The sequence below is a fragment of the Emys orbicularis genome, chromosome 24, assembly GCF_028017835.1.
Source record: "Emys orbicularis isolate rEmyOrb1 chromosome 24, rEmyOrb1.hap1, whole genome shotgun sequence".
NCBI lineage: Eukaryota > Metazoa > Chordata > Testudines > Emydidae > Emys > Emys orbicularis.
This window is the reverse complement of record NC_088706.1, coordinates 3,685,468-3,756,355: the sequence shown is the minus strand read 5'-3', so window position 1 is coordinate 3,756,355 and position 70,888 is coordinate 3,685,468. Positions and strand designations below refer to the sequence as shown.

General features: G+C 56.4%; 1 pseudogene; it reads left to right on the top strand.

Moving 5' to 3' along the window:
* The first annotated feature begins 45,637 nt into the window (after positions 1-45,637).
* On the top strand, positions 45,638-66,330 carry LOC135894257 (dynein axonemal heavy chain 2-like; annotated as a pseudogene).
* The last annotated feature ends 4,558 nt before the right edge of the window (positions 66,331-70,888 follow it).

Sequence of the window (70,888 nt, the reverse complement as noted above, 5' to 3'; positions counted from 1 at the left end):
TCGGAGAGGTTGGGTTTAGGGGCCAGTCAGGACTCCTGGGTTCTCTTCCACACGTGGGCACTCGCTCGCTGTGCAACCTTAGCCGCAGCCCGTCTCTGTGCCCATTGGTGCCCCGATGCCCTGAGGGCGTGGGAGGGGCGAGGCTGTTGCGCTGGGGAAGGTGGGGAGTGGGCTGGGAGCACAGGGGATGGCTCCTGTGTGGGGTCACTCCAGACAGCCTGCGGATCAGTGCTCTGAGACGCGCTCGCTGCCGTGGGCAACTGCCAGCAGCCTTGGGCTGGAGGCTAACAGCAGCGTCAGTGCCACCTTCTCCAGCTACAAGGAGGCACCATCTTTCCCCACCCCCCAGGAGCCCCCAGCCAGGGGAGCTGGGGAAGAAAGCAAGCCCAGAGGGCTGTCCCCCAGAGCAGCCCTACAAGTAGATTCTGCAGCAGGGACCCTTGGGCACAGGTGATGCCATCCATTCATCCAGCGGCTTCAACTGGCCGCCTGTCCCTGTGCTCACTGGCTGCTGGCGCCAACTCCCTGCCCTGCCTGCCCACCCTCCCCCCAGCCCCACCATGGCCCTGATCCCTCCTTTCCTCCCCGTCTAGTGACCCCCACCCCCAAAATCCCAGCACTAGCATGACGTTTGCAACCATCGCTCTGCTTGCCTGTCACGCCCCTTCCCCCGCCCCAGGCCAGTCGGGTCTGTTTCAATGCCAGGGCCAGCTCGAGCTATTACTCTGCCCGTGCAGCGCCTGGCACACAGGGGCTCCATCCTCGGCTGGCCGTCGGTGCTCCCGCAATAGCAGCTGCACACAGCCTGGGGCTGGGTTCCCTTGTGTGGCCTCGCTCCAGTCACGTGCAGTGGAGATGGTACTGGGCTGCCATTGTAAAGGCCTCTTAGGCTGGTAGTTGGGTGCAAACTCCTTGAAACTGGTGGGCATAACAGCTGCCTTCGTTCAGGAGAAAGGTAAGAAACAATTACGCTCCTTTATGAGTGACAACCCAAAGCACAGGCACATGGATGGCTGGAGTAGGAGGCGCACCAGGGGCTTCCCAGGGGTCAGATAACAAAACACAAGAGTGGGAGACTGATTAAGTTGCCGGCGTGTGTGAGAGAGAAGCAGCAGAAACACACGGAGGAACAAAAAGGCCCAGGCAAAAAGCCAAGAGGGAGCTTTTGGGCAGAGTGCTGGCTAAGAGGGGCTTGGAACTGTGACCAAAGAAATGGTCTCCTGCTGTTTGATTCCTGCAGTGTGCAGGGAAACCGGACTTTGTATATCCCCTTGTAAATAAACAGGATTCCGCAAAAGAAGCACCAGCCTTCATCATCAATTTCCCCTCCTAAAGGACCCTGACTGTTGGCTAGCCAGTCGGATCAGAAAGGGATAACAGGCCTTGGGAGCTGGAACGAGCGAGTTCTGAGCATCTGTCCTTTTCAGGAAAAAACATTGCAAAGGGGGACCTGGCTGGCCTGGGGCACTGATTGTAAATACAGGCATACGGCGGCTTTCCCCTCGAGGTTGCTGGTTCCAATCCTGCACCAATAGGCCGCTTGGGGGCCCATGTGGGATGAGTTTGGGGGAGGGTGTCTCAGTCTAGTCCTAGTCCCTTTGTCTCAGCAGCATGGAGACCATTGGCCCTCTTGGGCAGCCTCCTGGAGAAGGGGATCCAGAGAGGGGCCCTGCGCTGTTGGGGCATCGACCCGGCACCGCGTGCTCATGCCCGGGAAGATGGCGATTCTCCGGGAGACGCTGAGCAGCTGGTTTGCATTAGCAGCCCCCCCCTCCCCGCACACGCAACACGTTCCCCAAAGGAAAGTCATTTGGGCATGTTTACACGATTGCACTAATCCCCATTGGTGCATTGTTTAAAGAAACTTGTTTTCAGCTCATCTGCTGTCAAACAGCCCTAAATAATCCAGGCCGCTCGCCGTGATGGACGCCTGGATTCCGGCCGAGCTCCTGCGCCCGTCCCGGGACGCTCACCAGCCGTTTCTTTCCATTTGCCTCCTTAGGAAGTGAGCCCATGTCCCAGAAAGGGGCGACAGGGAGTAGCCGGAAGGGCCAAAGCCCGGGCAGCTGCAGGCAGAGGGGTGTGGCTGAGGGTGCCCGGGGTGGGGGGTGTCAGCGTGGGACGTCCAATCCTCCAGGGGGATCTATCGGGAAAGGGATTTTAGGGTCTGTTAGGAGCAGGTCAGCTCACCTGCCAGGATCCAGTCGAATGCCATGGCCACACCAAACTGCACCCTGCACATTGCACCAGGCCCGAGTTCCCAGAGCGCTGCGACCAAGCCTCGGACGCATGGGCTTGGGCTGAGCAGGGGCCATGCAGAGCTCAGCCATTGGCACCTGAAGCCTGGCAAAGCTAGGAGCCCGACGGGAGCCAAGATCGGAGCCAGGCTCTATCTTCTATTCAGGATTCGAATGCCTGAGGGGTGTCTAGCCCCCAGACACCACGGTGAGGGGCGCCCGCCAGAGCGATTGGGGTGGCGAGTCTCCAGCAGGCTGCAGCCCTTGGCACGGACCCAGGAGCTGGGGGGGTCTGGCCTGTGGGTAGCAGGTGCAGCAGCGCCCCGTGTAGGGGCCAGGGGCCAGAGAAGAGGGGTGTGGCCGCAGCCTCTCCCTGCCCAGCACTGGAGCCGTGGCTGTAGGCAAGAGCTGCCGCCAGGAGACACCTGCAAAGACGGGCTGAAAACCTGGGCCCGATCCGGAGGGTCCTTGCTCCTCTTTACCCCTCTCCTTACCCAGGCATCGATGACTCCCGGGGAGGTGTGGCTGGATCCTCAGCCAGTGCCCTGCTGCTGCTGGGTTCGAGGAGTCCAGCCGGGGAGGGGGCCACAGTGCTGACCCCTGGGCAGCCCCTCAGCCAGCAGCTCCCCTCCCCCGCATGGGTCCAGTCTAGCCCTTGGGGTTTGGCTCAAGGACATGGCAAGCGTCACACTTGGCCGCCTGCCTGTGTGGGCAGAGACCTTCCGTCTGCAGGGGCTGGACCTCTCCCCCGCGCGCCCGGGGTCTGCTGGGGACGGAGCTGCTCCTCCAGCTCTAGCGTGGGCGGGGCAGCTGGGGGCTGGGGCGCAACGTACACAACCCAGGCCCGGGTGCTCGAGAGCAGCAGGGCTCTGGCATGGGACCCACCCGTTTCTGGCACGAGCTCCAGAGCCCCAGCCCAGAGCAGTGGTGCCGGGCGCTTCTCGGGCCAAGCCCAGCTCCCTGCGATTGCACTAGGCCAGGCCCAGCATGGGAGGGGAAGAGAACCCAGGTCCTACCCTGCTCTGGTTCCCAAGCCCCGTGGCCTGTGACCCGGCTTCCCTCAGGCTCTTCGCTGGAGGAGGGCAGCTGCTTCACGCCTCTGGCCTGCTGGGATCAACCGCAATAACCCGGTGCCAGCTGGGAGGCTCAGGGAGCCCTGCTGCAGCACCCGGGGTCCGCCACCGACTCTCCTGGCGTGGTCCAGGACCGGCCCTGGCGGGGCTGACCAGTTAACGTGCTGGAGAGCGCTGCCTGCGCTTTCACAAGGCCTTTAAAACTCCTTATGGACATCCATTGGCAAAGTCCTGTGACCTAGGAAGTCACGTATAAGGACTGATGGGGAAACCGAGGCAGAGAGCAGGCCAGTGACTTGCCCAAGACCATGCAGTCATTGGGAGAGCCCGGAGCTCAATCCAGGCTAAAGGGCTGGCTAGGAGGATGGAGAGAAACTAACTGGGCAGAAATCTTTGCCGGCTCCCTGAATTTGACCCCATTTTAAAATCCGATTCAGGAACCTGAGGAAATTAATCCGCATTAGGGTAGGGTTCGAATTTAAACCGCTAGAGCAAATCCAGAATAGCTCCCCATGTGGACACACTCATGCTGCAGACCGAGTGCCTTTTTCTGGTTTAGCTTAACCCGCTTCTGGAATCAGTGTCTCGTTACAGGGAGCGATTCTGGTCAATTTCCCCATGTAGACAAGCCCTAGGTTACATCCTGCAAACCCTCCCTCTTCAAGCAGTTTCATTAAGTGGGTTTTTAATCTGCAGCTGTGAGGTTTCAGTTTCAACCCCAGTCTTGTGGCACCTTTAAGACTAACAGAAGTATTGGGAGCATAAGCTTTCGTGGGTAAGAACCTCACTTCTTCAGATGCAAGTAATGGAAATCTCCAGAGGCAGGTATAAATCAGTATGGAGATAACGAGGTTAGTTCAGTCAGGGAGGGTGAGGTGCTCTGCTAGCAGTTGAGGTGTGAACACCAAGGGAGGAGAAACTGCTTCTGTAGTTGGATAGCCATTCACAGTCTTTGTTATCTCCATACTGATTTATACCTGCCTCTGGAGATTTCCATTACTTGCATCTGAAGAAGTGAGGTTCTTACCCACGAAAGCTTATGCTCCCAATACTTCTGTTAGTCTTAAAGGTGCCACAGGACCCTCTGTTGCTTTTTACAGATTCAGACTAACACGGCTACCCCTCTGATACTTAACCCCAGTCTTGTAAATCTGTCCTTGAACAGAGTCAAACTCGGGCTGGCAGTAAGACCCCAGTGTCCCTTTACAGGGCAATCCAGGGCTCATCAGGTCCTGCTGCGCCCAGCAGCCCCCCCTCCGTGTCTCTCAAAGCCAGTGATCTGGTAGTGGCAGGCTGGGTTGGCGTTGGAAGCGGCTTTCCTGGGGAGAGCTCTGTTCTGAAGGCCGCTCTGCCGGATACATGAATCTTTCTGACCGTCCTATGCCAATGAGTCTGAGCATCATATTCTGGCTGCCCCAGGCCCGGGCTGTCATTTCATAAACAAAGAGCCAAGAGATGCTTCCTGTCCGAACGACCGTATCATTGCAGACCGAGGAGGGAGGAGAACAGGAAAGTCGCGAGGGGAGAGAGCACAGTGTGGGCGTCTCCTCTGCACCGAGCGAAGGCGCAGTGGCAGCCTGGCTTTGCAGAGCCTTTCAAAGGGCCGTGTGCAGAACACAGGGCTCCACGGGCCCCAGTGCACAAGAGCCGGGGAGTGGGTTCAGGGAGCCATTGCGGTGCCCTGCTTAGGCACCAGCTTGGGGTGGGAGCAGATGTGGGGGAGGAGGAGCTGCCTCTGAGCCCACACCCGCATGTGGCTGTGAGCCAGCCCAGCCCAGCCCCCCTCCTGTGGATGGGGCTTGCTCCAGGCGCGCTGTTCTCCAGTGGTTCGCAGGGGTGGGACTAGCCGACTCCTCCTGGAGGCCCGGGGTCTGCGGTAAACCAGGGTGTTACCCTGGGGCTGGAGAGCAGAACGGTGCCTGGGGAGGCTGTTGGTTCTGTATCTTTGGAAGCAGCTTCTCCCCAAAGTGCAGGATCCCTGGCCCAGGGACCCGTTTTCTGGGCCGTGCCGCTGGTTCAGATTTTCCAGATCCTCGGTGGTGTTTAGAGGCCACATTGACCCAGGTTTTCCTACCATCACTGGCTGCCACCCTGCTCGGTGCACACCCCCGACACCGGTCTGCACCTGCCGGATTCACTCCATGCACCCTGGCCATGCAGCCACCTCTGGGCTGGAACAGAGCACGGCCACGCTGCACGGCTGCCTAGTGAAGAAGTTAGGAGGCTGCTGCATCCAAGTGCCCCGCAGGGGGAATTCCACCTGGGCACAAAGCAGCTGACTCCCGCTGGAGATGCAGCGCGACCACCTCTTCCTGACAAGGGTCCTCACACTGCTCTGCTGCCGCATCGCTCACAGCAGAGCCGGAGCTAAAGAGTCGGGGCTGGTTCATTCGAGACGCTGGGCAAAGGGGGCAGAAAACGCTACCACGCTGCCAACTGTCCTGCCCGTTTCGAGGGGCCCCAGTGTCAGCCCGGACCCTGAGCTCATCCTGCACTTGGTGACCCTCCGTGGCTCGGCGATTGCAACACAGCAGGCCCCGTGGGGGCGGGAGTGGAGCCGGCTTTTGACCATATTCAGCCGCATCTGCCTTAAATTGAGCGGCATCTGCTTCCATTTATGCCGCCCCCTTCCCCATCAGGAGGGGTAAATAAATCCTGTTGCTGTTGTAATAAATCCTTCCAGGAAAGGCAGTGGGCTGAATCCAGCCAGGTGCCGCGTGTGCCCAGGGACGCCGCCCCGTGCCATGCCCCACTGAAGTCGGGGGAGAAACAGCCCCTCTGAAGCCAGAAGGGAGCAGATTGTGGGCAGGAGGGTGGGCAGCAGCTGAGGGCTGGACAAAATGGATTTTTCAAAAAAAATGGGCAAAGTTGTTTGAGGTCAAAACAAAAACAACATTTTTTTAACAAAGCAAAACATTTTAAACCCCTTTTGGCTCAAGGGAAACATTTTGTTTACAAGTTGAGCCTTTAAAAACGATTCAAGGGAATTTTGAAATGAATAAAAAAATCGAAACATTTCCATTTGTTCGAATCGGGGGAGGGGGGTCCAACCGAAACGATTTGGCGGGTTCGACATGAAGCCGTGAAACATTTCAGAGTCACCGGAGCTGCATTTTTCCCCCGAAAAAATTTTTGTTTGCAAATGCCGCCGCAATTTGACCAGAACCCCACGTGTCTGCCCCGGGATGATCCTGTGACATAACGGCCCTGCCCTGGCGGCTCAAAGCCCAACTTCCCGGGCCTAGTTCTGAGCTGCCATACTTGGGCGTAAGGCCACTGGCAGCCGGCTCAGAAACAGGCCTCGCGTCTCTCGCAGGGCGAACGCCCCTGAGCAGGAGGGGTTTGAAATCCAGCCCAGGCCTGGAACTTCTACCTGTGCAAAGAGCGGGTGACCTGTGACCCCAGCTCCAAATCCCCACCCGGGAATGTCGGGAGAGAGAGAAGGGGGGCGGCCAGGGCTTCAGCGGGGCGCTCGCCACGCGGCCCCTCCCGCCGCGCCCCCTGCTGGGAGGACTCCGCACGGCTCCGGTTGGCTGGGAGGGAAGGACGTGGGCTGCCCTGCCGGGCTTGCTGCAGGGCGCTCCCCTCCTCCGCGCCGCCGCCCCCTACAGGGCGGCCGGAGCAGAACAACAACAAAACAAAAACAAACAAACAAACAAAAAGCCCTAGGCTTGGGCGGAATGCCACCTCCTGCAAGCTGCCGCCCCAAGCCCCAGCTTGCTCCGCTGGTGCCTGGAGCCGGCCCTGCAGCTCCTCCAGCCAAGCCTCCGGTGCTGTTTGGCCAGCGAGCTCTTTGGGGCAGGGCCTGGCATGCTAGGCGCACGTGCACCCGGCCCCTGGCACCTCCGGGTGCTGCCGCTATGCACGTCGATACGACGAACAACAGGGGTTTAGAGCGATTTCCAAAGCCAAACCTAGCTGGGAGCTAGACCCCAAGGTCAGGCGAGGGGCCTTGATGGAGCAAACGCCAGGCATTGGGCTGGCCCCTCCCTGGGTCCCCACCAGCCCGTCTGGGTCCCAGAGGCAGGGACCGGCGCTTTGATTCCAGCAGCCACCTCTGGAGTCTCCCGCCCTTCCCTCAGTGTTTGTGCATCTAAACTTCGGGGCCCACAACCGGGGTCCCCGCGTCTGAGAACGCGCTGCTCAGGGAGCAAAGACCTGCTGTGGCTGCTGGCGAGAGACGGTCGTTAATGACCCAGCGAGGGATCCCCATCCGCTGAGGAGCCCCCGTCTCCGGGGCTGGTCCAGGCGCTCACAGGATAGAAACCAGGCTCAGGGATCAGGTGCCCAAACGTCTCGTGGCGAGGATGCAGCACCTCATTAGCGCAGCTCCGATTCCCCAGCAGCCCCGTCTGGAATTCGTCAGCCTGGCGCGGCCCCAGAACGAACGGCCCAGGGCGCTGGGCTGCCAATCGTTTTGGAGGGAGGTCGATGCTGAAAGTCGTCATCTGGCTCACGGCTGGGGAATGTGAGGAATCCAGGCTGAAGGCTGAGCCCTGGCCCCCTTGTGAGATGACGCCTGCCGGGAGAGGCTGAGTCCAGCAGCTGGGAGCTTCCCCCGGCCCACGCCTTGCCTCCTGCTGTGGGCGGCTGGCACTGCAGAAGCAAGGAGCGCAGCTGCTGACTCACTGGGTGACTTTGGGAAAGATGTTCCTGGCTCCGTGCCTCAGTTTCCCCATCCCCACAATGGGATCAGGCATCCCCCTGAAAAGTGCTTTGCGATCCTGGGACCAATGGTGCTTGAGAAGAGCCACTTACAGTGATTATTGCTTATCTAACCTTAGTGAAAGCCAAACCCCGACGGCTCTCCCTTTGGGCTGCCCCTGGGGGCGCCAGGACCCCTGGACAGCTCCCACCTGGGGCCATGCCATAATCCTTGCCCGCCTCCCCTCCCCCAGCGTCCCCAGCTCTCCGGGTGCTGATGACAAGGGGCAAGCAGCTGCCTAAGGAGGCTGCTGTTGTTTAGAGCAGGACGATCTCGCTAATCTCCTCGCGGCCTTGATCATAAACCGGGATTAGTTCAAATGCTGCCTCAGGGCTGAAGTATCCCCAGATCCATTAGGCCAGGCAACCACGTGGCCTCTGTGAGCGACCACAGCCTGGCTGGGACCACACGGGCACATGCAGGCAGGTCAAAACATGGGCACCCTCCTGTGCTGCATTTCCCATCTTAATCTGCACACCCCAACGTGCCAGCCCGGGCATGGGGCACCGACCCCAGCCGAGCGTCCACACCCCAACGTGCCAGCCTGGGCATGGGGCACTAACCCCAGCCCAGCATCCACACCCCAACGTGCCAGCCTGGGCATGGGGCACTAACCCCAGCCCAGCATCCACACCCCAACGTGCCAGCCTGGGCCTGGGGCACTAACCCCAGCCCAGCGTCCACACCCCAACGTGCCAGCCTGGGCCTGGGGCACTAACCCCAGCCCAGCGTCCACACCCCAACGTGCCAGCCCGGGCCTGGGGCACCGACCACAGCCGAGCGTCCACTTGCCAACGTGCCAGCCTGGGCATGGGGCACCGACCCCATCCCAGCGTCCCCAACGTGCCAGCCCGGGCCTGGGGCACCGACCACAGCCCAGCATCCATGTGCCAACGTGCCAGCCTGGGTAGGGGGCAACGACCCCAGCCGAGCGTCCACACCCCAATGTGCCAGCCTGGGCATGAGGCACCGACCCCATCCCAGCGTCCACACCCCGACGTGCCAGCCCAGGCATGGGGCACTGACCCCAGCCCAGCGTCCACACCCCAACGTGCCAGCCCAGGCATGGGGCATCAACCCCAGCCCAGCGTCCACACCCCAACGTGCCCAGCCTGGGCATGGGGCACCGACCACAGCCCAGCGTCCACACCCCAACGTGCCCAGCCTGGGCATGAGGCACCGACCCCAGCCGAGCGTCCACACCCCAACGTGCCCAGCCTGGGCATGGGACACCGACCCCATCCCAGCGTCCACACCCCGACGTGCCAGCCCAGGCATGGGGCACTGACCCCAGCCCAGCGTCCACACCCCAACGTGCCAGCCCAGGCATGGGGCATCAACCCCAGCCCAGCGTCCACACCCCAACGTGCCAGCCCGGGCATGGGGCACCGACCACAGCCCAGCGTCCACACCCCAACGTGCCAGCGCGGGCATGGGGCACCGACCACAGCCCAGCGTTCACGTGCCAACGTGCCAGCCCAGGGCATGGGGCACCAACCCCAGGACAGCATCCACGCACCAATGTGCCAGCCCGGCCTGGGGCACCGACCACAGCCCAGCGTTTACACCCCGACGTGCCAGCCCAGGGCACGGGTGCTCCTCTCCTGATTTTCAGAGGTCATGTATCTAACTCCACATGTCTGTCTTGATGCTGATGCTCTGTGGTTCATGTCCAGTCCCCTGTAACTGACTAAATCTCCATGACTTTTTGGAATAAGGTCCCAAGCATTCTTCGCATCACAGGACAGGCAGGGCATGGGCATTTCCTTTCGGCTCGGGGAATCAGCTGCATGTCCCGCTTCGGCTCAGAGCTGGGAGCCCGCTGGCCGTATTCTCCACGGACGGACAGTCACTGTTCGGTTTCGGCTCATGTTGGTGCCTTTTCGCTGGTTTCCATCCTGCCTTCCAGCTCTGAGCTGACACCAGTTGCTTCATTTTCACTCCAGGTGTCAGTCTGGCGCCCGCCCCAGGGGGGTTGCATCGGCATCGCGAGTACAGTCCTAGCTCAGGGCCCACCGCGCAAGGAGCTGTACAAAGACCCTGCGCAAAGGGAGCCCTACCCAGGGAGCTCAGTCTTGGTCTAGGACAAGACACACGAGGGGGTGAAAGAGATGGGGGGCAGCAGTAGCACTAGCAGGTTTTTGCACCCCAAGCAGTGGGCTGAGGTCCCCGCTGGCCCGGCCATCGTCAGAGCCGAGTGTCGCTTTGCGTCTGCTGGGGGAGCCAGCCGGGAAGGGACAATTCTCCGTTCTCTACCTCACGTCTGGCCCCAGGCCCGGCGAGCGGGATGACGGGTGAGTACCCAGGGTCCTGCGTGTACACGCCAAAGTGCTGGAATCCTTGTGGAAAATGGGAGTTCGTCTGCTAGGCGCGGCAGCGCTGAGCACATCGGAGAGTCCCAGACCCCGCCCAGGTGGGGGGCTGCTCTGGGTTTCTAGCTCTGCCTTGGAGGCGAAGAGGGGAGAGGAACCCAGAGTGTACCAGACTTTGTGGGATGTTCTGCATTTTGACTGTTGCCCAGAGACGGACACAGCCCCCCGCATGGAGCCTCAGGGAGGGCTGCTGGGTTGGAAGCGCGGAGAGCACGGGGTCCCCTCTCCTGAGCACTGCTTGTATTTCCTTCACTTCACAGCTCCTGTTTACGGGCACGAGCCCACACACGAGGATCAGCCACCACCCCCCTGTACAAGGACAAGGCGATTGCACAGCGTCCCTCCAAGCAGAGCCTTTCAGATGGCGCATGCCAGAGACAGGTGCTGTGGTCAGGCCCTATCTAACCACCACACCACATGCTGCTCTGAGACCCTGCAGTAGAGCCCAGGATTTCTGAGCTGCAGTATTTTATTGATGTCTAGCAAATAGGCGCTCACCCCACTTGGCAACGCATGTTGTAAGTCACCCCTGAGGGCTGGTCCCCAGCAAGGCTGGCAAATACTCTGTAATTCACGTAGTAACAGTCCAAGCTAGGAAGTTGAAGTTGACGGTGATGCTGGGGGGTGCGTGTCATGGCTGCCTGTGATAGCCTTTGTTTTTCTAATTTTCTTTAAAAAGGAACTGATTGAATTCTCCCAGTGAGAAAACAGCCCTCCCCACGGGGTCTCCAGTTCAAAACCTTTATCCTCCGTCAATTGCGGGGAGTCACGCAACAGAACGCGGGGTTCCACCTTTCAGCCGCTTGTCCCCCCGTCTGAGTCCGGCTGCCACCCCCGACAGTGCCCGGCGTGGAGGGCCCGCTCCTGCTCCGTCACCGGAACTGCAGGCTGAGCGGACGCGTAGCACATTGTCACACTGAGTCGCGTCTATCCCCGTCCAGCATCCTAGCCCGTCGTTCACCTGGCCCCCAGGGCACGAGCCGCCTTGCTCCCCGCATACACCTCCAGCCAGCGGCAGCTCCACCTGAAGGATCCGGCTACGAAGTCGGGCCGGGACCAGAGGCTCTCAATCAGCATTTACTCGGGAAAGCTCATTTGGAGAGAATGCCTGGCCCCGATTTGCCCCTGCCCGGCACCTGGCCCCAGGGCAAAGGAAGTGATTTTCTGGTTCACTAGTGCCATGTGCTCTCTGAGCCCTGCGTTTTGTGCAGCCTTTGGGACCAGGCAATGGAGAAGCAGGCCCCAGACGTCCGAACCAGAGACTGGCCCAAGCCACAGATCTCTGAGCCAGAGTTTGACCATCCCAAAATGCAGCTGCAGAGATCAGAGAGGCTTTGTCTCAGCCGGTTGGGGAGACAGGGGCCAGTTCAGAGCCTGGCAGGGAGTTAGAGAGGAGAAGGACCTCGTGGGTCCTCCAAGTCATCTCCATGGCCGGACTGAACCCGAGAGAACGTCGCGAAATCCAGATCCAGCTGCATTCCGATCCAGGCGATTAGCTCACCACCGGCTGGCTGACGTGCTCCTCACGGCCTCTCGTGTTCCCATCCCACCCTTCTCTCCCGCGGTTCAGTGCAGCCACAGATCACCACAATCAGCTTCTGCTTTCACACACGCAACTGGTACAATCCATCTGGCCAAGCACAGGCCTGCCTCCAGCCTGGGTCCACGTTCGAGCGGATGCTGACACAGAGCTCAAGATGGCGGGGGGAGGAGGGGGGCAGCTCAGTGCATGCACCCGGGGGATTCTCTGCCAGCCCCTTGCAGCCTTAGGGCCCCTGGAACAGCCCCACCCCGGTCTCTCTCCGTTTCTACCCCCAGCCTCCAAGCTGGCCCTCTGCACCATCTCAACACTGCCAGTGCAAGGCCCTGCAGCTCCGTGACACCTGGAAACATCCTCCTCCGGACCAGCAGTTCTGCCCCTCGCATCACTGTCTTTGTAACGCTCCCCTGGAAATACGTGGGGCCTGATCCTCCTCTGCCTCACCCCCTGCGACCCACTCACCTTCCATGGAGCTGAAACTCCACCCCATGGCTGGCCCAGCTGAACCCCATCAGCCCTCTCCCCCGCCCCCCATTGTGTTACAGGCTAACCAGGTCATCTGAACCCCGCGGGATGTTAACGGGAAGCTGAAAAGCTGCTCCGTGTATTAGTTTAAGAAGAGCACCAATAATGGGTAAAATACCGGTACTGCAAAACTGGAAACCCAACAATCGAAGAGCGGAGCACGGCCGTCGTGAGCTTGGCCAGCCTGGAAAGAATCGTACAGAGACACTCCAGACAAATTCTCCGAGATGAGGGGTGCTTTCCTGGAAGTATCTGAATGACCCCCCACCCCGCCCCCTCTTCTCTACCTACTAGGGTTGCCATATTTAAACAGTGAAAAAAGAGGACACTCCTCGGGGGCCCTGGCCCCGCCCCAACTCCGCCCTTCCCTGCCCCCGGCCCAACTCCGCCCCTTCCCCGGCCCCGCCCCAACTCTGCCCCTTCCCCGCCCCCATTCCAACCCCTTCCCCAAAGTCCCCGCCCCAACTCCGCCCCCTCCCCTGAGCACCCCGCATTCCCCCTCCTCCCTCCCGTCCCCCCGGGCTCCGGCTGCTGCTGCGCTGGGGAAGTTGCTTCGGCCCCCGCCGCAGTGGAGAGCGGCGGGAGCCGGGAAAGTTGGAGCCCGGGGAGGAGGCGGCTGCGCGCTCGGATGCCGCCGCCGCTGCCTCCTCCGTGCCCCAGCAGATCGGGGGAGTTGTTAGTTTTGGCTTTGCTGCAGCCACTCGCACTCGGGGTCCCCTTACCCTGCCTCCCTATTTTCCCAGACATGTTCGGCTTTTTGGAAATTCCGCCCGGACGTGTCCGGGAAAATCCGGACGTATGGTAACCCTACTACCTACTTCCTTCCTGTCCAGCTCTAGCCCCCTGCTCAGAATTTAGCTTCTCCTCTGTGTCTTATGTGACAGGATCCCTGGGGTTTATTATGGTTTCTCCGCTGTGCTAAGCTCTACGTCTGTTTACAGGTATTAACTGAGAAGTAGCATTATCAGAAGGTTTAACATCAGTATCAAAATTCTTATCTCAAAACTTAGCATTAATACAAAACTTTTTATCTCAGATGGGTGTTTACAAGTGTCTTTATGACACCGTGCCCTCTGTTCAGACAGCCTGGTTTGAGGTTGGTTCGTTCATTTCCCGTGGTGTCCTTTGACTCTCTCCCATGTAATCAGTCACTGGCTTTTCTTTCTCTCCAGTGTCCCCTTCTGTGTGAGCTCTTAATTTAATCTAGTTTCTGGGATTTTGGTACTTCAGGGTCCGGCAAGAGAGGGGCCTGGGGGATCCTGCACATTGGCTGGCCCTTTGGGGAGCTGTCTCCAACCCCAGGACTGTACATAGGCAAAAAATCCAGCTCCCTTTTTGGGGTTACCCTGTGTTCCCCCCTCCCATTACTGAGTCCTGCCCCCTAGAGCAGGGGTTCTCAAACTGGGGCTCAGGACCCCGCAGGGGGTTGTGAGGTTATTATATGGGGGGTCGCGAGCTGTCAGCCTGCATCCCAAACCCCGCTTTGCCTCCAGCATTTATAATGGCGTTAAATATATTAAAAAGTGGTTTTAATGTATAAGGGGGGTCGCACGCAGGAATATAACACAGGCGTCACCAGTACAAAAGTTTGAGACCCACGGTCCTAGAGGGCTGTGATCTGTGCTCTCTGGGCTCGGTGTGTTTACCCTTTGATCAGATGCATCTTTTCCCAGCAGCCTGGGGGAAAACGCCCCCCCTCTCTGTCAATCGGGTCATTTACTTTCTCACAAACCACCACCTGGCCATTTCCTGCTCTCAACGCCTCTGTTATCACAGGCCTTGGAGCTGCATCTTGATTTAAAGAGACAGTTACTTTCCGAAAACTTCTCAGAAATAGCATCCTGCAAAACTGGGGCCTGGATTGGGGTAACCTCTGCCACCCCTTTCTCTGTCCTGGAGCAGTCAGCTGTGTGACTGCTCCCCGCCAGGAGGTCGGTTACACAGTCCCCCCTCAAAAATGGGTCATGGGCTGAGTGCCTGGGTGCACAGTTGTTGACCCAGCCATTCTGCCCTGGGCATCCTCTCCCAAATGACCACTGAGGAGACATTCCTGTACTCCCACTATTCCTTCCCCCGTTTCCTCCTCTGGGCCCCCCTCTAAGACACATCTCTGTGCTCCCTGAGAAGGAGTCCGTCCCTTGTTCAGTTGCAGAACTCTGCCAGCTAACACCTGGGACAGTTTCCTTAGTCACTGACAACACCTCTCCTGCCCCTGCGGGAAAGGAGCTAGCCTCAGCCCCTCCCATACTTGGGAGCACCCTGCTTCCCTGTGTTAGAGTCACAGGAATCCTCACCCACTCAGTGGTTTCTGAAATTCCATCCCCCTTCTCTGGGCTCCCCTCTAGGACACATTTCTCTCTGCTCCCTAGTGCGGGATCTGTCTCTGGTTCGGCTGCAAACTGCTGCAGCTAACAACTGGGTCAGTTCTCTCCCTGGCCGGCATCACACCCTCATCCCTTCCTGACGTGCAGGAGCTGGTCTCAACCACCCTCCCACCTGGAAGCCTGTGGCTTCCCCCAGCTGCAGAGGAATCAGGGAGACTCTCTCCCATTCCCTCAGCAGTTCGTGAGACCTGACCCTTTCCCTCGGGGGTCCCAGCATAGACCTCCCTCCTGCTGCAGGCAAATACTTTAACCTGAGCTACACGGAAAAAATCATTACCCAGGAGCAGGTCGACTAGGAGGTGTTCTATTACCCCCACAGTCAAAACACTTTCCAAATCTTCCCACTCCACATGGATTTTAGCTAGTGGTTCAAGGAATCTGCTTTCGCCCACCCCCACAATCTGCCGTTTGGCTAGTAACATACTGGCCTTTGGGACCACACTGCTTAACCAGAGAGATCTGGGCCCCTGTATCCCTCTGCCCCAAGTATTCCCTGCCATCAATTTTGACAACCTTAATGTGCTCCATATCCGGTTCTGCAGAGGCTAACCTCACAGAACCAATATGACAGGTTTCGATTGCCTGGGGGGTTCTGTGTTGAGGACAGCAGAGCTAACATGAGCTATTCTTTGCCTGCTTCCTCCCAGCACAGGGTATTTATTGCTCAGGTGATCAGTGGAATTACACTGATAGCACCTTTTGGGTTCCTCTGTTTTTACAGGAGATTTGGGACGAGGGTTAGAGGAATGGTTTTGGGGAGGTGAGTATCCAGCCTCCCAGCCACCCTCCTTCTTGCTAGGAATAAAATGGGATCCTCCTTTCCCACTACCTTTAAACTCCTGTTTTGACGGTTTGCTTTCAATAGATGCCTGGGTCTGTTCAAAGGCAGCAGCTAGAGTCACCATCTCATCCCCAGCCGTTACATCTTTGTCCCATAGACACGGCTTTACATCGGCCTAGGAAATGCTCTTGAGCCACAAGATCAAACAGTCCCTCAAAGCCTGTAACATCTTTGCCCCTCACCCACTTTCCCATCAAATCTTTCATTTTGTTCCCATAATCCCCATTACTCAGACCAATATCCCTCTTAAGATTCCTAAATGTAACTCTAGATGTTTCAGGCGTAATCTGAAACCTTTGCAAAACAGTGGTTTTGAATTTACAACAGTCTAAAGCATCCTCAATAGGCATTTCATTGAATACATTTCGAGCTTTACCAGTTCATTTTGCACTCAGGGTAGGGACTTTCTCGGCATCAGGGATTTCATGCACTGCACATGGCCTTTCAACGGTGCTCAGATATTCAGCAACATCGTCTGCCTCATTGTATGCAGACAGAAATGGTCCCAATTGCGGATTTTCAGAGTGATGGGAATCGCTGGGCTCTGGTTCTGCTTCTCTAGCCGGTCCAGCTGGTGTTTTCGCTTTCTCTCTCTCTCCTCCCACTCTCTTTCTTCCTGTTTCTCCTTTATCATCAGCTCTTTCAGTTCCAATAGTCTCTGGTGCTCGCTTTCTTTTTCTGCAACCCGCGGTCTTAAAAGCTCCAACTTCACAATGACTTCACTGCTTTCACTCATTTGCGTTTCTGTTTCTACTTCCTTCCCCCGATAGACTCAAACAGAAAATAACAAACCGGTAGCCTCCTTCTGACTGTCCTTAGCCACCACACTTAAAGCCTCACTAGTGTATGAAGTGCAAATCTTGCTCAGTACAACAAGCTGTGTATTTCCCCCTGCTCGCTGCGCCTCTGTAATGGGATCCCCGAGGTGTAGCCTGGGCCTGTGGGACCGCTGTGCCCCCTGAACTCTCTCCAGCCTGCGCTGTCTCTCACAATGCCTTGCTAGTGACCAGCACCAAACCCTCCAGGCGCTGTGATCATTCACCACAACAGCATGTGGAGCCCCACACCCAGCTAGATTGCATGAATGCTCCCAGAGCCACTCATGAATCACACAGAGAAAGGCACCAGAGCCAAATCACCCCAGCTCCCAGCACGGTACCCCAGGAATATACTGCCTTGCACTGCTCAAGATGAGCAGTGCAGATTTATTAATTGGTTCACCACTTCATCAATGGAAAGTGGACATACACCAGCCTTTGCAAACCTGAGTAGATTACCAAACACTTCAGGCAAACTCACTGGTAAAGATAAACAGTTAAACAAATGTATTGACGACCAACGATAGATTTTAAGTTATATTAAGTGATAGCCAAAAAGTCAGAGTTAGTTACCAAAATAAAATAAAATGTTAGCACGCAGTCTAACCTCTCAACCCTGTTAGACTGGGCAACATCTAGATTAAGCAGTTTTTCTCACCCCACTGGATATTGCAGGTCATAGTACACAGATTTCACCTTTGAAACCTGGGCCGGTCTCCTCTGTTGGAGTCTTAAGTCTTCTCAGTGTCCTTGTTGTGTGCAGCGTAGGTGGGGGCAGGAGAAAGGCCCAGCATGGGGCCCCGTGTTCTGTTTTATATCCTCAGTCCCATGTCTGGGGGACATTGCTGAGGAATGTGGGGGTTACAGGATGCTCCCCCAAGGTTTAGAATGTCACATCTTATTTGAATATTTTTTCTTTACCTGGCTGGATTTTTATAAGCCAAATGTGTGTGTTTGTAAATTGTGTAATACAAATCATTGATTTGTATTTTAACCACTCATATTGTGTATAACTCAATGTTTAAACTATAGCTAAGGTTAGGTAGCACCTGGTTACGGCGTTATGAGCTGCTTCTGTGTATTTTGTTCTGCTTGTTTTTTCTCTCTGTCTTTTTTTAAAAAGTAATAAAAAAGTTCATAGGAAAAAAGTCCAGTGTGCAGGGCAGAGGCGTTAGAACAGTGCTGAGAGGAAACCGTCTCATGCTGTGAAGTCTGATGAGGCTGTGGCACCATGCAGGGTTTCAGCCACAGAACTTACAGTTGATGTTGTTTGAAAGATAAGGCTAGGGACACACATGCGTGCGAGCTGCAGCCCAGCGCGCCCGCTCGCTGTGTGCATCCTGGAAACCCCAGCACCACCGCAGCTGGCTGGAGAGTCACACCATTCACAGAGACATGCAATGCACCTGCAGGGAGATGGGCTGACCGTGCTCACTCCTTTTCATCCGTGGGCCTCCCTAGAAGAGGAAGGATGGTCCAGGGATTTGGGAGCTGGTTTGGGAATCAAGAAAGTGGGGTTCAATTCCCAGCTCTGCCACAGACTTCCTATGTGCCCTTGGGCAAGTCACTTAATCTCCCTGTGCCTTGGTCTCCACTGTAAAATGGGGCAAATAGCCCTGCCCTGCCTCACAGAGGGGTGTTAAAGCCTCTGAGGTGCTCAGATACTGTGCTGAGAGGCCAGATGAGTGCCTGAGCGCTCAGTGCCATTAGCCCCATTTTAGAGGTGGGAGGCACCGAGAGGGGCAATGACTTGGCTGTCATCCCACAGCCCATCTGAAGCCGAACTGGAGATGGAACCCGGCTTCTGCGACTTGTCGGCCGGTGTCTGAGTGTTGGCATGATGCCCCTCTGTACAGGAGCGTTTGGACACTGACATGGAGAGTGCTATACTAGAGCCACGGGGGATTATTACTGAAGAGGCCCGTGTATGATATGACTGGTTGATACACAAACAAAAAGGGATCAAGAAAGCAGGACAGCCCCCCCCCCCCACGACCAAGCCTCACCAGCAAGGAAATACCTCATGCTGGGACCCCTCTTCACTTCACCCAAACGCCCACCTGCCAATCTACACTTCCAGGGCCAGACCCACATCATCATGAGGGACCGCCTGCCCCATTCACACAACACACAAGCCTCCCGCGCAACCTAACGCAAACCCTTACTCACAGTCTCGCTCACAGCAGCAAACATTCTGCTGACACATGAGCAGGTTACGGGTGCACCGAGGCAGGCAGGAGGATGAGCCGGACTCCTGGGTTTCACTCCCGCCTCTACCATGAGCTTGGAGCAATTCACGGGCCTGCCCCATGCCTCAGTTTCCCCAGCTGTGCAGTGGGGATAAGGATACTGCCTTGTAAAATGTGTTGAGCTCCTTGCATGAAAGGGAGCCGGAGAAGGGCAGACGTGCTGTGAACGCCATCCCCTGACAAGTAAGCCCTCTGCCCCCCACCCCCAATCCAGGCCAGCCTGAAGCAATCGCATGTGGCTAGCTGGGCATGGTGCCTTGTTGCCCATTGGGGATGCTGGAATTTGATTACTCCCAGGGATGGCACATGCTGCACATACTGGCCTTATTGGTAAGTTACATGCTGAGATTCCTGCAGCATCTTTAACCCCATCAATATTCATGGCAAAGGAATTCACTAGCCTGGAGCCTCACCAGAATTGTGCTCCACCAAGGGAGACCATTTCCCTGCTAAATCAGAGCGGGGCCAGAACCCAGGGCCCAAACCCCTCCCACCTCTGGGGCCTTGGAGAACTGGATCCAAATGATATTGCTCGAGTCCCTATTTTCTTTGCAGGGCTCGTCCCATCCTGGCGTTCTGCAGTACACCCAGGAGTCCTGTCGGCTCCGGAGCTGAACGCTAGGAATTCACTGTTTTCGTTCCAGATGCCAGGAGCTGCTCCAGCCTGGGAAAACACATGCCACAGAAAGGTCCCATCTTTCTCTGGGAAGTCTGCCTCCCATCCCCCGTCAGACTGTCGGGCTGGGGAGCGAGTTGTCTATGTTTGAAAGTGAATTACATGCTGGGGAAAGGTGCCAGATTGACAGCCTGTGAGCATGGGGCAGAACACGCTGCCCCTCACACCCTGCCCCACTGCAGGACCAGAGGGAGGGCCAGACAAGCTCGGACCCCAGGTCCAGTTAGCCCAGGATCCTGTCTCTGCCAGCGTCCCACACCAGCTGCTTCAGAGGAAGATGTAAGAACCCCTAGGAGCAGATGTGGGACAAACTGCAGTGCCTTCCCTCCCCCTGCCCCAACAGGTCTCACCCCTCGCTCTCCTACTGAGAGATCGACTGAGATCCTGACGTACGACTTTCAACGTCCCTCCCAGACGTTCCGTTGTAATGAATTATGATCACTGTGGATAGTCTTCAGAGCCTTGGAAAGCACAGAGCCATCGAAATGTGGGGCTGGGAGGGACCTCAAGAGGCCACTGAGTCCAGCCCCCTGCGCTAAGCCAGTACAAGTACCCTGGTCTTAAAAACCTCCAATGACGGGGACCCCACCATCTCCCTGCGGAGCCCGTTCCAGAGCTTCACTACCCTGACAGTTGGGAAGTTTTTCCTAAGATCTAACCTAGATCTCCCTTGCTGCAGACGAAGCCCATTGCTTCTTGTCCTGCCTTAAGGGGACATGGAGAACACTTGATCACCGTCTTCTCTATAACAGCCCTTAACATGCTTGAAGACAATTATCGGGTTGTTCCCCCACCACCACCATTGCCCCGGCCCCCAGTCTTTTCTCAAGACTAAACGTGCCCAGCTTTTGAATCTTTCCTCATAGCTCAGGGTTTCTAAACCTTTTCTCATTTGGGTTGCTTTCCTCTGGACTCTCTCCAATTTGTCCTCATCCTTCCTAAAGTGCGGCACCCAGAACTGGACGCAGTTCTCCAGCTGAGCCCTTACCAGTGCCAAGCAGAGTGGGACAATTACCTCCCAGGTCTTACCTACGGCAGGAGCCTGTTGTGCAACTGCCCCCAGTGTTGGCTCATTCAATTCGGGATCCACTCTAAGCCCCAGATCCGTCCAGCCAGTCCCTTGCCAGTCACTGCCCATTCTGTAGTTGTGTGCCTGAGTTGTCCTTGCTAAGGGCACTTTGCACTTGTCGTCATGGAATTTCATTGTGTTGAATTCAGACCAATGATCTAATTTGTCAGGGTCATTTTGAATTCTAATCCTGTCCTCCAAAGTACCTCCCAGCTGGGTGTCATCTGCACGGCACACTCTCCACTCCATTAGCCAAGTCATTAATGAAAATATTGACTTGTCCCAGACTCAGGACTGACTGCTGCAGGACTCCACTATATATGCCCTCCTAGGCTGATAGATTAGTTATCAACGGTTCACTTTGATTACAGTCTTTCAACCAATTGTGCCCCCATGTTATAGATATTTCTTGTAGCCTGTGTTTCCCTAGTTTGCTTATGAGAATATCATGTGGGACTGGGTCAAAAGCCCTATAAAATCCAGATCTAGCACATCTACTGCTTCCCCCCAGCCACTAGGCCAGTGACCCTGTCGAAGAAGGAAATTAGGCTGCTCTGTCACGCTGACTATTCCTTATAACTCTGTTATCCTCTCGGTGCTTACAAACTGATGGGTCACTCATTTATCCCAGTATCTTTCCAGACACTGAAGTCAGGCTGACTGGTCCATAATTCCCCGGATTCTCTCTGGTCCCCTTTTAAAGGTAAGGATTGTGTTTGCCTTTCTCCAGTCCTCTGGGACCTCATCTATCCTCCAGGTTAATTGCCAACGGTTCTGAGATTGCTTCAGCTAGTTCCTTAAGTAAAGTGAGATGAATTTAATCAGACCATGCCGACTTGAATACATCGAATTTATCTAAATATTCTTTAACCTGTCCTCTCCTTATTTTGGCTTGCGTTCCTTCCCCGTTGTTGTTAATATTAATTGTGCTGAGTATCTGGTCACCATTAACCTTTATAGTGATGACTGAAGCAAAATAGGCATTAAACACTTCAGCCATCTTGATGTCATCAGTTAATAGATCCCATTCCCCACTAAGGAGAGGACCTGCACTTTCCTTCCTCTTTCTCTTCATTCTCATGTATTTAAATAACCTCATCTCACTGCCTTTTATCTTCCTGGCTCGGTGCGACTCATTACGTGCCTTCGGGCTTCTCTACACTACAAAACTAGGTTGACGAGATTTAGGTCGACCTACAGCCACTGCAGTCATTCAATCGGCTGCTGGTGTCCATCCTACTGTCCTCCTGCCAGCGGAGCGCATCCGCACAGGAGCGCTTGCATCGACTGCCGTGGGGCATTGTGGGGCAGTGAGAGCCGAGTGTGGGGCGCCGGCAGCCACTAGAGCCCCCCCATCTGCCCCAGGGTGACAGCCCCTGCTGTGAGTCCTGTTCCAGCTCAATTTCACAGCACAGAGCCTACCAGCAGTGAAATTGACATCCTTGTCTGCTATTGTCTCTGCTCAGAGCAGCTGCACTGGGACAGCTCTGGGAGCTCCCTGCAACCGGCAGCCATGCTTGGAGTGGGGAGCCAGAGGGAAGCAGGGCTCCTAGCAGTGAGGGGGGAGCCCGGGCAGCAGCCTGTTGGGAGCAGGTAGCCAAGAGCCTGGGGAGGGGGGGGGGCAAGCAGGGCTCCCAGAGGACAAAGACATTCTGCTGTTCTCATGCCTTTCTTTCTTTTGAATCATGAAATCGATCACGTCATGATCACTTTCACCCAATGTCCAATCTCTTTTTGAATCTTGTTAAGTTCTTGGCCGCAACATCTTCTTGTGGCAGTGAGTTCCCCAGTTTAATCACTCACGGAGACAGTATTTCCTACGATTGGTTTGGAATTTCCCACCTTTTCATTTCATTGAATGCCCCTTTGTTCTTGTGTTATGGGGAGGGAAGGAGAAGAGAGGCTCCTGAGTGCCCTTGTCTAGAGCAGGCATTATTTACACACTTTTATCACGTCCCCTCTCATTCGTCTCCAAGGAGAGTTTTTCCAAGCTGCTGCTTATTCTCCTCACCCTTGTCTGAACCCCTCTCGTTCTGCTATACCCTTGTGAGCCGCAGTGACCAGCATTGCACCAGTGCCCAGGCGCGGCCGCACCATTGATTTACATAAAGGCCTTAGAAAATTCTCGGTATTATTCCCTTATGCAGCCTCACACTCTGCTCGCTCTTTTGACTGCAGCTGCGCATTGAGCAGGTGTCCCCCCTGAGCTGTCTACACTGGCTCCCTTTTCTTGAGCTGACACCGTTCATTTGCACCCTGTATGGAGCACGGGTAGGCTATTTTCCCCCTGTAATCTGCATTGCTTTGCATTTGTGACTCTGAATTTCATTTGTAATTAGAATCATAGAATGTCAGGGTTGGAAGGGACCTCAGGAGGTCATCTAGTCCAACCCCCTGCTCAAAGCAGGACCAACCCCAACTAAATCATCCCAGCCAGGGCCTTGTCCAGCCTGACCTTAAACACCTCTAAGGATGGAGATTTCACCACCTCCCTAGGTACTTGTGTGGCCTGTTTCCCTCCTCTCTGAAGTTCCCTCACCGTGTTCTCTGGTCCTGAATCACCTAAATTACTGTTTGTCCTGGGCAGATTCCCCCCCCCACACACACACACTGCTCCTCCCCCCTTTCCACATCACTAACAAACATACTGGATACTCCGACCTAGTGCAGAACTCCTGTGGCTTCTGCTGTTCCCCTCCGGCCATGATGAAAATTCACCGTTGAATCCTAGTCTTTGTTTTCTGACTTTGAACCAGTTTTTGATCCGTGACAATGTTTTGCCTCCTGCCCCCTGGTGACTTAGCTTCTTTAGCTGCTAAAAAAGCTTTATTTGGAAGTATAAATAAGTTATGGTCAGTTGGTCCTTCTTTACCCACTACTGTACCAACATGGGCAAAGAATTCTACGATATCAGTGAGAGACAATTTTCCTTAGCTGAACCCCTCCTGGTTTGACCCTATCGTGGCCTGATCTCCACAATGTTTTGTCATTCTGGTTTTAACTGGCTTTTCAGCTGAGAGGTGAGGCTGATGGGTCTATATGGAGCACCCGGAGCCTTTTCAAAATACAAGTCCAAGATTTGCTCCCTCCAAGTCTCTGGAACAGCAGGTGTTTTGAATAAGTGATTTCCCGGTTTGGTCAGCAGCTCAGCTACCTCGTACCTAGGTTCCTTCAGAACCTCTGGCTGGCCCATCGGGGTCTGGTCCCGTATTGCATTTTAAATGATCCGTGTGCTCCAGCAGCTCTCTCGCAGTGGCCAGAGATCAGCCCCGGGGTAGGAATTCCCATGACATCTCGGCAGTGAAGACTGATGCAAGGAAATCATTCGGCTTCTCAGCAACATCCTTATCTCCCTTGATTGCTCCCGTTAACTTCTGGTGATCCAGCAGGCTCACCCATTCTTTCCCAGCCTTCCTGCTTCTGCTAGACTTAAAGACTTGCTTGTGGCTGGCTTTTACACCTTTACCTATTTGCTCTTCAGACTCCACGTTGGCCCCTCTGATTTCCCCTCTCCTATTGTCTGCTGTACTTTGTGCTCCTGATTAGTGGACTCCTGGGGACAGGTTTCCGAATCTGGCAGGATTTCTGTTTGCCTGAAATACGCTCTTGACCCTGCCGTGTAGTTCTGTTGGTTGGCTTCTTGCCTGCCCGGCTTCCTGGTGGTTGGGTGGGACACGGTCTGCTGAGACTCTACGGAGCATCCAGGCCACCTCTGGGGATGCGACTCCGATACTTTCAGCTTTGGGCCCTTCGCCCTTTCTCAAGTTCACCGTCTGGCTCTTCCCCGCCCCGGGGATGTTGACTAATTATATCGTGGTCTCTGGTCCTGAGTGGTTCAGCTCCTGTCGCTTCTTGAATGAGCTCCTGTCAGTTACCTCGGCGTCACCAAGCAGAGCCGCTCCTCTCTCGCTCTGGCACTCGCTGCTCCACGACGGAATCACGGAAAGTGTCAAGATTCGTTTCTCTCGCCCCGTTCCCTGGGGCTGGGTGACCAGTTTGTGGGCGGGTCGCTGAAGTCCCCCATTACTATTGTTTTGCTGCCTTGTCCCTAGTTTCCGTTCCTTGATTTGGAGCTCGGTCGTGCGGCCCCACTGATGTAGTGACACATTCCTACAGCTGGGCAGTTGTCTCCTGTGCAGGCCTCTCCACTCAGAAGTCCTCTCTTTATGCTTCAGCACTGCGCCCCCACCTCTCTGGCTTCCTCTGGCTTGTAACCAGGTATTACCCTGCCTAGCCCATTGGTCTTCATAGAAATGCCCGTCTGGAAGAGATGGCGAGAGGTCATCTCGTCCATCCCCCGGCGCTGAGGCTTAGAGCATCCCTACAGGAGCTTGTCCAACCTGCCCTTAAAAACCTCGGTCCTGCCTCGGTCAGCTGGGCAATGCTGAGCTCGCCTGAGCGTTCCTGGCTGCAAACTGACTGTTACTTCCTGCCTGGCTTTTTGTCATTCTGCCACATCTCTGCCATGGGCCGAGTCCGCTCCCGGGCATTCCAGGGTTTGCTTTTACATTGCTTGCATTTGCACACAGACATTTCTAGGGTTTAGTTTTGACCAGGTGCCGGTTTTTATTTACCCCTTTGGTCTGACACCCCTCCTCAGCTCCTGCCACCCTTCCACCAGCTCCTGGGTCAAACATTCCTCCCCACTCTGAGGGACGTCATGTGCCAGCAGTCCGGTTCCACTCAGACTCAGGGGGAGCCCATCCCTTCTGCAGAGGCTCCCCCTTCCCCAGAATGTTCCCCGATGCCGGATAAATGTAAGCCCCGTTCGTCAGGAGACTGGCTTCCCCAGCGAGAGAATTGGGGAAGTTAGTCCTGGGGTGACCCCGCTCCACAACGCCCTCCTGTGCCAGGTCAATAAGGAGCCCGGAGTCTCTGCTCCTTCAGGCCAGCAGCTCTGACCTCCCGATGCTGCCCCTGGCTCTGAGGTCCCTGAGCTGCTGGCACCAGGTACTTACATAAGCCAGGTGGCCGCGGCTAGTCTGCAGCTGGTCTCCACACTGCACAGTTAGACTGGGCTTTAACCCCGCATAGAGCAGGGCTGGATAGCTTTTGTGGGCTGCTAGTTATTCCGGTTAAAGGGTTTTATTATTTTCCAGATTTCAATCCCTTAGTCAACCCGACCGTTAACGGAGCCGCCCTCCCTGCCGTGCCCAGCCCACACAGCAGCACTGAACACCCGGCCTTCTTCGCGCCGCGCACCCCGCTTACATCCTGGACCTGAGCTTGGTCTCCTGAAGCCTGGCGCCGAGGACCCGACTCCAAAGCCTCGCTCGGAGACCACGGCGACACCCGTTCGACAGTCAGAGCGTGTCTGCTTGTTTGACGGTTGTTCTTTAACTGCTCCTGGCTGCCGCAGTTCCGGCCCTGGCAGTCCGTGACTGCCCCTAACCCAGCCCGTGGGGTCTAGCCCCCAACACAACCCCGCAAAGTGCAAGGCGCAAGCAAAGAAAGGACACTTATACCGGGAGGTGCAGATCCTACTCCGCCCAAACACCCCCGTGCTCACGGGCTCTGCTGGGACCTCCGGCTGCCTCAGATACAGCCACCAAAGCCAAAGCCTTTAGCGCCTCCCACCTGCTAATTACTGAGCCTCCTGGTGGCTGCTTTCCAAGAGCCTAGGACAAGGCCCAGGATCCCAGAGCCCTTCTAATACGAAACTAAATCAGGTTTACAGTCAGCGCTTTATTGCTGCTTGTAACTGCTCCCGCGGCAATTCCAGGGTAAGGTTCAAAACCAGACCTGGGATTTACCAGAAGGAACTGCCACTCAGTCCAAACTCCTTGTGCGCCCTCTGCCTATTGTCTTCTCACTAGATCTGGGGCCTTGCAGGCCAGGAGACTGGTATGACAAGCAGGCACTGACTTCCTGGAAAAGCAGTGACTTCAGTCTATGGGACTTAACCCAAACAATATACATGAACTATACATCTGTGTGGGCCTGCCCACACACTCACAGCATACGGGGTTTAGCAGGTTTTGACAGGGCACTTTGATTTTCCAGTGGTCCCTAAGTTAGTAGCACATGGTCAAGGCCAACGTGGTTTGAAATCTGCATTTTGGAAAGAATCTAAGTAGGGTGACCAGATGTCCCAATTTTATAGGGACACTCCTGATATTTGGGGCTTTTTCTTATATAGGCTCCTATTACTCCCCACCCCCGTCCTGATTTTTCACACTTGCTGTCTGGTCACCCTAAATCTAAGAGACAGCGAAGCTCAAACAGAAATGGTTGTTTTTTAAGGCAATGGCAATGGTTATTGTTCAACAAACAAACCTTCCCCTGTGGTATTTACAAGCCAAGTAGTACAGCTGGGAGAGCCTAAAAGTGAAACTAACCATACACAACAGTGAAACTGACAGGTGGCTCACCTGCAAATGCAAAAACAAACAGCTGGGCCAGGGAGAAGGTAACTGAAATTTTTAAAATTCTGCCCATTTGAATTGCTAGGTGCTAGTACCCTGGGGGGAGAAATATGTTTACAGCAGAATTATGGGCTTGATTCCGATCTCCCCCACTCTGGCGTAAGTCAGGAGTCACAGCTGGGAAATCTGTGTGACTATAGCTGTGTTTGGGTGCGAGGGAAATCGGGCCCGTGCTATTGAAACGGATCGTGTCCTCTTAAGGCTCTGGGCTTTTGTTTGTTTGGTTTTCTCCACCACAAGCTCACTTCCTGCCCTCATTGCTTCAGAGCTTAAAAAAGCAAAAAAGCAGGACCTGAACTTGGAGTTGTGTCACTCCGACAGAGAAATTCTGCAGGCCCACGTCCCTCTTTCTGCCAGCCGCAGCCCATAAACAAGTCACAGTTTATTGTCATCCCTGATTAGCACCAGAGCAGGGGCTTTTCTGGGAGCTCCCCACTGCTCACATTTTCTGGGAAGAGCCTGCGGAAAGAGAGACAGATTGGACATTGCACACTCTTGTCCAAGATCTTCAGTGACTTCAGTCTATGTGACTTAACCCAAACAATATACATGAACTATACATCTGTGTGGGCCTGCCCACACACTCACAGCAGTGCGTGGTCACCCCAAGAACGGGAGCACAGAGACCATGCAATGAGCTGGGGCAGAGATCGGGATGTTTAGTTCAGGTGTTTACAACGCCTTGTCTACACTAGACAGGGTCCGGTGCTAGCCTGGCAAACCCTGCCAGTGGAGACGCAGCAAGAGGGCATCTGTGGCACGGCTTATACCAGTTCCCAAACAGAACAAGTGATCCCAGCACAAGTCCTTTTTGCTGGTGTAACTGGGTCCACACCAGGGCTTTGCCAGCAGGGCTATGTCGGTCAGAGGTGGGAGGTTTTTTAGCTGGCAAAACGTTTAAGTGTCGACCTGGCCCAGTCTCCCTCTGCCTACCAGGACGTGCCATTCCCAGCGCGGGGAGCGGGACACACGCTACCTCTGCTCCTGCTAGTAGCTACAGAGAGCACTGTGGCGACGGCACCGGGGGTTAGAGGCCCAGGTACAAACCCGCCTGCCCCCCTCAGTAGCAGCGTAGCCACCAGTGGAGATTCAAATTTCATTGTGCTGGGCACTTGTAACTGGAGTCGGCCACCTCCCATGCACCCCATCATGGCCACGGGTCACGCTACAGGCAGTCGGCCTCAGTTTCCCTTCTTGGACTGTTTAAATAAAACTTCCCTTGGTCAAAAATACACCTCCTTGGGGACTAGGCTTTTAATAGAAAATTAACTGCAAATAAGAGTCACAAATCCCAGCCAAGGCTTCCCTTCCTCCTCCCCAACCTCCCTGCCTACGGCAACCCCTGGTCTGCAGCTTCCTTGCAGGGGCCTTTCCTCATCTGGGGAAGACTCTCTACCAACTTCCTGGGCTTCCACCTGCTGCCCATTTGGGGACTCCCTGATCCAACCCAGGTGTGCCTCTTTAGTGGTCAGGGCTGGCTAGCCCCAGCCCCTCCAGCCACCTGGTACAGCACTGCACGAGCACACAGCCCTGCCCCCAAACTGCTGACATTCTAAACAGCCCGGCCAGGTGCAGACAGGATCCGTAGCCCCATTTCACAGACCGGGAGCTGAGGCCCCAGAGGTGACACTGGGAGGTGGAAAACCTGGGCCTGACGCTGAGGCCCATGGCAGAGAGGGCCTCACGCTTCAGAGCAGCCAGCTCTGGACCAGACAATGACAAGTGGGTCCCTGCATGGGGTAGGCCAGCCCTGCCCCCGTGGGAGCCGTCTCACTCCCCTGCTGTCCCTCCGCATGCCGACAGAGTGTCATTCCCTGCGGCCTCCTGGCTGCACCATGGCTGTTTTCCTCATGTGGGCCTGAGTACGGAATGAGAACCAGCTCCCTCCGCCCCAGCAGTCTGGGTTAGGAGGTGGCTGAGCAGGCCCCATGGCCCCTCAGAGTGACCGAGGCTAGACCAGAACCGCTCAGCCCTGCAGTGCCCCGATGGAGCTCCGTGTCCCCCGGGCACTAGCGAGTTACATTGGTTAACCCATCGTTGCATCGCCCTGGGCGCAGGCTCCAGACAGCCCGTGCAAAGGGCCTGGGGACGCATTGGGAAGGATGGTTATTGTGACTGGTAATCGAAAGCTATCGCAAATGCATGGTTCTGCCTGGTTAGCTGGGGTTACTAGGACCTGCCCCCCCCCCCCCCCCGCCCGGAACATAATTAAGCCCGCTCGTTGTAATGCGGTCCATGCAAATTGCCAGCAGCAAAAACAAATTCGTTGCAGCTGGGACCTCCCAGGCTGCCCTAAGCTGTGTTTCACTGCGGGCTGGCAGAGACAATGCAAACTCTGCCCGGCTCTTGGCGTCAGATCCATGCCACGGACACGAGGCTCCACCTGCGCAGAGCCGGTTGCAGGAACAGGGGCCCCGAGAGCAGAGTGTGACTCTCTGGATCCTGACGTGCTCGGCAGCCCAGCGCAGAGGTGCGGGCGCTTTGCTGCTGGGGCTCCATGTTTTTCTAACATCAATAAAACACAGAGCCCGGGTGAGTTTTCACAGCGCTGCTGCAGCTGGCGTTAACTCCTTTGGCTTTGGCTTTCACAGACTCAGGTTTGTTTTATCAGCCACCGTCTGTTTTTCTAAATCACTTTTCTTCCAATAAAGGCGTCAGGCGGGTGCATTGGAGGCCTCGTGCTGCGGTTCTGCTGGCTCCACTGGCACTCAGCCGCCATGGGGATGGGCACCGACCGACAGAAAAACCTAGAGCGCTGCCGGGGTCTCTGGACGTTCCTCTTGTGTCTCTGGTTTCTCTTGTGCCTCATTGTCCCTTGCAGCCTGGTGACTTCAGGAGGCTCCACGGGCAGATGACCTCAAGGGACAGCGTATCTTGGGCCGGATTCTGCTCTCGTGTCCACAGGTACAAAGCGGGAGCGGAGTCAGTGCACGTGCTCCAGGCCAATGCCAGTGTGACCGACAGGAGAATGTGGCCCCTGGCTCCTGCAAAGGTCCTAGCTAAGGAGCAACAAGCCAAGTGGGGGAGAGGCTGGGCTGGGCTGGCCCCTTCTCCCAGCTGCCCCCGCTGATGCAGGCCTCTCCCCTGCAGAGTGTTCTCCAGGGCTTGGCCAGCCAGCACCAAGTATACGCCCACGATGGGGCTTCATAGAGCTCTCTGTCCCCTCTCTGCAGGTGGGCCTGGAGGCATTTTCTCCACAAGCCCGGGGAAAATGTCTCATGGGCTCCCGCCCTGCACGTGTCTTTGGGCCCTGGTGGCTTAGAGGGGAGTGGGACGCGGGCACTCGCTATGGGGAGGGAAGGCACTGGCAGGGGTCTCACCAGAGGGGCAGGGGACACCCCCCAGAGCAGTCCTGCTCTGACCACTGCCCTACACTGCCAAGCCAAAAATAAAGGCACAAAGGGAGGGCCAACTTGACATCCCCTCCCCTTGCCATGGGCTGGAGTCCTGCTCCCACGAGGAGTCCACACCAGCCGTGACAGCCCAGCGTGGTACAGCCTCAGCAGGAGCTGCCTGGCCAGGGCAGGAGATAGAACCAGCGTTTGGGGGCCATGTGCTGAACAGGGAGGGGCCGAGCCACAGACCCCAGGGGGTTCGGCCCCAGGTTCTTGTGCAGCCTGTCTCTGAACTGCCAAGTGCCAAACCTGCCGTACAAGCAGCAGGGGCCTGGCTCGGGGCTCTGATTTGGACTCATCTCCGGGGTCCTTTAGCCCTGGCCATTGCAGCATCTGACACATGCTGGAATCCGGCTTCCCGCCAGCCTGGGCCATCTCTCCCTCCGCAGCCCGTGGCTCCGTCCTTAGAGGCACATCAGAGAGAAGCCACACACACGAGCGACCACGCTGGGCTACGTGGGTGAGCCGGCCCTGTGGGCTCAGAGCGGCAGCGGCTGGCCCCACGAGCTTCATGGCCTTCAAGCAGCCGCATCGACCTCCCCCGAGCACCCTCTGTGCATCGTCCTCCATGGGGCATAGCTAAGTGCCTGCCTGCAATGAGCCACCTTGCCCACTTCAAAGCCTGCCCTGGGTCGCCAGCTTCCACTGCTACAAACCAGCCCCTTTCGCTCCGCTCGGCTGGTAGCTGCTGACCTCAGAACCCGAGAGAAAGTCTCAGCCCCCTTAACTGGACGTACTCGGCCAAGGGCATCTTGCCGCCTAGATCCAGGGGCGAGCACAGAGGAGAGCAACAAAACTGCTTATGGGGCTGGAGGGCTGACGGACGATGAGAGATTACAAAAGCGAAATGTTTATGGTTTGGCTAAGAGACGACTCCAAGGGACATGATAACAGCCTGCAAGTATTTGAAGGTTGTAAGCACTGAGGCTAGAGAGGGATCAGCTCACGCTCAGGGCTGCAGGCTGAAGTTAAGCAAAGGAAAATTCAGGCTTGACACCAGGATATCTGTCCTGAGGCTGCGATCACTGTGGATTTGGAGTGGCGGGACTTTTATAACAAAGGCTGGCAAAGCTCAAGGGAACGTGTCATAGGGAATAACCGTGAATAGGCCTTTTCCTCTTCAATTGTTTGATTCCGTGGAGAGAGGGGCCAGAACAAAGCACATCGGAACTTGGTGGAAGTCTGGAATTGGCTCCAGACCCAAACCACTCACTTGAGTCCATCTCCAGATAGACAGATACAGTTAGCTTGCGTGAGACTAGCTACACACACAGCCCAAACGGGCTGGTCACAAGCCACTTCCCCCAAACCCAGTCAGTTCAGACAATTCCATCCCAGCCTCTGACAGAGTGACCCTGCTGATAGCCAGGCGGGCAGCGATCGAAAGAGGCTGAATTCCTATTTATTTTTTATCTTTTCCATAAAAGGAAAAAGTGGAAGATCTTTACAGCTGGTGAGGAAGGGATGCCAGGCAGGGGATGCATACACACACACACAGACACTTGGGTTCAGTCTCTGATCTCAAACAGACTTGGTTTCTATCTATATTCCCCCCCACAAACATCTGCTGTTAACTTCTAAACTGAGTGAAATTAACACGCCAGGGCTGTAACTCACAATTAAAGTTTCTTTTTAAAGGAAGCCCTTTTTCTTTTGCAAAGCGCTGTGCCAATCAATTATATTTTCCACATACCTTTGGCAGTGCTAGGTCCTAGGGGGATCCCTGGAAAGAAGGGGTGCGGTGCCACAAAGGAGAGGCGCTCCTGCTTGGCGGGTGGCTGGCTGAAGAACCTCTTTCCCAGCTGATGGAAGCACAGATGTGTGGGGGGGGAGAGAAATGACTGTGCAGAGGGGAGGAGAGACAGACCAAGAGAGGCTGCAGCTTTTTAACTGCTGGCTTGGCTCCTTCCCCCGAGCGAGCGAGCGAGAGAGGCAGATGGGGGTCAGGGGTCAGCGATGGAGCTGAGGATGGGAACTGAAGCCGTGGACCAAGCAGGGAGGTGCATGGGAAGGCTCAGTCGCACTCTTGGGGCTGTCCCGCAGTGGTGACATGCCACCGCCTACAGGAAAAAGGAACCTGGACCCCTGGGCAGACCCTAGTGGAGGGTCCTGGGGGTCGAGGAGCGAGGAAATGACTCAGAAAGGCACCGTCTAGCAAGCATCACAAGACCATAAATAGTTGCCCATCTGCCGCACAACAGGGGGTGGGATGGAAACAGAGTGCGCTACATAGACTGAAAAGCCTCATCCTGCAGAACGGAAGGGAGGCATTCATTTCCCCTCACCGCCCCCCAGCAAAAGCAGCTGGTGAAAGCAATTAAGGAACCAAGGAATCATAGCGAAGTACTGCCTTCCAAAGCCCCAGGGATCTCAAAGCACTTACCAATCACTGAGACACCCCCCCCCCCATGGGATGGGGAAGTATCGTTAACCCCATTGTGCAGAGGGGAAACTGAGGCACAGAGCAGCTGAGAGCCTGATTCTGCAACTCTTGAGTAAGGATCATTCAGATGATTAAAGGCTGCCGATTTGGGCCCCGGGTGACTTGTCTGAAGTCACAAAGTGAGTCATTGGCAGAGCTGAGAACAGAAGCCAGGAGTCCTGGTTCCTGTCCCCCACGTCCTGCCCCGTTGAAAACAAATGAGCAAGGGCCTGCTCCTGCTCGCACTGAAGCCAAGGGGAGTTTTGCCAATGACTTCAGCAGGTTAAGGATCATGAATTACGCAGCCACCCTTCTGCACAAGCAATTGGCTCTGTGATTAATTCCCTGGGAGAAGAGAGGTCGCTCTGTATAAGGCGCTGCCCAGCCCGGGACGTTCAGTGACGTCAGAATGGACTCCACGCCGATGGAGAAGAGACAGGTTCCGGGTGGGATTGGAGTCTCTGTCCTCGGGACCATCTGGCTGGGTCAAGCACCCTGAATAACGCTGGCTCCATTGCTACAGCTGCATGTGAACAAGGACGCAGAGCGTTTGCCTAGAGCTAAATTTATCAGCCAGAAACTCCTCTAGCTGTCGACTGAGCGTGTCCCCCAGCAGGCGAGCCCTGGCACCCTGAGTTTCTAAGGTAGTGAAGGTGACAGCCAAGGTCTCCCCAGGGAAGGCAGCAAGCTGGGCAGGGATGGCCCTGTTAGCGCAGGTGACATAGCTGATAAAGGAGCAGGATCACAGGTCGGCACAGAGGCTGTCAATTGCAGCGAATGAGGCTGTGTGGTCGAATGGTTAGAGCAGGGCTGCAGGGCTACATTCCAATCCCAGCAACTTGGGCTTGGGCAAGCCACCTCCCCAGAGCATTCCCCTGAGGGTGCGGGACAGAGCATTTGCTCCGGTTTGCGCCTGGTATCCGGCACTCCCGGCACATTTCAATCGGCGTTAATTTAACCAGGGTCGCTGGCTGGAGGCTCAACTGAACCTGTTCGGAATGGCCATGTCTGGGGACAGACCTGTCTGGCTTCTGATCCACCTGTGTGTCCACACCCCAAACGCACACTGCACATGTGTGTGTCTGGACAGCCAGACACCCCCACCCAACCACTCACACACACACACCCTATGCCACCCCCACACCCCGCACACCCCTACACCCCCAGCCCCCCCACACCCCTCTACACCCCCAGTCCCCCCCACACACACACACCCCTACACCCCCCCACACACACACACACCCCACGCCACCCCCACCCCACACCCCAAACGCACACTGCACATGTGTGTGTCTGGACAGCCAGACATCCCCACCCAACCACTCACACACACACACCCCATGCCACCCACACACCCCGCACACCCCTACACCCCCAGCCCCCCCACACACCCTGCACACACCTCTACACCCCACACACACCCCCACACACATACCCCACGCCACCCCCACCCCACACCCCAAACGCACACTGCACATGTGTGTGTCTGGACAGCCAGACATCCCCACCCAACCACTCACACACCCCCCCCATGCCACCCCCACACCCCGCACACCCCTACACCCCCAGCCCCCCCACACCCTGCACACACCTCTACACCCCACCCCCACCCCCACACACATACCCCACGCCACCCCCACCCCACACTCCAAACGCACACTGCACATGTGTGTGTCTGGACAGCCAGACACCCCCACCCAACCACTCACACACACACACCCCGCACACCCCTACACCCCCAGCCCCCCCACACCCCTCTACACCCCCAGTCCCCCCCACACACACACACACCTACACCCCCCCACACACACACACCCCACGCCACCCCCACCCCACACCCCAAACACACACTGCACACGTGTGTATCTGGACAGCCAGACACCCCCACCCAACCACTCACACACACACACCCCATGCCACCCACACACCCCGCACACCCCTACACCCCCAGCCCCCCCACACACCCTGCACACACCTCTACACCCCACACACACCCCCACACACATACCCCACGCCACCCCCACCCCACACCCCAAACGCACACTGCACATGTGTGTGTCTGGACAGCCAGACACCCCCACCCAACCACTCACACACACACCCCCCATGCCACCCCCACACCCCGCACACCCCTACACTCCCCAGCCCCCCCACACACCCCTACACCCCCAGTCCCCCCCCACACCCTGCACACCCCCCTACACCCCCCCACACACCCCACGCCACCCCCACCCCACACCCCAAACGCACACTGCACACATGTGTATCTGGACAGCCAGACACCCCCACCCAACCACTCACACACACACACACCCCATGCCACCCCCACACCCCGCACACCCCTACACCCCCAGCCCCCCCACACCCCTCTACACCCCCAGTCCTCCCACACACACTGCACACACCCCTACACCCCCCACACACACACACACACACCCCACGCCACCCCCACCCCACACCCCAAACGCACACTGCACACGTGTGTATCTGGACAGCCAGACACCCCCACCCAACCACTCACACACACACACCCCATGCCACCCACACACCTCGCACACCCCTACACCCCCAGCTCCCCCACACCCCCAGTCCTCCCACACACCCTGCACACACCCCTAGACCCCACCCACCCCCCACACACACACCCCACGCCACCCCCACCCCACACCCCAAACGCACACTGCACACGTGTGTATCTGGACAGCCAGACACCCCCACCCAACCACTCACACACACACACCCCATGCCACCCACACACCCCGCACACCCCTACACCCCCAGCCCCCCCACACACCCTGCACACACCTCTACACCCCACATCCCCACACACATACCCTACGCCACCCCCACCCCACACCCCAAACTCACACTGCACATGTGTGTGTCTGGACAGCCAGACACCCCCACCCAACCACTCACACACACACACACCCCATGCCACCCACACACCCCACCCACACCTACGCCCCCAGCTCCCCACACACCCTGCACACACCCCACACACCCCCACACACCCACCCCATGCCACCCACACCCCACACCCCACGCCACCCCCACACACACCTACACACACACACACACACACACACACTCCACGCACACCCCACTCACACACACACCCCACCCCCCCACCCTCCCACCCCCCTACACACACACACACTCCACGCACACCCCACTCTCACACACACACACCCCATGCCACACACACACCCCACACACACCCACAGACCCCCACACACACCCTGCACACACCCCTACACCCCACCCACCCCCACCCACACCCCACGCCACCCACACCCCACGCCACCCACACCCCCCCTACACCCCACACCCCCCCACCCACACACCCCACGCCACCCCCACCCCACCCCCGCCACCCCCACACACCCCACCCCACACCCCACGCCACCCCCACACACCCACACACCTACACACACATGCACACCACCAGCCCCCCCACACCTCCTACACACACACCCCACCCCCACACACCCCACGCACACCCCACTCACACACACACACACCCCATGCCGTCCCCACACATCGCCTCTCCACACCTACACACACACACCACCACCACCACACCCCCCCACACCACTCACACACACACACACACACATCCCATCCCCACCACCACCCACACACACACACACCCCCACACACCCCCACTAGCTCTGGGTGTGTCTGGTTCAGTTGTTATATAAATACATTGCCTGTCTGTTGCTACCCAAGGATCTCAAAACACGTAACAAACAGGAATTAACTGTCAATGAGAGGTGTCGCTCTTCCCGCTTTTATAGATGGTGATGCTGCTTGTCTGCATGACGGGGCTATGGTGGCATAGCTCCAAGGTATCCCCATGTGTAATGATGGCACGCCCAGGACGACCTGGTCAGATCCCAGGAGATCCCAGGATCCAGCGACAGGCCAGAGGGCAGACCACAGGGCAGGCAGCAGGAGCACCGCCAGGGAAGCAGCCCTAAGCAGGGGGATCCCAGCTGCGTGGACAATTTCCTGCGCTCGGTTTAAATACATGCGGAGACTAGTCAGGACTCCGGAGCTCTGGCTGTCCTCTGTCTGAGTTGAGCTTCTAGGTCTGGCCCCGTTAGGGGGTGACTGGGTGGCAGGTCGGAGCCCACTAGCACCCGAGTGCCTCACGGAGCAGGGCTGGAGACCCACGGGCCCTGGCAGAGGGGGCCTTCTGCGGCGGAAGTAACCCCACCTCCCTGAGCAAGGGAAGGCCGTGGCCGTCCGCCTGGCCGTGCTGACACTGGGTTAGGTCGGCGATGCTGAGGGGTGCGGGCGTTTCACACCCCGGAGCAACGTCCAGCTCAATTCTAAGCGCTGAGCAGGCCTGAGACACTGATCTGCCCCAGGTCACCCAGCCAGCTGGGGAGAGAGCCCAGCTCTTCAGGGTTGCCCTGCTGGGCGTTAGCCACAATCCCAGCCAAACCCAGCCTCAGCTCCCCTGTCTGGAGGCTGGGGGGGACAAGGGAATAGGCGCCAGCAGCTCGCTGGGCAGTGTCAGATGGGCAGCTGGCTAGAACAGCCCGGACAGCAAGGCAGGTGACTAGGGTGAAGTAGAGAGATGCTGGACGATGGCTCAGTAGGCAGGTTAACACTGTATCTAATCTCACCCTCGTATTTATAATTCACCATCACTTTGATTTACCAGCAAAAGGGCTTCGCTGAAACCTTCCCTCCTCGCCTCCACCCCCCCACCCCCCATTTTTCTTCTTCTGAAATCTCCACTGAGCAGCACTGGGCATCTTAATCTGGGTTAGTCACTTGTTTACGATGTGGTGAATTCCATTGCCACGGGGCGGGGGTGTCCACCCCTAGCACTGGTCAACACCTCGGTCCCTGCGGGCTGGTTCCAGGCCGCCCGCGGATGACAGGCGGATGACTCGGCCAGCCAGAGCTGTCAGCAGCCAGGTCACTGCAGCTGGGAAGCCCCAAGCCAGGCTGAGCAGGGAACAGACTGAGCATTGGTCACCACGTCCTGGGGTCAGGGTCCAAGCTGCACCGGAGGGCAGCATAATGCCCAGCGGCCAGGAGTGCGTGGGACTGGGACTATACGCGAAGCCTGTAGCCTCTCCTAGCCGGGCAGTGACTCCCAGAGGAGACACAGTTATAAACGCTGCTTTCCCAAAGGGAGCGGAGCTGCTCTCTTCCCAGGAGAGAACCGCGCTACCCACAGGCATGGCTCCGCCCAAGGCAGGGCACTCAGATCAAACCAAGCCACCCCGTCTGCTGGCCACGTTCACTGCGCGTTGCACCCGCCGAGGCATGGAGCTTGTGGGATGCACCTGGGGGCTTTCCCATCAGAGTTCCTCTGCTGTCAGCGCCCTGGCAGAAAGCCATTGCAGCCAGGGCTTTCCAGGCTTGGGAATTTTACACACACCCTGTGGCTGTTTGCGTCTTCCCAGCAGCTCGAACACAGCTCAGATCCTCCTGCTCCAAAAAGCACAGGTCCCAGCTAGCTGGGCTCACGGAGAATCCCCCTTAGCTGTGCAGGGTTTGTGACACACAGCCCAGCAGTTTTGGGCCCATCCATTAGCAAGCGGTGGCGTGCATACACACTAGCCTCCGTGATCATACCTTGCATTGCACCACTTTCCCCTGGGTCCTAAAGCCCAGGGACTGAATTCTCCCTCTTAGAGAAAGAGCAAATGACCCGGGGTTTGTCTGCACTGCAAGAAAAGAAACCCCCCCGGCAGCGAGGTTCAGAGCCCAGTCAGCTGCCTCGGGGTTGCATTACGGGGCTAGAACAGCAGGGTAGCCCTGCCTGCTTGGGCTGGAGCTTGGCCTTTGCAATCTGGCGAGAGGGGAGGGTCTCAGCGCCTGGCTCCAGCCCGAGTGGGAACATTCACTGCTATTTCTGGCCCCATTGCGTGAGGCCCAGTCAGCTGACCTGGGCCCTGACACTCACGTTCCCGCGGGGGGATTTGCAGGATGGCAGTACCCTGAGGTCAGCACGATGAAGATCTGGGTGCTCTGAACTCTAGGGGGCAGGGCCGGCTCCAGGCACCAGCTTGTCAAGCAGGTGCTTGGGGCGGCCACTCCGGAGAAGGGCGGCACGTCCAGCTGTTCGGCGGCAATTCGGCAGACGGTCCCTCATTCCGGCTCGGAGCGAAGGACCTCCCGCCGAATTGCCGCCGCAGATCGCGATTGCGATCGCGGCTTCTTCTTTTTTTTTTTGGCTGCTTGGGGCGGCCAAAACCCTGGAGCCGGCCCTGCAGGCAGGCATGAGCTGCTGCCACTACCAGGGGCAAGGAAAATAGGTTTGCACCCGGATTTATTTGGCCTCCATTCCTGTGGGTCCTTGGGGCTATAATATGAGCACCCCACAGCCCCCTATGAAGCAGGGCAGGGCCATTGTGTAGCTGCGGAAGTGAGAGCAGAAGTGGTTTGGCCAAGGTCACCAGAGAGTCTGCAGTGAAACAGAGACGTGAACCCTGGTGTCCCACGTCCCAAGCGAGTGCGCTAAGCCCCGGGGCCAGCCCCACAGCTCGGAGCGGGCCACGCGGTATGGAACGAGTTCTCTCCCGGAGAACGCGCTGATTGTCTGGGCTCCCGCGGGGCCTGTGGACTGAGCGTTCCTCACCCCCTTAGGCCGGGGCTATTGTGAGCAGCCTGCAGAACCCAGCACAACTGTTCGTGCCGAGGGTGCTGGTAATGCAAATAACACCAATAGCTACGAGGTTTAGAGCGATAGCATCCAATTTTATAGCAAATGTCACCCTCCCCAGAGGGTTTTATAAACCAGGGGAATCACAGCGCCTACCACTGACATGCAGCTGCCTCTGGGGTGGGACTTGTCAGCCGTCGAGCGGCAGCATCACAGCTGAAGCCAGGAGCTGAAGAGTAGTGCGTGCTAGTGAAACTGCAGGGGGCTGTGCATAGCAAGGCTGGCGGGAACTTGGCCAGGACCCCAGGCGTAACATCGCTGTTCTTGTGCCCTGGGATCTTTAATGACCAAATCTGGGCAGCACCTCCACAGCGAATGACTCCACAGCGCCCCCTACTGCCACATCCCAGTACTGGCTCAGAAGTTAGGAGGGCGCCTACTGCAGCTCCACCCCCCTGCAAGCTGTCCCTGGCACTCTCCCAACCAAGCCCCGACCAGCGTGTGACTCCCAACACAGTCGCAGCGCCTGGGGGTCTGATGCTGGCGGAGACGCAGCCAACCCGTCTCCTAGGTCACTCTGCTTTGGATGCTACGCCTATTTATCTGGCCTAGCCTAGCAACCCGGGTGTTTCCGCTCATCCCTATCTGTCAGGTCTGACACTCTGCAGCCCCCCGCCAGAAGCCAGAAGCCAGCGCTGGGAGCAGCCAAGGCATCCGGCGCAGATGGATGGGCCCCTTTGATCTCCGTTGCTTTGAAGGCGCCCAGCCCCTGTGGAAATGTTACTTCTGAGCGGGGGCCGTGTGAACAGTGCAGCCTGCGATGCTGTGGCAGCTGGCAGGACACTAGCAACTCACAGCCCCTGGGTCGGGGCTCGAACCCCTGGCCAGCTCCGCCCCCGGTGTCAGGCCGAGCTCTCTCACTCACCCCTTCTCACGTCGCCTGGTCTTCTCAGCCCCCTTCCCCCAGGCTAGCCCAGTGCTCACAGCTCCCTCGCCCCGCAGTTTGGTCTCATCCCTGCCTGGTATCTCTGCTCCCATCAAGTCTTGTCTGTCCCAGGTGCCCCCCAGCACTTCCAGCCTGCGACCCCCTGGGCTGGTGCATTCACTCCCAGCTGCTCTCCCTTGGCTGCTGCAGCCGGGCCCAGAGGAGAAGCAGCTAGCAGGGAGGCGCCCGCAGGGGTGGAATGAAACGGGAAGTGCTCAGTGCGCCTGTTACTCACCACCGGCCACCTACCCCTCGGGCTCGCTGGAGAATGGCCAAGCAGCCCTGCGGCTGAGATGCAGGAGCAGGGCTGCTAGACGATGCGAGCTCTAGTCCCAGCTCTGTGGCTTCACCTCTCCGTGCCTCCATTTCCACACCTGCGTGGGGCTGACCCTGCTGTCCTCAGGACAGGCGAGCAGGCCGAGAGGGTGGTTCTCCTTGGCGGCGGTTGTAGGATCAGGCTCATCAGGAAGAGCCCCTCACACAGGGTAGCCTCCAACGATTCCCCAGTGCTCATTCACCCCCCCCCCCCAAGCCCACGGGTTCGGTTTGCACCAGACAAGGCCCCCGATGGGATCCGAGACAGATCCAGCTGGGCTCTGGGAGCTGCTGGGCTGCTTTGGCTAATGGCCGGGGGAGGTGTTTGCATTTCAGCAGCCCCTGGCAGAGCAGAGGACACATCTGTCCCTGAACCCGCCTCATACAGCGGGAGACTCTTGCTTAGCCACTCAGACCACGTCCAGGCCTGGCTCCAGAACCAGCGTTGTCCCCAGCCCTGCTGGTCCAGCTGACTCAGCCTCTCCAAATGGTGAGACTCCAGGGCAGAGGGAGCCTCGCGGAGAGGCAGAGGAGGAGAAGAACTGTGGACACGCTGGGTGGCTCAGTCACTGGGCAGAGTAGAAGTCAGATGTCTAATTAAAAACCATTGAAATACGTCCTTCCTGAATGGGAGGAGGAGGATGTGGAAAATCAGGGAGGGTTCAGAAGAGCTACAAGAACAATTTGGGGTCTGGAGAACCTGCTGCGCGGTGGGAGGCTGAAGACGCACATGCTGTTTCCTGCGCTGAGGAGGTTAAGCTCCTACCTGGGGGAAGATCTCTGAGAGCAGAGGGCCCTTGATGGAGCAGACAAAGGCCGAGTGAGATCCAGGGGCTGGAAACTGGCGCTAGATCAGTTGAGACTAGAAATCCGAGGCCTGTTTTACATGGGAGGGTGATCAGCCATGGGAACGACTCACCTAGGCAGGTGGGATCCTTACATGAGGACTGACTGACAAAAATACGCTCCAGCTCAACACGAGCCCTGGGCTGGCCAAGGAATGACTGGGCGGCCTGGGGAATCCAGCAGGACAGGCTGGTCCCATCTGGCCTCGGCATCGATGAACTGCAGGAGAGCCCAACTCCCGGTGGGCGAAGGCACCAATAAGGAGCTGACTGCCACAGTCCCACACTGGGGACCTGGCTTCAGGGTGGGGTGAATGGGAGCGCGATGGGTTTGGAGTCCAGGCAGAGTAGCCCAGGTTCCCAAGGCGACTAGTGGTTTTGGGGGCCCAACTTGCGACCCCTTAAAGGAGCCTGATTCCCTCTAGGCGGGTGCTCAGGTCCCTTGAGGGCATCTCATGTTGCGTCCCCCGAAATCACTCGTCACTTCGGAACGCATACCCAGGGAGTCCGAACCCTAGCGCCCACCAGGACTTGAGACCCTCGCGAGATGATCCTGGATGCTCAGGGCTGAAATCCTGCCCAGGGGGGCCCAGGGTCAGCTCCCGCCCATGCAAGGTCTCAGCCCATTCGCTTCCCTTGGCGAACCCAGCAGAGGAGTCTAGCCTGGAATCCTCTCAGATTCACCCCAGAAACTCTAGTGAAGTCGAAGAGGTGTCTCTGCCCCCCCATAGGGTCTGTTCATTCATCACCTCAGCCCATCCCTTGCTTCATTCATCACATCTCCCTCCCCTTCGGCCACTCTCGTGTCTGCAGTGACAAGCCATAGGGAGCCCAGAACCAAGACAGAAGAGTAATCCCTGGGTTCATGAAAGACTGAGATGCTGATTCCAACGAGCCTCCCCAGTAGTGGCTTTAACCCAGAGCCAACATAGAATCACGGAATCATAGAATATCAGGGTTAGAAGAGACCTCAGGAGGTATCTAGTCCAACCCCCTGCTCAAAGCAGGACCAATCCCCAACTAAATCATCCCAGCCAGGGCTTTGTCAAGCCGGGCCTTAAAAACCTCTAAGGAAGGAGATTCCACCACCTCCCTAGGTAACCCATTCCAGTGTTTCACCACCCTCCTAGTGAAATAGTGTTTCCTAATATCCAACCTAGACCTCGCCCACTGCAACTTGAGACCATTGCTCCTTGTTCTGTCATCTGCCACCACTGAGAACAGCCGAGCTCTATCCTCTTTGGAGCCCCGCTTCAGGTAGTTGAAGGCTGCTATCAAATCCCCCCTCACTCTTCTCTTCTGCAGACTAAATAACCCCAGTTCCCTCAGCCGCTCCTTATAAGTCATGTGCCCCAGCCGCCTGATCATTTTCGTTGCCCTCCGCTGGATTCTCTCCAATTTGTCCACATCCCTTCTGTAGTGGGGGGACCAAAACTGGACACAATACTCCAGGTGAGGCCTCCCCCAGCTCAGTGTCCGCGAACTTGCTGAGGGTGTAATCCATCCCATCATCCAGATCATTAATGAAGATGTTAAACAAAATTGGCCCCAGGACCGACCCCTGGGGCACTCCACTTGATACCAGCTGCCAACTAGACATCGAGCCATTGATCACTACCCATTGAGCCCAATGATCTAGCCAGCTTTCTATCCACCTTATAGTCCATTCATCCAATCCATACTTTTTTAACTTCCTGGCAAGAATACTGTGGGAGACCATATCAAAAGCTTTGCTAAAGTCAAGATATATCATGTCCACCGCTTTCCCCATATCCATAGAGCTGGTTATCTCATCATAGAAGGCAATCAGGTTGGTCAGGCATGACTTGCCCTTGGTGAATCCATGTTGACTGTTCCTGATCACCTTCCCCTCCCCAAGTGCTTCAAAATGGATTTCTTGAGGACCTGCTCCAACATCAGCCAACTCCCTCAGCACCCTCACATGCATTGCATCCGGCCCCATGGACTTGTGCATGTCCAGCTTTTCTAAATAGTCCTTAACCTGTTCTTTCACCACTAAGGGCTGCTCACCTCCTCCCCATACTGTGCTGCCCAGTGCAGCAGTTTGGGAGCTGACCTTGTCTGTGAAGACCGAGGCAAAAAAAGCATTGAGTACTTCAGCTTTTTCCAGATCATCTGTCACTAGGTTGCCTCCCCCATTCAGTAAGGGGCCCACACTTTCCCTGACCTTCTTCTTGTTGCTAACATACCTGTAGAAACCCTTCTTGTTACCCTTCACATCCCTTGCTAGCTGCAATTCCAAGTGTGATTTGGCCTTCCTGATTACACCCCTGCATGCTCAAGCAATATTTTTATACTCCTCCCTAGTCATCTGTCCAAGTTTCCTCTTCTTGTAAGCTTCCTTTTTTTATTTAAGCTCACTGAAGATTTCTGTTTAGCCCAGCTGGTCACCTGCCATATTTGCTATTCTTTCTACACATCGGGATGGTTTGTTCCTGTGCCCTCGATAAGGCTTCTTTAAAATACAGCCAGCTCTCCTGGACTCCTTTCCCCTCATGTTATTCTCCCAGGGGATCCCGCCCATCAGTTCCCTGAGGGAGTCGAAGTCTGCTTTTCTGAAGTCCAGGGTCCGTATTCTGCTGCTCTCCTTTCTTCCTTGTGTCAGGATCCTGAACTCGACCATCTCATGGTCACTGCTGCCCAGGTTGCCACCCACTTCTACTTCCCCTCCCAATTCTTCCCTCTTTATGAGCAGCAGGTCAAGAGGAGCACGGCCCCTAGTTGGTTCCTCCAGCACTTGCACCAGGAAGTTGTTCCCAGCACGCTCCAAAAACTTCCTGGATTGTGTGTGCACTGCTGTATTGCTCTCCCAGCAGATGTCAGGGTGATTGAAGTCCCCCATGAGAACCAGGGCCTGCGATCTAGTAACTTCTGTTAGTTGTCCGAAGAAAGCCTCGTCTACCTCCTCCTCCTGGTCTGGTGGTCTATAGCAGATGCTCACCATGACTTAAATACAAGGGGGGACCAATTGTTAAGCATGAGGGGTTCACCCATGTTATAGGAGACCCTTCCAGTGAAGTGGGCAGTGAAGGCAGTGGGCAGCAGGGTGTGTTCCCCATGGTTGTAACGCGCCGTAGGAGCAGCGTCTCTCTTGAGTCCATGGTTTTAGTGCCTAGCAGAGGTAGGAACTGAAGCTCCCAGGCTGACCTTTGAGGGTGTTGGGCAGGTTTCCTTTGAAGCACAGACTGAGAGGGCAGCTAGGCACGATCACTTTGAAAGCGGGTCAGTTTTGTAACCAGGATGATGCATAACTTAGGGACAAGGCCCAGGCCTAGGAGCCGGGCACACTGGGTTCTAGCCGCCGCTCAGGGAGAGGGAGGTGACTAGTGATGAGGACAGGGGACCACTAGCCAGGCTTCCTGCATTCTGCTGCGGCTTGGGGAGGGGAACATGGTCAAGTGCCCAGAGGAGGCGCTAGAGAGTTGAGTGCCTGTGGTTGGCTGTGTGTGATCATGGGATGTTGCCTGTATGATACTATTTCCCCACCTTGCTGGGGGACTGGGACCCTGCCAGGGCTGGTGTCTGTAAGGTGCTTTGAGATCCTCATGCTGCTGGTGGTGTTAGCTCAGGGGTAGGCAACCTATGGCACGTGTGCCAAAGGCAGCACGCGAGCTGATTTTCAGGGGCACTCACACTGCCTGGGTCCTGGCCAGCGGTCCGGGGGGCTCTGCATTGTAATTTAATTTTAAATGAAGCTTCTTAAACATTTTAAAAACCTTATTTACTTTACATACAATAGTTTAGTTCTATATTCTAGACTTATAGAAAGAGACCTTCTAAAAACATTAAAATGTATGACTGGCCCGCGAAACCTTAAATCAGAGTGAATAAATGAAGACTCGGCCCAGCACTTCTGACAGGTGGCCAACCCCTGTGTTAGCGTCTGTGGGACACATCATTCCTATTGTTCCAACCTCGCTGAATGCTCCATGCTGCCCGTCTGAGGACAATATGGAAACTGCCCCCCCACCCCCGCACACACCCCCTCGGCTCCTCACGGTCACTCTGCAGAAGCTGAAACTGGAAACAGACAAATGGTTTCCAAGCAGGAGCGTTTTCGAGCCAAAGCCTGTGTGTATAATGATTCCCAGCATCGTTCGCTAACGGTGATGGAAGAGATCCTGGCACCAGGCCCCGGAGCCAGCTGCTCCCTGGTGAGCCTCCCATCCGCAGTCAAGTCTAGCGAGATGAAAGGGTTGTTTAGGAAGAGACTGGAAGGGATCCAGCTCTTACTCCAGGGCATGGAGCTGGCCCAGCCGAAGGGTGAGCGGAAGGTCCCCAGGCAGACACACAAGGCCCAAAGGAGGCATTAGGGGAGACTGGAGTGGCCCAGAGAAGCCGGTAGGGGAGAGTTGAGAGGCCCGGAGAGGACTGTGGGGAGAGTGAAGGGGGCCAGAGGAGCGAACAGGCAGGGCCCAGGGCGGGCAGCGGAGCTCAGAGGGGATACAAGAGCAATCAGATACACTGCACACCGCTGACAAAGGGATTCGGCCCCATGCTGCTCACCGCCCCCACATCCTACTGGCTCCAGAGCTCCATCCCTGGGCAGGGGAGCGGACTGGCTCTGTGCGTGGCATTGCCTTCACTCAGCTCGGTGGCATGGCAAGGTTCCTCAGTAACATTACGCCCCAGAGCGGCATCTGGCCTAGGTTCCAGAATGGCCCAGGAGGCTGCTCCCCATCCTGCAGGAAAGGCCTGTGGGACTCATGATTCGGGGCCTTTGGAGAGTTTCTGGCTGGACCAGGAGGAAGCCGGTGCCAGTGCAGACAGTGCAGTGGGGACGCTGGCTCCAGCAGTGCCAGCTCGCCCTTGTGCACAGGGCAAAAGGGGGAGTGAGGCTCTGGAATGGGGTTGTTACCCCATGGCAGAGGAGTTTGCAGCAGCCTTAGGATTCCTGCTGTTCAGAGCGGAATCTCCGGGGCAGGTGGGGGAGGAGAGAGCATCTGGTTCTGAACAAGGTGCAGTGTGTAGCCAAGATTGCACACGTGGGTGTATGTGTATTTGTGTGTAGCCCTGGGTGGATACATAGAATCATAGAATATCAGGGTTGGAAGGGACCTCAGGAGGTCATCTAGTCCAACCCCCTGCTCAAAGCAGGACCAACTAAATCATCCCAGCCAGGGCTTTGTCAAGCTGGGCCTTAAAAACCTCTAAGGAAGGATATTCTACCACCTCCCTAGGGAACCCAGTCCAGTGCTTCACCATCCTCCTAGTGAAATAGTGTTTCCTAATATCCAACCTAGACCTCCCCCACTGCAACTTGAGACCATTGCTCCTTGTTCTGTCATCTGCCACCACTGAGAACAGCCGAGCTCCATCCTCCAGCATACCTACCTCTTCCCCCAGCTTAGTGTCATCCGCGAACTTGCTGAGGGTGCAATCCATCCCATCATCCAGATCATTAATGTTGAACAAAACCGGCTCCAGGACCGACCCCTGGGGCACTCCACTTGATACTGGCTGCCAACCAGACATCGAACCGTTGATCATTACCCATTGAGCCCAATGATCTAGCCAGGTTTCTGTCCACCTTATAGTCCATTCATCCAATCCCTTTTTAACTTGCTGGCAACAATACTGTGAGAGACCGTATCAAAAGCTTTGCTAAAGTCAAGGTATATCACATCCACTGCTTTCCCCATATCCACACAGCCAGTTATCTCGTCATAGAAAGTAATCAGGTTGGTCAGGCATGACTTGCCCTTGGTGAATTCATGTTGACTGTTTCTGATCACCTTCCTCTTCTCCAAGTGCTTCAAAATGGATTCCTTGAGAACCTGCTCCATGATTTTTCCTGGGACAGAGCTGAGGCTGACTGGTCTGTAGTTCCCCAAATTCTCCTTCTTCCTTTTTTTAAAGATGGGCACTATATTTGCCTTTTTCCAATCGTCCAGGACCTCCCCCAGTCGCCACGAGTTTTCAAAGATAATGGCCAATGGCTCTGCAATCACATCAGCCAACTCCCTCAGCACCCTCGGATGCATTGCAACCGGCCCCATGGACTTGTGCACGTCCAGCTTTTCTAAATAGTCCCGAACCACTTCTTTCTCCACAGAGGGCTGGTCACCTCCTCCCCATGCTGTGCTGCCCAGTGCAGCAGTCTGGGAGCTGACCTTGTCTGTGAAGACCGAAGCAAAAAAAGCATTGAGTAGTTCTGCTTTTTCCACATCATCTGTCACTAGGTTGCCTCCTCCATTCAGTAGGGGTCCCACACTTTCCCTGACCTGAGTGTGTGTAAGTGGGTGCATACGTGGGTGTCTGGGCATTTGCGTGTCAGTGAGAATCTGGGGGAGTGTAGAATTGCAAATGGGGGGGAGGGGGATGGCCACATTAACCCTTTCCATTCTGATGCCTTATTGGTTTCCATGTGGGTGAGAAAACAGGGGTGCCAAGAGCCAGGTTCACCCAGCCAGGGAGCAGACAGGCAGCCAGAAGGCCTGGAATTGGCCTGGCACGTCCAGAACTGAATGGGTGTGTAAACCAACCAGAACCAGAGCAAGGGACCAGGCAATGAGGCAGGCAAAGGGCGCTGAGCAGGCACTGACCCAACGTGAGGAGCTGAGTGGTGCATAGACAGGCTCACATGAGAGCACTGTCCTGGGGCCTCACATTTCTCAGAACTTAGGAGACCATCTCTGTGCATCCAGTTGCTGTAGGGTCGCCACCTATCTAATGGCTGGTAACTGGACCCCCTGCCACGGTTCTTCCTCCAAGGCCCTGCCCCAGCCATGCCTCTTCCCCCAAGGCCCTGCCCCTGCTCCACCTCTTCCCCCAATGCCCTGCCCCTACCACGCCTCTCCCCCCAAGGCCCTGCCCCTGCCACGCCTCTCCCCCAATGCCCCGCACCTACCACGCCTCTCCCCCAATGCCCTGCCCCTGCTCCACCTCTTCCCCCAATGCCCCGCCCCTGCCATGCCTCTTCCCCCAATGCCCTGCCCCTGCCACGCCTCTCCCCCAATGCCCCGCCCCTACCACGCCTCTCCCCCAATGCCCTGCCCCTGCTCCACCTCTTCCCCCAATGCCCCGCCCCTGCCACGCCTCTCCCCCAATGTCCCGCCCCTGCCACGCCTCTTCCCCCAATGCCCTGCCCCTGCTCCACCTCTTCCCCCAAGGCCTCGCCCCTGCCACGCCTCTTCCCCAAGGCCCCGCCCCTGCCACGCCTCTTCCCCCAAGGCCCTACCTCCATTGATCACAGGGTCTTCACCAACACGACAGAGGCCACCTTGCCCACCGCCTGTGGCTGCACAGGGCCAGGTGCCACGGTGAGCCGCAGGAACAGCCTGGCCCTGGAGACAGCAGCTGCTGCTGCACTACCTCCTTCCTTCCACTTAGGCGTTGCCACCTTTTCCACAGAGCAAATAAAATGGCCATCAGGGCTTGGGCACCGTCCACACAAGCCGAAACCCGGACTGTCCTGGTGAAAACCCGACGGGTGGCCACCCTACGTCACTGCCACACGGACTTAGTTCTAGAGTTTTCCTGCCTTCACAGGCCTGCGAGGGGAAGGGGACAAATTCTCACCCCAAATCTTGCCTGCCTCATAGGACGACCTGTCCCCAGAGTGACTCCACTGGCTTCCGGGGGGCTATTCCTGGTTTCCTTTGGGGTGAGCGAGAGGCAATGCAGGCTGTGGGGCCCCAGGACGATGAACAGAGATAGAGCTGAGAACCGAAGGCTGAGTTCATCTCTCGCCTAACTGAGCTGAAGGCAATAGAGTGCCAAGAGGGCTAGCTGGACATGAGGCTGGGATCTTCCCCCCGCTGTATTTCCATGGTCCCCTCCCAATTCAGAGCTGTGAAAGGCAGAAGGGACCATTAACTCAGCCAGTCTGACCTCGTGTATAGCGCAGGCCCTTACACGGCACCCTGTACTGAGCCCAGCTTGTGCCTGGCTACAGCCCCTCCAGAAGGGAAGCCAGGCTGGGCTGAAGACATCAAGCGACGGGGAATCCACCACAGCCCTGGGGAGTTTGATCACCCTCCCTGTTTAAACATTTGTGCCCTAATCCCAGTTGGAATCTATCCGGCGGCAGCTTCTTGTTCTGCCCTCTGCTAGATGGAAGAGCCCTTCAGTACCTGGGATTTTCTCCCATCGGAACCCCAGAGAACAACCCCCCCCCCCCCCAAGTCACTGATTAGTCATTATTACTGGCATTGCAGTAGCACTAGGAGCCAATCAGTGACCAGAACCCTGGAGGTGCTGTACGGACACAGCACAGAAAGATGGTCCCCACCCCCCAAGAGCTCACAGTCCGAGTGACGATTCCCCGCTGACAGCTACTGTCAGAGAGCCGGGGGTCAGCCAGCTCTTGGGCCGTTTAACAGGCACCATATTGATATGTCTGGTGCTAATGGGTTAATCGGAGCAGAGCTCAGGCAAAGTCTTCACATTACATCTCTGCAGCCACCTTCCCCAGCCCTACCCTCTCCCCCTGCTAGGCTCTCAGGTACCTGGTGCGGAGTAGGGATCAGTAGAGGACACGGACGTTGCAGCCATGCGGTGCTAGTCAGAACGCTTCTTGGCACTGGCCCTAAGGGAGCTCTTAGTGGAGGGATTCAGGAGCTGCTCGTAGACACTCTGGAAATGGGGTGTGGGGAACTGTACCTTTAAGAGGTTCATGTTATGTAACACACTGCACTGGCCATTGGCATGGGGACACTGAATGCAGTCTCTGCCCAGCTCCTTGTCTCTGCGCGGACGTCTACACAGCAGCTGGGAGGCGTAAGTCCCAGCACAGGCAGACGTCCAGATAGCAGTGGGGCAGTGGCCGGGCCTAGCAGCCCACGTCCGTACCCAGGGGCTCGGCGGGGCTGCCCTTGCTCCATGGAGTTCCCAAAGTTGTGGGACATGCAGCAGCAGGAACGTTAAACAGTTCCCACAAGCACTGTCCCGTGCGCGCTGTGTGCCAGCCCCCTGCAATGCATCTGCCGCCCGTGGAGAGCAGCGGGGCAGCAGCTGCAGGGAAGGAAGAGTGCGAAGAACTTCGGAGACTCTCTGATTAACTTACCAGCCTTTCAACTCTGTAGACGGGCCTGTAATCAGAGCCCAGGGACAGGAAATTGCCAGACACACTTAGCCCTGATCTGGTTACTCCTGGTCCCAGCAAGCAGCAAGGGAGCGTGGGACAGTTCTGGTGACGGGGTGGGGGCTGAGGGGCTTTTCAAACCGCCAGCGCTACTTCCCTCCCCTTAGCCCTCCCCACATCGCAGCCCCCTTGGGGTCCCCCACCCCATCACTGCCCCCTACCCCTCAGCTCTCCCCCCATCGCTGCCCCCTTGGGGCTCCTCCACCCCTATCACTGCCCCCTCCCCTCAGCCCTCCCCCCATCGCTGCCCCCTTGGGGTCCCCCAACCCTATCACTGCCCCTCCCCTCAGCCCTCCCCCCATCGCTGCTCCCCTTGGGGCTCCCCCAACTCCCATCGCTGCCCGTGGTGGTTGGTGCGAAGGGTTCTGGGGCGTAGCTGCCCGCCGTTATAACGCAGGCTCCTTTATTGCTTTGCCCTGTGGCCCCTGGGTCTCGCCCTCTGGCTGCCCCGGCTCCGTGCTTGGCTGGCGTTTTGGCCCCAGCTTGGGTTAATGAGAAGCAGCCGGCAGTTGGATCCCAGCGGACTCAGCTGCTTCCCGAATGTATCTGGGGCATGCAGGGGCCCAACCCTCCAGGGGCTTGGCCATGTGGGCAGCCCTGGGGCTGGGGTCTGATGTTCGCTACTGGGGGGGGGGGGGGAGCCGTCCAGCAGGTCCGGGGGGGCCCTGAGCCCCCTTAGCCACACTCCCCACTTGGAGTTGTGAGCCAGGGCCGGCTCTAGCGTTTTTGCCGCACCAAGCAGGGAAAAAAAAAAAAAAAAGCCGCGCTCGCAAGCGGCGGCAGCTCTACCGCCGCTTCATTCTACAGCGGCAATTCGGCGGCAGGTCCTTCGCTCCGAGAGGGAGTGACGGCTCCGCCGCCGAACGGCCGGACGTGCCGCCCCCCCCTCTTCATTGGCCGCCCCAGGCACCTGCTTGCTAGGCTGGTGCCTGGAGCCGGCCCTGTCGTGAGCAGCCATCAGGCCACATAACGGCAACCGGGTGTTGAGCCCGGCGGGGCTGCTGGGGGTTAACGGTTAGAGGAGTCACCGGAACTTTCTGGGTAACATAACTAGAGAGGGTCCCTTCTCCCCCTCGCCCGTTCTCTGTCCTACGCTCCGCCCCTTCACTCCCCCAGCCCAGCCTCTCTCAGTCCCTCTTTGTCCCCACCCCCCTCCTTGTCTCGGTCCCTTTCCCCGTGTCCTTTAATTGCTTCCAGCAGGGGAAGGGCTGAGCTGGGTCTGGCTGGATGAAGGGGGCTGGGGTGGGCTCAGTGGATCAGGCTCCTGAGCTTCCCACCTAACAGCTGGGACATTTCCCAGGGGTGCCCAGTGCTGGGGGGCACCTCGCTCCCACCCGCCCTGAGCGCAAGGCAGCCTCATCTGCGCCTGCTGGGGGTCAGCTCCCCGACTCCGCTGGCCACGGGCAACACGAGCTCTGGGCTCCAGGCCCAAGTGTCCCCTGGAGCACCCGCCCCCCAGGCCTCCAGACACAGGCAGGGCTCCCAGGGCCGCTCCACCCAAAGGGCCAGGCCCACGCAGGCCGACGTTCATTTAACACAGAGCATAGATCCGAGAAGAATCAATGGAAACGGGTTACACAGTAAATCAAACCCCCGCAGTTCGAGAGCCCAACTGCAGCTAACGCGACATTCCCCTGCCTCGTACAGACCGGCCCACGCAGCGGTTCGGTGCCACCGTTAAACAGCCGCATTGCCCGTGGTGAACTGGCTGTCCCTCTGCGCCAACAATCACTGTCTTCACGTGTAAATGGGGGAACAGCCCCAGCCCCCGCCGCTGGGTTTGTTGAGAATCGCCCCTGGAGCGACCCCAATCACTTGATCAGCATTTTGCTGGGACAGTAAATAGGCATCTGTCACGGAGTCCCCGTGCGATGCTCTGGAATTGCTCCCCACAAAGCCAGTCAGGACTCTGGGGAGACTTCTCTCCCATGGAGCAGACTGTCTTCAGGGCAAGAAGCTCACACGGCTTCACCTTCCTGGGTCTGACCTTGGAGCATTCAGCATCCTCTGCCCCTCCGTGCGCTTCCCACAGCGAGTCCGCCCAGGTGGGGTCCTGGGGAAGCCACGGGGTCCTGCACCCCCACTTTGCAGTCAGACGTGACTCTTAGCCAGCCAGTAAAACTGAGGTTTATTAGATGACAGGAACACGGTCTAAAACAGAGCTTGTAGGTACAGAAAACAGGACCCCTCAGCCGGGTCCATTTTGGGGGGTAGTGAGCCAGACACCCACGTCTGCACTCACTCCTCGTCCCCAGCCAGCTCCAAACTGAAAGTCTCCAGCCCCTCCTCCTCTGGGCTTTGTCTCTTTCCCGGGCCAGGAGGTCACCTGATCTCTTTGTTCTCGAACACCTTTAGCTATTCCTTTGCAGGGGGGGAAGGCCCCGGCCATTAGTTGCCAGGAGACAGAGTGTCGGCCATTTATGCACACTGGCCTTTATCCCACCACCTAGAGACTTAAGAAATGCATAGGGGAAACTGAGGCACCCCTACAGTATTCAGAGGAAACATTAAGAACAGTCCCACTTCGTCACAGTGTCCAATGTGCAGTCTGACACTCAGCCTGCAAGCAGCCATCCAGGGAGCTGAGCGGCTCCTACCTGCCTGCCCAGGGGCGTGCGCAGGAATAAACATTTGATGGCTTTTGGAGGGGCCCGTTTTGTACCCCTGCTGCAGCCCCTTGGCCAGAGGAGCTCGCTCTCCCCGCTGTAGCCCCATGGCCAGAGGAGTTCCATGCCCCTATTGATTAGGGGGGGGGGCTGTGCCCCTCCTCCCCCACCCCACCCCACCCCGTGCACGCTCCTGCCTGCCAGGAACCTGTTTATCACCCTCTGGTGACCAGTCCCAGCTCAGAGGCCTTAAGAACCCAGTTTTCAGTATGGAACCAGAATGCCGCACGTATTCACTGCACGGGCATGCCCCAGTGCTCACGAGGCCCGGTGTGACACAGGCATTCAGCACGACACTCTTTGGTGAACTAGACCCCAGACCCAGGGGACCCCTGTAACCCGGATCACCCACACACTTTGCCAGTGGGCACCAGCGGTCCCTGGCTCACAGCCCTCGCCCCACCTCCCTTATCTGATAATGAGTTTGGGGCCCTGCAGATTGGATCCAGTCTACGCCCGGCTTGGGAGGGGGAATTATGGGAGGCCTGGATCCACCAGAACTTTGGGGTCCCTTCTGCCCCCTGCAAAAAACTCTGGGTCCCTCTTGACTCCTGGAACTTCTGCCTCCCTGTTTCCGCCTGAGCCCCTTGAGTCAGATCAAAGCCTCCTCCGGCGGGAGGTTCTTGCAGCCAAAGGAGTTAGTGCAATCCCTGGCATTTCACAGCGGGTAACTTAGTAACTCCTGTGTCGGGGCCCCCTCAGCTCCCTGCATCCTGCCAGGGCCAGGAGCCCGAGTCCCTGATTTGGGCAGGCTCAGGTTCCCAGGATTTGGTGCCCTGCCCAGTCTCTGTGCTGAGCCCCTGTCTAGACGGGTCCCTGCACCAGCAGGGCTTTGGGCAGCAGTTTCCCACCCGGGAGAGCTGGGGGAATCTCCTGGCCTGCGCTAGGAGCTCAGACCCACGGAGCGAATGGTCCCGTCTGGCCTCGCTCTCGATGAATCCGGGAGCACTGAGATTTCCAGCAGCTGCCGGCTGAGCCCTGGCACGGGGGGACGAGCTGCTGTCTGCTGCCTGGCTCCCAGCATGTTTACATAGCCTGGGTGACCTCGGACCAGAAACGGGTTTTCATCAGGGTAATTCCCAGGCCCCTACAGAACAGCAGGGCAGTACATACGGCCTCCGTCACCCCGCGTAGGAGTGAGCTCCCGGGCACGGGGGAGGCAGCTCCTCTGTCCAGTGCAGCACAGGCAGGGGGCTCGCAGCGTTAGGGACTGGAGGAATCTCTCAGCCCTGCTCCTGGGGTAATTAGCCACCGGCCATTTGTTCTCGGTTTTTGCTAAGCCTGGTTCTGTTCTCCCCCTGGTATAACCTCCACCCCACCCCCGACATCAGCGCAGTTAGTCCTCCTGGTTACACTGCACCCTCAGAGCCTCTCTGCGAGAGACTGGCTCCCCTGGGCTGTCACTTCCACCAGGGCAAAGTGGCTGGAAACACTCCCTGTCTGACTGGGGAGGGCTCTACACCCATTTGGCCCTCCCTTTGCACTGCTGCCAATGACTGCACAGCAGGCCGAGCAACCCAGACACAGGCCATTGGTTCTAGTCCTGCCGCTGACACTGACCCGCTGGCTGACCTTGGTCAAGTCAGTGCTTTGCTCCATGCCTCGGTTTCCCCAGCTGTAACGTGGGACGAGGGCTCTGACCTGGCTCACAGGTCTAGGGGGAGGCTCAATCCATGGATAATTATAAAACACTTGGAAATCCTCAGTGGGAAAGAGCTTGAGCCGTGCTGCCCATAATGCCGGGCCCCACCTTCTCGCAGCCACTAGCCGGTCGTGGCCGACAAGCCTGCGTCTCAGCAGCCCTGGGAGTGTGCTCACCCCCCGCCCCGGGTTATAAGTCCTATGAATGCTGTGGCTAAAGGAGATCTGCCTCTAGCTCCAGCTACAGTGCTGCATACGTGTTCAGCTGGGCAGCGGCGTCCACTGCCTGGAAACCCTGATTTGGTCCTTTGCCACAGCGCCCACATGAGGGGTACACACACGTGCCGCTACTCCAGCCTCCACAGCTCTCACTCCCTCCCTCTGCCAGCAGCTGTCCAGGGGCCAGGACACAGGACTGGGAGCCAGGTGACCTGGGACCTATTCCACCCCCCTGCCACTGACTTGCTGGGTGGCCTGGGTGGGTCCCTTCCCCCCGCTCTCTCTGTGCCTCTGTTTCCGTCATCCCCAAAATGGGGCCCCGGTTCTTACCCCCTTTGTGAAGCCCTTTAGATCCAGGCCGAAGACGAGGTGCTGAAGTGCTGGGCCCGTGAACCTGGACACATCTCCAGCCCCCAGCCTTTGGGATCCCCTGGGAGGAGCACTCGCTTCCCACCCCACAGGCCCGCAGCAGCCTGTCAGGATGCAGGCCGGCCTCCGGCCTCTGCACAGTGTTCTGTACAACAAGTGGGAATTTGGTTTTTGATGTGCAGTTTCATTTTGCTCTTTCGCTCCCTCTGACCTACAAACCACAGGCCCAGCTTACCTCCCCCCCGCCCCCCCAGGACGGAAATGCAGGCAATCAGCTGCTCCGCAGGCCAGAAATAAACCTGTTGCCCTGAGCTGTGCGATTTCAATGGCCTCTCGATGGTTTTAACAAACAAGCAGCCAGAGAGGCATTAGGACAGAGCCTTAGGGAGTGCAGCGATTGGCTGGCTGAGCCTTTAGGGACGGGGATAATCGTCAGTTGCACTCCCAAAGTGCCTTTATTAGTAGTTATTTATCCTGCAGTGGCACCTCCGAGCCCCGGGCCTGGAGCCGGACCCCGTGGTGCCAGGCGCTGTACACACGCAGAACAAGACAAGAGGGTAATTAACCATTGGAACAATTTATCGAGGGTCAGGGCAGATTCTCCTTCACTGACCAGTGCTTAAATCAAGACTGGAGGACTTTGAAAAGCCCAGCTCTAGGAATGATCAGGGGGCAGGTCTCTGACCTAGACAGATCTAGACAGGTCAGACCAGATGATCTCAATGATTCCTGTGACGTTATATGATTAAAATATGACCCTGTAGATCATTGTTGCTACCATTGTTATGTAATTGCAACAAATCTCATACATCAGTGGGTCGCAAACTTTAGCAACTCCCATTTTGATTTAAAATTTTTCACGGAGCCCCAACTCCCCCTCTCAGCCCCAGACCCCGCCCCTAGTCCAATCCTTTCCCCAAGGCCCCACCCCACCTCTTCCTGCCCTGGCTCCATCCTTGCCCCTCCTCTTCCCTGCCTCTTTCCGCCTGTCACATTATTGATTTGAACTGGGACCATATAGAACACGGGTGCAACCAAAGTCCTGTAGTGGCACCAAATCTTGTATAAAGGGGGTCAAATGAGGTGTCTAAGACAAGGTTATGGTTTGCTGGTTATAATTATGCTGTCTATATGTGTGTATCAATTTTGTAGTTGAAGTTATGAATATTGGCTCTATATTGTCTGTATTTCAAACTTATGCTATGCTTCTGGGTGACATCCCAGACAAGTTGATGTTAGCTCGGCCTAGCCTGCTTGATGGCCCATTAAGGACCATCAGCTATACAACTGACCCATGGAAAGAAGGCAGATATGCCTTATAACTCAGCAAAATATGCAGGAACTTGCCCATGGGACTCCAGACTCCATTTTGCTGTAATTTTCCACAGTAAGACAAAGAGGTGTTCTTACACCTGGAAAAGACTATAAAAGGCTGATGCCTCATCTCCATCTGGTCTTCAATCCTGCTTCTTACCTCTGGAGGGACTTTGCTACGAATGGAAGCTCTACACAAAGGACTGATGACCCATCCCAGCTGTGGATGTACTCCAGAGACTTGATTTTGAACCTACAGTTTATTTCATCACTGCTACAAGCCTGAACCAAGAACTTTGCCATTCCTGTATGTAATTGATTCCATTTAACCAATTCTAGCTCTCATCTATATCTTTTTCCTTTTATGAATAAACCTTTAGATTTTAGATTCTAAAGGATTGGCAACAGCGTGATTCGTGGGTAAGATCTGATTTGTATATTGACCTGGGTCTGGGGCTTGGTCCTTTGGGATCAGGAGAACCTTTTTCTTTTACTGGGGTCTTGGTTTTCATAACAATTTGTCCCCATAACGAGTGGCCCTGGTGGTGATACTGGGAAACTGGAGTGTCTAAGGGAATTGCTTGTGACTTGTGGTTAGCCAGTGGGGTGAGACCAAAGTCCTCTTTGTCTGGCTGGTTTGGTTTGCCTTAGAGGTGGAAAAACCCCAGCCTAGGGCTGTAACTGCCTTGTTTTAAGCGATTTGTCCTGAATTGGCACTCTCAGTTGGGTCTGCCACAACCGCATTGTTACACCGCCCCCTCCCCACTCCTCCCCCTCCTTCCCAGTGTCTCCTGCACGCCACTAAACAGATGTTCCCCAGTGTGCAGGAAGCGCTGGGAGGGAAGGGGAGGGGTTGATCAGTGGGGCTGGCAGCCCCAGACATGATTCTGCCCCCTCCCCCAAGCGCACCCCATCCCAACTCCTCCCCCTTCCTCCCAGCGCCTCCTGCACGCGGGGAACAGGAGGGAGGGGGAGGAGTTGATCAGCGGGGCCCACGGACCCCCTGCAGCACCCTCGCGGACTCCCAGGGGTCTGTGGACCCCAGTTTGAGAAACGCTGTTTTATGTCATGTAAAGTGTCAGTGGAAAGCTATGGTTTGCTGAATATGATTATCCTATTTGTATGCATGTATCATTTTTGTATCTGAAGTTATGAATATTGACTATGTATCTGTATTTCAAATGTGTTTGCTCCTGTGGTAACACCCACCAGGCAGTTTACATGGAGTCTAGCCAGCACATTGTGAATGGAGTATTCGAGTGATGGTCCATCAACAAACACAATCAGGGCCGCCCAAAGGATTCAGGGGGCCTGGGGCAAAGCAATTTTGGGGGCCCCTTCCATAAAAAAAAGTTGCAATACTATATTCTCGTGGGGGCCCCTGCGGGGCCTGGGGCAAATTGCCCCACTTGTCCCCCCTCCCCCCGGGCGGCCCTGGGGAAAATAAACATTTAAAAACCTTCCGCATCTCGGCACAAACCCAGTTTTGAGAAAACTTCTTTTCAAGTCACCTCTACAAGGTATCACTGGTTCTCAGCATCAGCTAGTGCTAAAAGGCTCTAAAGCTCATTAAAAGGGTTGGACAAATATTTTCCATCAAAACTTTTTTTGGATCGAAAACTTAGGGGTTTTTAAAAAGCAGAAAAAATCACGGACAATGTCTGCTTTCCTTCAAAATTTGTTGTGGTTTTTTTAATTGAAAAGCTGAAATTAGTCTGCCAAAACCTGAACATGGTTTGGGGTTTCAGAAGTGTGTGGCCAAATATTTGCTGCTTGCTGTGTTTGATTGGTTAAAGAAACAATAAAAAAATGCTGCTTAAAAAAAATCCAAAACTTTTGAACCACCTCAGCTTGTGACCAAATGCCTGAGCCCATCCAGTCAGAGATTTTTCCAGGTTTCTGATACTCTGTTGGCATCCTTGACTCACATCTGTCTCCATAACTTTGGGTTCATTTAGGTTAGAACATAAGAACATAAGAATGGCCAGACTGGGTCAGACCAAAGGTCCATCCAGCCCAGTATCCTGTCTACCGACAGTGGCCAATGCCAGGTGCCCCAGAGGGAGTGAACCTAACAGGTAATGATCAAGTGATCTCTCTCCTGCCATCCATCTCCACCCTCTGACAAACAGAGGCTAGGGACACCATTCCTTACCCATCCTGGCTAATAGCCATGAATGGACATAACCTCCATGAATTTATCTGTTTCCTAGAGATTGGCTCCATGGGGTCCCTCACAAACTGGAGACGGTTACTGTGGGTTTGTCTTCAGTATAGACTATGTACATACTCCACGAACTGAGCATTTGAGCTTGTTCCAGAATCTGGGATGAGCCTATGTTGTGAAAACTGAAATGCTCAAAATAGCACATGCGTGTGAACGGACACAGGGTGCTAAAATTAAATTAACCCAGAGGTTCTCAAACTGGGGGTTGGGACCCCTCAGGGGGTCACGAGGTTATTACTGGGGGTCACGAGCTGTCAGCCTCCACCTCAAACCCCGCTTTGCCTCCAGCATTTATAATAGTGTTAAATATATTAAAAAGTGTTTTTAATTTATAAGGGGGGGTCACACTCAGAGGTTTGCTATGTGAAAGGGGTCACCAGTACAAAAGTTTGAGAACCATTGAATTAACCCCTCTGGAGCCTCAGGGAATGCAGGGGAGGGGGGGGTCTTCCTTGGTAGGGTTGGGAAGGAGGTAGGTGGTGTATGATATTGCTCTTCTCATGTGATCCCTCCCCCATGGCTCTCTTGGCTCTATCACTGTTAATCTAAAGTGGCTAATTTTAAATGAAGCTCCCCTCCCCTGACATGAATCTCCTTATGGCACTGAAATTAAATGTAGACTATAATTTGGCATTTGAGAAGTGAAAGGGATGGTAGCCTTAAGGGAAAAGATAACAGCTTGGCTCATTGGGTTAAATAGCTGTCTGCAAGCAGGGCCGGCGCATCCCATTAGGCGACCTAGGCAGTCGCTTAGGGCGCTAACATTTGGGGGGCGGTGACCGTGGCGGCCGGATCTTCGGCCGCCCCGGTCGTCAGCGGTATTTCGGGGGCGGGACTTTCCGCTGCCTCTGTTGGGGGCAGCATTTCAGAGGCGGGACCTTCTGCCATCTCACTTGCCATCTGCAGGATGCAGCATAAAGGCTGGAATGAATCTGGCAGTTCACACCTCTCCGAGTTATTGTTTCAGACCCCCCCCCCCACACACACACACGTTCAGGCAGACAGCACGGCCATGGTTTATCTTTAACAAGCATCCAGCTAATGCATTTTTCCCAAGCTGCCTCCCACATCTTCCAGGGAACCAGAAGCCACAAGTGTCTCCTACCTGCCTGCCGGCATCTCCTGCCTCCCCACGCAGACGCCTGGGCTGCAGCTCCAAGCTGTCAGCACAAGCAGCTGCAGCACCCTGACAAATGATACCGTGGGGAAGCACCAAGGAAAGTGATTGTAACATCAAGTCAAGAGCCCTGGGGTGCAGCGCTTTCCTCATTTAATTCACCAAAACACTCCTGGTCTTCACTCAGTTGTGTCTGCTACAGACTTTCCCACCTGCCACTGGAACGTGGGACTGGCCAGACTGGGTCCGGGGCGCATCCTGGCTCTGAGTGACCAGCACCAGCTGTTTTCAGAGGAACCCTGCATTGATGGGGTATCCTGCCTCCAGAGGACATTCCTTCCTGACCCTCATGGCAACCATCAGCTCATGCCCTGAAGCAGGAGGGTTTCTAACCCTCCAGAAGCTCTTGTTTATTTGTTAACATTCACTGCTATAACTCTGGATGGTCACTTTAGCCAGAGACATGTCCAGAGCTTTTCTGAAGCCTGAGCCCTTGGGCTTAGTGATATCCAGTGGCGGTGAGTCCCACAGGCTGGCAGCATGTTGGGTGCCGGTTTGAATTTGCCGCACTGGAGCTGCAGAGTCTGTGGGACCTGGGCACAGAATTCAGGCCCCGTTTGCCAGAGCGTGTTGAGCCGCCTCCGGCGCACGTGGAGTTTGCTGGCGAGCGAAGCCGGGAACGGAACTGGGCCTCCAGCAGGGATGGCCCCTGAACAGGAGAACGGCACATAAATCCGCCCGCGCCAAGGGGATCAGCTTTCTGGCGCCATCACCTCTCTCCAGGCAGAGGGGCTGCCCTTGCCTAATAAGGAAGCGAGCTGTCTTGGGCTTGAGTGATGGGACCCGCCGAGCCCTCGTGTCTCCTCCAGCTCCTGGCTCGCAGGTAGAGGACGTCTCTCCATGGCTGGCTAGCAGGGGAGGATGGGAAGCAGGCCTGGCTCTTACCCAGACTGACACCAATGCGGTTGCTGCAGCCTCTGCACCAGGCCCAGCCCCACAGGCCGCCTGCAGCCAAAGCCCCTGAGGAGGGAAGGGCCGCCCCATGCCCCTTGCCGGGCACACTGCTCCTGGTCAGTCCTGCCAGGAAAGGCTCTACCCTCACAAGTCAGCCGTCCAGAAGGCGGATCAGATGGCCCACGGGGTCGCCGCAGGGCTCCCAGTGGGGAAGTGACCATTAACCTGGTGCAGTAAATCCTGGGCTGCGTGCGTGGCTTTATTGCAGCCATTGCTCACCCCCCCCCTCCCCGCCAGCCCCCAGGTCCTGCTACGGCCCTTCCCAGCCCAGGTGCCGGGGGCTGGTGATGGCCCTGCTCCTGCTGAGTACCACAAACCCAGAGTCTGACCGAGGGGGCCTCCCTGGAGACGCTCAGCCCCTTGCCGGTCGCAGCCCCCGGGACCAGCAGGGGGCACTGTGTAGGGACACGAGGGCCCATCGGTTCACAGGCCCGTTTCCAGCGCAGCTTGTGGAGGCGAAGGGGCAGGTGCTGCTGAGGGCCTGGCCCTCAGCGGGGGAGCTTGGAAGCCAAGCTGCCTCCACTGCTCCAGGCCCCGACCCATCGCCAGCAGCGGGAAGGGACGGGGTGCTGAGGGACCGGCTCCCACTGATGGGTCGGCCCAGAGGCTGCGTCAGCCGCAGCAGGTGGGAGGTGCTGGGCTGGGGAGGCCGGGGGGAGCGGGCCCCATGCCTGCTCCTCTGGTCTCTGCTGCTGCAGACAACGGGCGGCTCAGAAGCACTCAGACTATGGGATGGCTCTGCCTTATTCCAATCCCTAGCAGACAGGTGCCCATGTCCCAGAGCCCCCTGCACTGGCTGGCACCAGGGCCCGGCCTGCTACGTGTGAGTTCCAGCTGCCCAGACAGTGATATAACTCCCCGGTCTCCGTTGAATATGCCCATATAAGCATAGCCTCGACTCCCTCAACTGCAGAAAAGGACCTGGGGATTACAGTGGACGAGAAGCTGGATAGGAGTCAGCAGTGTGCCTTGTTGCCAAGAAGGCCAGCGGCATATTGGGCTGCATTAGTAGGAGCATTGCCAGCAGATCAAGGGAAGTGATTATTCTCCTCTATTCGGCACTGGTGAGGCCACACCTGGAGTATTGCATCCAGTTTTGGTCCCCTCACTACAGAAAGGATGTGGACAAATTGGAGAGTCCAGGGAAGGGCAACGAAAATGATCAGGGGGCTGGAGCACATAACTTACGAGGAGAGGCTGAGGGAACTGGGGTTATTTAGTCTGCAGAAGAGAAGAGTGAGGGGGGATTTGATAGCAGGCTTCAACTACCTCAAGGGAGGTTCCAAACAGGATGGAGCTCGGCTATTCTCAGTGGTGGCAGATGACAGAACCAGGGCCGGCTCCAGGCACCAGCTTAACAAGCAGGTGCTTGGGGCGGCCAAGGGAGAGGGGCGGCACCTGCGGCAATTCGGGGGCGGCAGGTCCCTCACTCCCTCTAGGAGTGAAGGACCTGCCGCCGAACTGCCGCCACCGATCGCGGCTTCCCCCCCCCCGAATTGCCGCCGCCGGTCGCAATTGCGATCGCGGCTTTTTTTTTTTTTTTTTTTTGCTTGGGGCGGCAGAAATGCTGGAGCCGGCCCTGGACAGAACAAGGAGCAATGGTCTCAAGTTGCAGTGGGGGAGGTCTAGGTTGGATATTAGGAAACACTATTTCACTAGGAGGGTGGTGAAGCACTGGAATGGGTTACCTAGGGAGGTGGTGGAATCTCCATCCTTAGAGGTTTTTAAGGCCCGGCTTGACAAAGCCTTGTCTGGGATGATTTAGTTGGGGATTGGTCCTGCTTTGAGCAGGGGGTTGGACTAGATGACCTCCTGAGGTCCCTTCCAACCCTAATATTCTATGATTCTAAGGTGATCACTTGATCCCTGACAGTGAAACTGACGAGGCCACGTGCTTTGAGATCTCCTGAGGAAAGTGCTACAGGAGAGCTAGGGACTAACTGCTGAGCTACTGGCAGTGCACTTAAATGGCTTCAGCTTAGGTCTGTTTCCAGAGGCAGAGGGGCTGGATGGACAGGACGGGGGAAGGCAGGAGAAGAGAAGAGTGGACATCAGAGGGAGGGAGAGAGGAGATCCCAGTGGCCGATGGCCCGGGAGGCGGGCGGGGGGGGGAAGCAGGGAGATTGATGTGTGGGCTCCCCTCTCTCTTTACAGGTGCTACATAACCGACCACAGCCCTCCACCTCCACCGAGCAGGATCTCCCAAAGGCCTTGCCGGCACAGGGAAAATGGCGACTGTGAAAGACCTGGGCAAGGCCCTGGGCATGTATGTGATTATAGTGAACTGCTCCGAAGGCCTGGACTATAAATCCATGGGGAGCATGTACTCGGGCCTGGCTCAGGTAAGGGGTCAGGCCACTGCACTGGCTCCAGAGCCCATGGGCGCTTCCCAGGGCTGGGGCCTGCACTAGACCCCACTGCCCTCCCAGAGCCCTGGCTGCTGCCCCCCCATGTCCTAACCACTAGACCCCACTGCCCTCCCAGAGCTGGGGACAGAACCCAGGAGCCCTGGCTGCTGCCCCCCCATGTCCTAACCACTAGACCCCACTGCCCTCCCAGAGCTGGGGACAGAACCCAGGAGTCCTGGCTGCTGCCCCCCCATGTCCTAACCACTAGACCCCACTGCCCTCCCAGAGCTGGGGACAGAACCCAGGAGCCCTGGCTGCTGCCCCCCCATGTTCTAACCACTAGACCCCACTGCCCTCCCAGAGCTGGGGACAGAACCCAGGAGCCCTGGCTGCTGCCCCCCCATGTCCTAACCACTAGATCCCACTGCCCTCCCAGAGCTGGGGACAGAACCCAGGAGCCCTGGCTGCTGCCCCCCCATGTCCTAACCACTAGACCCCACTGCCCTCCCAGAGCTGGGGACAGAACCCAGGAGCCCTGGCTGCTGCCCCCCCATGTTCTAACCACTAGATCCCACTGCCCTCCCAGAGCTGGGGACAGAACCCAGGAGTCCTGGCTGCTGCCCCCCCATGTCCTAACCACTAGATCCCACTGCCCTCCCAGAGCTGGGAACAGAACCCAGGAGCCCTGGCTGCTGCCCCCCCATGTTCTAACCACTAGATCCCACTGCCCTCCCAGAGCTGGGAACAGAACCCAGGAGCCCTGGCTGCTGCCCCCCCATGTTCTAACCACTAGATCCCACTGCCCTCCCAGAGCTGGGGACAGAACCCAGGAGCCCTGGCTGCTGCCCCCCCATGTTCTAACCACTAGATCCCACTCCTCTCACAGAGCTGGGAACAGAACCCAGGAGTCCTGGCTTTATTCATGGTGCAGGTAATTCGAACCCAACCAAAACAGACACAAAGCACACTTGAGTCAGGTCGGACAATTGCAAAGAACTGGATGGCCATGCAGGGCCGGTGCAAGGAAGTTTCGCGCCCTAGGCGAAACTTCCACCTTGCACCCCCTCCCCCCGCGGCAGCTCCCCCCCACCCCTGGCCCGGGGATCCGTGCGGCAGCTCTGACCCAGGGGTACCCCTGGGCTGCCGCCGGCGGCTCAGACTCCCTCTCCCTCCCAGCGCAGCGGCCGCTGTTTAAAAAAAAAAAAAAAATGGGGGTGCCGCTTTTTGGCACCCCCACATCTTGGCGCCCTAGGCAACCGCCTAGTTGGCCTAAATGGTAGCACCGGCCCTGTGGCCATGGCTGCATGCCTGCCCATGGTCCATGTAGAACGTGTGTGAATGGGAGGAACCTGCCTGTTGCAGCCCACACCCCCACCTTTCTGCTCTTGTCCCACAGACAGGAGCCTGGGGCTGCTTTGACGAGTTCAACCACATCAACATTGAGGTGCAGTCTGTGGTGGCCCAGCAGATTCTCTCCATTCTCTTTGCCTTGGCCGCCAACAGGACCTCCTTCACCTTTGAGGTGAAGCTTAGATCAAGCTGGTGTGGTCCTGTGGTATCTTCATCTCCATGAACCCAGGTGGGAGACACGGCCGTGCCCACGGAAAGGTCCCTCTCGCTGGCGGAGTCGCTGGCTCGGGCATGGCAGGCCCCTCCCCATTCAGAATTCAGATGGGCACCACATGGCCACTAGGGAAGAACCAAAGACCAGCCCGTCCCTATGCAGGGGCCTCGGCTCAGCGTCCGGGGCCTGGGGTTGGGGTAAAGGGAGCGGGGCGGAGATGGCAGGTGGCCAGGGCTAACGTGCTGCTGGGTGCCATGGGGCAGGTTACGCTGGACGGACAGAGCTGCCCGACAACCTCAAGTCCATGTTCTCTCCCATCTCCATGGTGGTGCCAAACTCCACGCTCATCGCAGAGATCATCCTCTTCAGAGGAGGGTTCAGCAACTGTAAGGTACTCACATGCCTGGGGCCATGGGGGCTCAGAGAGTCACCCTTGCTGGGAGCACTCGTGGCCTGGTCAGTGGGTCCAGTCCCAGCCAGGGCGGGGACTGGCTGGGTCAGAGAATGGAACACGGGGCCTTTCCCATCTGGGTGGCACGGACTCCGATCTGGCCCCAGGGCGAGGACAGGCTGGCTCAGAGAATGAGTCTTTCCTGGCTGGCGTACTGCTCCCAATCTAGTGCACTGCAGCCTGGGATGAGTTGGGGGTTCCCAGAGCTCTTAGCGAGATGCCACCTCCGAAGCCTGGTTCCCTGACCCCCTGAAATGGAGCCAGTATGCCCCTGGCTGCCTTGCCCCCCGCTGATGGGCTCCGCTCTTGTCCCAGCTCCTGGTTGAGCGCTGGCAGTGCAGCAGCTGTCCAAGCAGGACCGCTACGACTTTGGCCTGCGGGCGCTGACGTCGCTGCTCCGCTACGCTGGGAAGAAGCGCAGGGTGCACCCCGACATCAACGGTGAAGAGGTGAGGTGCCCCCAGGATCCTGCACTTCGGGAGGCCGGGGACTGTGCCAGGCGGTGTCGGGATGGCATGGGCAGCACTGGAGGGGAGTTTTGCCGGCTGTTTGGCAGTGGGGAGCGATGCAGTCAGTGTGCCAGCTGGCAGGGGGGAGGATCCCCAGCACCCCGAGGGTGCCCAGCTCCCCTGGCTCTCCTGGTGGCTTTCAGATCCTCCTGATGGCCATGAAGGACATGAATATCGCCAAGCTCGCCTCAGTCGACGTGCCCCTCTTCAATGGCATCGTCCAGGAGCTCTTCCCGGGCATCGAATCACCTGCCATTGGCTACGGGAAGGTCAGCTAGCCGGCCCCGGCCGCTCAGCTGGGCTCCTTCCCCCAGGGCTGGATCCAAGTGAGAGGGAGCCCAGTGCCATTAAGTGCAGGGAGGCTGCACTGCCAAGGCAGTTCCCTTCCAGAGAGCAGGGGACATGGAGCCGGGATTCCTTGGTTTTGTTCCCAGCTCAGGGAGGGGAGTGGGGTATAGTGGTTAGAGCAGGGGGGGCTGGAAGCCAGGACTCCTGGATTCTCTCCCGGTTCTAGGAAGGGAGCAGGATCTAGGGGTTAGAGCAGGGTTGTGGTTTTTTTTTCCTCTCGCTCGCTTTCTCACTTGCCATCTGACCTTTCTGTACCTCAGTTTCTCCCATGTGTGGAGAGACTCCCAATAATTGATGAGGAGGTGTCAATCCCAAGAGAGGGAAATTGCTTTTGTAGTGAGCCGGCCACTCCCAGTCCCTATTCAAGCCCAAATTAATGGTGTTAGATTTGCAAATGAATTGTAGCTCTGCAGTTTGTTTTTGAAGTTTTTTTGTTGAAGGATGGCTACTTTTAAATCAGTTATAGAATGTCCAGGGAGATTGAAGTGTTCTCCTACTGGCTTTTGTATGTTACCATTTCTGATGTCTGATTTGTGTCCATTTATTCTTTTATGTAGAGACTGTCCGGTTTGGCCAATGTACATGGCAGAGGGGCATTGCTGGCACATGATGGCATAGATCCCATTAGTAGATGTGCAGGTGAATGAGCCCCTGATGGTGTGGCTGATGTGGTTGGGTCCTCTGATGGTGTCGCTAGAGTAGCTCTGGGGACAGAGTAGGCAATGGGGTTTGTTACAGGGATTCATTTGTGGATTAGTGTTTCTGTGGTGTGGTGTGTAGTTGCTGGTGAGTATTTGGTTCAGGTTGGGGGGCTGTCTGTAAGTGAGGACTGGCCTGTCCCCCAAGGTCTGTGAGAGTGAGGGATCATTTTCCAGGATAGGTTGTAGATTGTTGATGATGTGCTGCAGAGCACAATTATTGGGAGTGGACCACATCCACCCTGATTGAATTGGCCCTGTCAACACTGGTTCTCCACTTATAACTACAGGCTTGTTAGTTTAACATCTGTAGTATGCAAGGTCTTGGAAAAATTTTTGAAGGAGAAAGTAGTTAAGGACCTTGAGGCGAATGGCAATTGGGACAAATTACAACATGGGTTTACGAGCTTGGCTGATTAGGGGACCTATAAAAGAGGCCTCCCAGCCAAGCAGCGAGCAGCTACCAGCGAGCAGCGGTCGGCAAACAGGGCGGCTAACAGGGGAGTTTAAGTGGGAGTGAGTCTCATTGGAGGAGAAGGTATCTGTACTTGCGTCTGTCTTTGTGGTGCTTGTATGTGTAGAGGCCTGTAGGGGCAGTGTGCTGAGCCCCGAGCCCTGATTAGGGGGCGGAGCTTGGCTGATTAGGGGACCTATAAAAGAGGCCTCCCAGCCAAGCAGCGAGCAGCTAGCAGCAAGCAGCGGTCGGCAAACAGGGCGGCTAACAGGGGAGTTTAAGTGGGAGGTGGAAGGGGAGGCAGGAGGGCGCGGTGGTCGGTGTGCTTTGTTCCCTCAGAGACTGCAGGCAGAGACCATAGCAGCCATGAGCCAGGCAGCAGGGGACACAATGCAGATGAAAGCATGTAGCAGCTGCGGTATGTATATAGTCCTAGCAGGTGCAACAGATCAGAGGTATGTTTGTATGAAATGCTGCCTACTGGCTCTGTTAGAGGAAAAGGTTCGGGGGTTGGAGATGCAGGTAGAGACCCTGGTAGAGTTTAGAAGGGGGTTTGAACAGCTAATGGAGCAAAGGCAAGGGGTAATTGAGGGGGAATGCTCAGGGGTGCAGGTGGAAGCGGGGGCTAGGGTCTGTGAGGGGGAAATGTCGGGGGGAGAACAAGAGCAGTGGAACCATGTGACCGTGAGAAGCAGGCCAAGGAAAAGGAGAGCTAGTGAGGGGGAAATAGAACTCAGGAACAGGTTTGGGTGTTTGGCTAACGAGGAGGGGACACAGCAGGTGGTAACTGATGGTGGGAGGCAAAGGAAGAAAAGAAGGGCGGCTAGTCCAATAGACAGGGGGGAGGAGTTGATGGAGACGGCATCAATACTCGACCCCGGGAGGATACAGGATGGCAATAGGGGGACTATAAGGGTAAATGGAGACAGACAGGAGTTACGGCCGCAGGGAACAGGGGATAGACTGGTAGATTGCGCTGCCCCTAGGCAAAGGCAGGTGTATGTGATTGGGGACTCTTTACTGAGGAGGTTAGACAGGCCAGTGACCAGGGCGGACCCAGAAAACAGAAGGGTGTGCTGTCTGCCGGGCGCTAAGATACGGGATGTGGACCTGCGGTTGAAAAGGATCCTAAAGGGAGCAGGTAAGAACCCCTTGATCATCCTTCATGTAGGAACGAATGACACGGCTAGGTTCTCGCTAGAGAGAATCAAGGGAGATTATGCCAGGCTGGGGAAGACGCTTAAGGAAGTCGAGGCTCAGATTATCTTCAGTGGGATTCTGCCTGTTCCTAGAGAAGGACAGCAAAGGGCAGACAGAATTGTGAGGATAAATAGCTGGCTGAGGGAGTGGTGCTATAAGGAGGGCTTTGGGATGTATGGCCACTGGGAGGCGTTCGGGGACAGACAGCTGTTCTCGCGGGATGGACTTCACCTGAGTAGGGAAGGAAATAGACTTCTGGGAGGGAGGCTGGCTCATCTCATCAAAAGGGCTTTAAACTAGGAACTTGGGGGAGAAGGTTGGGAGATGTCCAGTTAATCTCCACGCCAGATTCCAACACTGATAATGAGGGAAAAGAGATAAGCACAGATATAGATAGGGGTAGGGAATTGGACATTAGAAGGAGGGGGCGGATGGACACTAGGGGGTCCGTACCAAAGTGCATAACTAATGGGAGAAAGGATAGACAGCATACGGTAAGATGTTTATACACCAATGCGAGAAGCCTAGGTAACAAAATGGAGGAACTGGAGCTCCTGGTCCAAGAAATGAAACCTGATATCGTAGGAATAACCGAAACATGGTGGAACGGTAGTCATGACTGGAGTACAGGTATGGAAGGGTATGTGCTGTTTAGGAATGACCGGAAAAAAGGTAAAGGTGGGGGTGTGGCACTGTATGTGAATAATGAACTAAAATGTAAAGAAATAATAAGTGATGGAATGGATAAGACAGAGACTGTCTGGGCAATGATTACACTGGGTAAAAGAACTACTAGAGCCTCCCCTGAGATACTGCTTGGGGTGTGTTATAGACCGCCGGGATCTAGCCTGGATGCGGACAAAGAACTATTTAATGTTTTTAAGGAAGTAAAAACTAATAAGAGCTGTGTGATCATGGGGGACTTTAACTTCCCGGACATAGATTGGGGAACAAATGCTAGTAACAATAATAGGGCTCAGATGTTCCTAGACGTGCTAGCAGATGAATTCCTTCAGCAAGTAGTAGCTGAACCGACGAGGGGGGATGCCATTTTAGATTTGGTGCTGGTGAGTAGTGAGGACCTAGTTGAGGAAATGATAGTAGGGGACAACCTTGGCTCGAGTGACCATGAGCTGATTCGGTTTAAACTAAATGGAAGGATTAACAGAAATAAAACTGTGACTAAGGTTTACGATTTCAAAAAGGCCAACTTTAATAAATTAAGGCAACTACTTAGGGAAATGGATTGGGCTAACATACTTAGAGAGCTAAAGGCAGATGAGGCCTGGGATTATTTCAAGCTGAAGTTGCACGAGCTGTCCGAGGCCTGGATCCCGAGAAAGGGGAAACGGTTAGTGGGCAGGAGAATTAGACCTAGCTGGATGAGCGGGCGTCTCAAAGGGGCGATTAAGAAAAAACAGAAAGCGTACAAAGAATGGAAGAGGGGGCAGATCGGCAAGGAAACCTACCTTATTGAGGTCAGAGCATGTAGGGATGCGGTGAGAAAGGCCAAAAGCCGTGTAGAGTTGGACCTCGCGAGGGGAATTAAATCCAATAGTAAGAGGTTTTATAGCCATATAAATAGGAAGAAAACAAAGAAAGAGGAAGTGGGACCGCTGAAGCATGTAAATGGAGTGGAGATTAAGGATAATCTAGGCATGGCACAATATCTAAATGAATATTTTGCGTCGGTGTTTAATAAGGCTAATGAAGGGCTTAGGAATAGAGGGAGCGGGACACAGGGGAATAAAGGAGGGGCGATTGACATTACAGTATCAGAGGTGGAAGCCAAACTTGACCAGCTAAATGGGACTAAATCAGGCGGACCGGATGATCTCCATCCTAGAATATTGAAGGAGCTGGCGCGAGAAATTGCAAGCCCCTTGGCGATAATTTTTAATAAATCTGTAAACTCGGGGGTGGTACCGATGGACTGGAAAATAGCTAATGTGGTTCCTATTTTTAAGAAGGGGGGAAAAAAAGTGACCCGGGTAACTACAGACCTGTTAGTTTAACTTCTGTAGTATGCAAGGTCTTGGAAAAAATTTTGAAGGAAAAAGTAGTTAAGGACCTTGAGGTGAATGGCAATTGGGACAAATTACAACATGGGTTTACGAAAGGCAGATCGTGCCAAAC